Source organism: Nerophis lumbriciformis, linkage group LG13, assembly GCF_033978685.3.
Source record: "Nerophis lumbriciformis linkage group LG13, RoL_Nlum_v2.1, whole genome shotgun sequence".
Taxonomy (NCBI): domain Eukaryota; kingdom Metazoa; phylum Chordata; class Actinopteri; order Syngnathiformes; family Syngnathidae; genus Nerophis; species Nerophis lumbriciformis.
This window is the reverse complement of record NC_084560.2, coordinates 34373186-34444443: the sequence shown is the minus strand read 5'-3', so window position 1 is coordinate 34444443 and position 71258 is coordinate 34373186. Positions and strand designations below refer to the sequence as shown.

Here is a 71258-nt window from a genome sequence, read left to right as displayed (position 1 = left end):
CTCTCTTGTCGTCCAGGTGACAGCGTCCGTCGTGGGGTCGCACGAGGCCGCCCAGCCGCCCGTCCAAAGCCAGATGGGGCACGTCGTCGGTGGCGAACACCAGCAGGTGGTAGGCCTCCTTCCTCCAGCCGATCTCATCCTTTTCACCAGAACAACCAAGTGAACCAACAAAATCAGAAAGATTGACTACGATACAAAATGCACTTTTTTTTAATACATTAAAACATCTACTTCGCTTTTCAGAAAAGAGGCATTGTCTTGAAGGGAAAACCTCCTTTCTACAGGCTTTGCTACACATCTTAAATAGAGTCTAACAGCAGACTATTGTGTAGTTATTTTACCAGAACAGTCACTTGGTGCAGCCTTGCTGGTTTAAAATAGGGCAGCTTGCTTAATGACAAGGCAGAAGGAAGTACATAAAAAGTGACATTGGCAGGGAAAACAACAGTGAGGAATAGGGGGGGGGGGTGATGATGAACAGGGGACCTGTCTCTGCTGCAACAGAATGCACTTCCTGTCTCCAAGCTTCCGCCTCCCCCACATGACGCTTTTAATCAACAAGCAATTAGGCCTGATACGTGTCACGAGGGCAACCCTGGAACACTTCCATCACAGCCATCACCATGGCGACACAGCCAGCGCTTGCACAGAATCGAACCAGCGATCAAATGTGAGTCGAGATTGCCCGAATTAAGAGTTCTTAAATGTTTGATGATACTTCTCGCTTGACCCTTCAACAGATTATTATTAACATAGAAATATGGCTGGGCGTAAAGGCTGAAAACCGTATCACAATATCAGTGGTTGTATCGCCCGATATCGATAATTGATATGTTTTATGAGTTATTTAAAATAAGAACGAGGAGGAAAATATATTAAATGTGAACATTTTTATTTCAAATTTAACCTTCCTCTGATTATAATCCCCTCAGCTAGGAAGTCAGATAAGAACCCACAAATGACCAGTTTTGTTGTTTTTATTCTATTAGGGTGAAATTGAAGGAAGAAATTCCAAAATTACAAGGAAAAAAGTGTCAAGGATACAAAAACAAAGTCCTAATATCATGAGAAAAATGTTAAAATTACAAAATTAAAAGGTTTTAGTAGTTCAGAAGAAAGAGTTAAACAAAATAACTCAATATTTCAAGAAAAATGTGCTTTAGAAAAGACATGACATGAGAATGAGGTCACAATATTATAGGATTTAAACCTATTTTTTTTTTAGAGAATAGTTACCTAGTGACAAGAAAAAAAGATTCAAAAGATGTAACATTACAAGAACAAGGCGTAAATGTTTTAGGAATAATATACACATATTTCTTTACAAGAAAAAAAAAGTTAAAAAAAAGTATTATTAATAGGAGAATGACAACATATTATAAAAACAAAGTGCTGTATTTGTGGAGAGAAACGGTGAGAACATAGTGGGAGAATTGATGGAGTAAAGTTGCATTTGTTTCTGACAAAAAGTCCAAATTAACTACAAAAAAGGTTATTAAAAAAACAAGAATAAAGTCATAAAGTTTAGAGGATAAAGTCGAAAAACATTTCTCCCAAAAACTTCACATTGGGCGATATGGCTGAAAACCGTATCCTGATATATTGTCAACAATTATTTATATTTTTCATGACCTATGGGCCAGAAGAAAAATATATCAAATGTAAAAATGTTTGTTTCAAATGCAACCTTCCTGATTATAATACCTCAGCTATCAAGGCAGAAAGGAAATGTCAACACAAGCATGGAAAACACTCAAAAAATGTCAACAAAATAGTAAAATCACATTGAACACTTAAAATGAAGGTGCAAAAATAAGGAATATGTACAAAAATTCTTCATAAAGTTTAACAAAATAGTGCAAAGTATGAAAATGTAAACATAGAGAAACCTGAGAAGAACTATTTTCTGCAGGTTTAGTTGCTTTCTTGGCCCCACCTGTCTAAAACAGTTTTGACACCAAGCTGCAAACAGAGGTGGCAACCTGATGTAGTTTGGTTATGGATGGGCGATATGGCTGAAAACTGTATCAGGATATAAGTGTATTATATCGGTTGATATCGATACTTAGATATGTTTTATCACCTATGAAAAATAAGGACAAGGACAAATATATAAAATATATTATAGAATGCAGCTGAGATAGGCTCCAGCACCCCCCGCAACCCCAAAAGGGACAAGCGGTAGAAAATGGATGGATGGATATTATAACCCCTTCGGCTATCAACGCAGAAAGTAGAGGAAATGCCAGCAAAATTATGGAAACAATGTACCGTATTTTCCGCACTATTAGCCGCACCTAAAAACCACAAATTTACTCAAAAGCTGACAGTGCGGCTTTTAACCCGGTGCGCTTTATATATGGATAAATATTAAGATTCATTTTCATAAAGTTTCGGTCTCGCAACTTCGGTAAACAGCCGCCATCTTTTTTCCCGGTAGAACAGGAAGCGCTTCTTCTGCTACGCAAGCAACCGCCAAGGTAAGCACCCGCCCCCATAGAACAGGAAGCGCTTCTTCTTCTACTGTAAGCAACCACCCGCCCGCGTAGAAGAAGAAAAAGCGCACGGATATCACCGTACGTTTCATTTCCTTTGTGTGTTTACATCTGTAAAGACCACAAAATGGCTCCTACTAAACGACAGGGATCCGGTTCATGAAAAGACGCAATCTCTCCATCCGCACACGGATTACTATTTCACAGCAACTGATATTCCTGTGAACCGCACTGTGGAACGGGAGCACGTACGGTGAATATTCGCACCACAGGGAATGAGAAGTCATCCTTCACTGTGGTTCTAGCTTGCCATGCTAATGGCCAGAAACTTCCACCCATGGTGATATTCAAAAGGAAGACCTTGCCAAAAGAGACCTTTCCAGCCGGCGTCATCATAAAAGCTAACTCGAAGGGATGGATGAAGAAAAGATGAGCGAGTGGTTAAGGTAAGTTTAAGTTTACGCGAAGAGGCCGGGTGGCTTTTTTCACGCAGCTCTGTCCATGTTGATATACGTATGTTTGTGATTGCACATTTGCGTACATTTTGGGAGTGAACAGAGTTGTTAGAACGCTGGTTTTTAATATATTATTAAAGTTTGACTGACCTATCTGACTGTTTTTTTGACATTCCTTTAGCGCAGTTAGATGCGGCTTACAACACCGGGCGGCTTATAGGTGGACAAAGTTTTGAAATATGCCGTTCATTGAAGGCGCGGCTTTTAACCCAGGGCGCCTTATGGTGCGGAAAATACGGTAAACAAACCAGGTGACTTTTGCTCTTTTATCCACAATTCCTTCATTTTGACTTTTAGCTTCTTGTGATGCAGAGAATCAATTGCCAGACAACAAGATGGCGCAACCAACCTTGATAGGTGATACTGTTACCTGATTGGCTGTTAGCGTGTCACGCCCACTGATCACTTCCTGTGTTGCTCAGTTTAGAGCGAGTACCTTTTGTTCATGCAACCAATCTTGCTTCGCAACTTCCACTTTCTTTCGATGAAGAAAAGTATTGAATATTTTGTCGAACTGATTTTTTTATGTATTTGTTGCGATATATATTGATATCATTTTATCGAGTGCAGAACCAACTTTTCTTACCAATTGGTACCTGTTTTGTGTATTTGGGATCAAACCTTTATGACATTCATAAAACATCCCGCCTTCTTCCAAACGACTTATTTTGCCTTAGTTATATCAGCGGATAGCTCCATAAGGGTTTACCCCAAGAGCTTTATGCGAGTCTGCAATTTCAATCCAGCTGTAATCCAGGGGTGTTCTAATATTAGCATGCTATCTTTTTTTGTGCTAATTTTGCAGGTATACACCTCAGGTCAATATTGTGTTCCTTGACAAATGATATCTGTTAGCATGCTAACGTTAGCATATTCTTTTTCAGCTAATTTTGTAGGTATACACCTCTGTTATATTTTGCTACTTAGGGTATCCAATGCCAACGTTAGCAGGCTAGCATTTTAAACAAATTTTTCAGGTACACCTCAGAGTAATACATTGTGGTACTTGACGCATGTTACAGTTAGCATTTTAGCAAGTTAACATTAGCATGCTAGATTTCTTTAACTAATTTTACAGGTATATACCTCAGTGTCATCTATTTTGGTATTTCAGTGTGCATGCTATTGTTAGCATGATACTGCTAGCATGCTAGCTTTTTTTTAGCTCATTTCGCTCATATTTTTTGTTACTTGATGCTATCTGGCCAGCGGGCTAATTTAGCATTTTTATTCGGCTTTGGCTCTTCAGCATTCACACAAAATGTCTACTGAAATTGCATTTTGTAGTTATTTGAAAAAAATATACACATTATACTGGTTTCGAAGGTGAAAACTACCAAAATGGCCCACATATACTTTGATTTGTCAGTCTGAGGCCCTCAGAGGAAAAAGGTTGTTGTAGTTCTCTATGCTTTTGTTGAGGGGCCGACTGGCTCGTACATGCACATGCATGCTAAAATCCTGCGCTGTTGTCTTTTTTAATCAAAAGTTGCATATAGTTCTAACTTAAAACTTTTATCTGTCAGTAGACTCGCTATGGAAGCAATAAAAGTTACAAGAAAGATGGCGGGGAGAAGACGCAGTCGAGCCACGTATATAAGACCGCCCACAAAAAGGGGCTTCCTGAAGAGAGGGTCAGAAAGCGGCTAGAAGATGGTCTGTAAAACATAATCTATGCAACATTTTGACCAAAGAACCACCATTACATGTTATGTAGACCACAAGGAAGTCTTTTAAATGTAGAAAAAAAATCATAACATGACCGCTTTAATGCGCCTTATGAATGAAAATAGACCTGTATAGACCCGTTCGACAGTGCGCCTTATTATCCGAAAATAGTGTGTAAAGTAGTAACATTCATAATAACGTAATATTTATGTATTTTGGTCATTTTAAGCATAAGGCGGCACATTATTTCATAGACGCATCACAACGTTCACTATTTCCTTCAACAACGAACAAGTACTAATAATCGTGGCAGACTTCATGACAGCCAATAAAGACTACTTTATGACAAATGATGATCCAGAAACATATATTTTTGAGCCTGAATATACGGAGGATGATCGACAAGTTGTAGAAGATGAGTGATAAACAGATCCAGCAAGTAACAGTGTTGCTAAGTGCGAAACAAGAAATACAAACTACGACATAATAAAACAATCACGTACTGTATAATGTCCGCTCTCACTGGGATGCCGACCAATGGGATGTTTATATCTTCTCGTTTAGATGAAGAATTTGTCATAATCATGAAGGGAAAAAAAAAAAGCATAATATGATCGCTTTAAGTTGACGCTTCTCACTTAAAAACAATGACTATTATTTTATCATTTAAAAAAACCACCACGGACAGAGGACAGGACAGAAATAAGATCAATAGGACGCTAGTCACCTTACAAACTGCCGCCTGCAGGATGGCGTCAAAGCCGCCTTCGGGGGCGTCCCGGTTGCGAGACACCATCTGCTTCTGCACTTCCTGGTTGAAGCGGTCTACCTGGTCCGTCAGCGACAAGATGTGGCGGAAGCCAAAGGTGGGCACGCAGTTGGGGAACAGCTTGTACCTGAAAAGGTGCAGACAACGATCAGTCGAGGGTGTCGCGCGTACACGTGACAATGAGCAGCGCGGCCTCTAAAATATTTGTTATGTGCTGAACATCTTCTGCAGGCGGACGCGCTCTAACCTACATGCCAAGTGATGCGCACTGGCAGGATGGCGAATTAGTGCAGTCACATTCACCTCGAGGCAAACATGCAGGCCTCCATCTATTCTTTTGGTTTGGCTGCGTGAAGCGCAGCGTGGGAGGGAAAGAAAGCAGGCTTTATCAAATATGAAGAGCCAACAATGCATAATTCATCACCATGAATATGTGGGGTCACTTTTGAAATCGTTTTATCTGTTCTGTGTTTGCATCAATGTAAATTTTGAAGTATTATTTTAGAAACACTGCGATGTTGCTGAAGTTAGATAAAAACCCACAAATGACCAGTTTTGTTGTTTTAATTCTATAACTAGGGTGAAATTGAAGGAAAAAATTGCAAAATTACAAGGAAAAAAGTGTGAATGATACAAAAATAAAGTCCTAATATCATGAGAAAAATGTTTCAATTACAAAATTAAAGGTTTTAGTTGTTCAGAAGAAATAGTTTTTAAAAAACAACTCAATATTTCAATTAAAATGTGCTCTAGAGAAGTAATAACATGAGAATAATGTCATAATATTATAGGATTTAAAACAATTTTTTTTTTGAGAAAAGTTACCTGGTGACAAGAAAAAAGATTCAAGTTTTTTTTAAGACTGCGAGCATAAAGATGTAATATTACAAGAATAAGGCGTAAATGTTTTAGGATAAATATACACATACTTTTTTACAAGAAAAGAAATTGGAAAAAAATACTTAATAGGCGAATGACAACATACTAAAAAAAACAAAGTGCTGTGTTTGTGGAGAGAAACGGTGAGAACAAAGTGGGAGGATTGATGGAGTAAAGTTGCATTTGTTTCCGACAAAAAGTGAAAATTTACCAAAAAAAAAGGTTGCTAATAAAACAAGAATAAAGTCATAAAGTTCAGAGAATAAAGTCGAAAAATATTTCTCCCAAAAACTTCTGATTGGGCGATATGGCTGAAAACTGTCTCCCAATATAATGTCAATAATTATTTATATTTTTTATGACCTATGGACCAGAAGAAAATTAAGTCAAATGTAAAAATGTTTGTTTCAAATGTAGACTTCCTCTGATTATAATTCCTCAGCTATCAAGGCAGAAAGGAAATGTCAACACAAGCATGCAAAACACTCAAACAATGTCAACAAAATAGTTAAATCACATTAAACACTTAATAGGCTCTTAAAATAAAGGTGCAAAAACAAGGAATATGTAAGAAATGCTTCATAAAGTGTAAGAAAATAGTGCAAAGTGTGAAAATCTAAACATAGAAACATGAGAAGAACTATTGTCTGCGGGTTTAGTGGCAGGAAGTTACAGCTGTGCTCTAAAGGGTGAGCGTGCCTAAGGTGGTGCCTTGAATCATTTACAGACCATATTGGTCTGACTACGGTCCCTTTTTTTAAAAATACAAAAAAAGACTTTTCCTTTTTGATTTTGACTTTCTCTTCTCACTCCATGCAGATAATCAACCGCCAGACAACAAGATGGCGCAACCAACCTTGATAGTTGATACTGTTACCTGATTGGCTGTTAGCATGTCACGCCCACTGATCACTACCTGTGTTGCTCGGTTACCAGAGAGTGAGGGCCTTTGTTCATGCAACCAACCTTGCTTTGCAACTTCCGTCCCATTGAATGCATTTTTAATCGATATCGATTACGGGTCTATGGCGATATATATTATTATCGTTTTAATGCCTGGCCCAATCTCCAGATAATAAAGTTGACACGAAAAGCGTTTCTTACCCGTTGCACGGGTTCTCCTGGTACTTTGGCGCTGTGTAGGAGAAAGGCGAGAGGTTCTTGTCCACGAAGGTGCCGAAGCCCATCCTGAAGTTGCTGGTGAGTTTGCCCATCTCCTCGGCCAGCTTGGTGCCCAGGTTGCGGATGGTGTCCAGGTCGTCCTTCATGGAAAGGGAGAGGTCCATCAGGTAGTAGAGGTCCACCGGGTAGTCCTCCACCTGCCGCACCTGCAGGTCAAACCACGTCTGCTGTCCTGTACAAGTTGGACAGGATTGGGTTAGCGCGCGTGCCTTTTGCCAGCTAGAGGCGACCGGCACTCACCTGGTCGCAAGCTGAGAGAGAGGCTCTGCGGTCTGATCTGGACCACGTCGTACTGTTTGAAGCCGGAGCCTTTGGAGCTCAGAGGCATGTCCTGCCGGACTGTCATGCTGTTGGTCGGGTGCTCCACGAAGCGGCTCCCGCAGCCTCGCTTGTGCAGATTTTGGAAGAAGTCGCAGCGGGAGTTGAGGGTGCGCCCCCTCCCGAAGTCCTGCAGAAGAAAACAAGCTGCGTAACGATCAGTTCTAAAACAAACAGGAAGGAAAGTGCGTACCTCTTGTGCGCACCAGGCGCAACTGGGGTGGATGAGGAGGCATTCTTCACAGGAGGTAGCGCTGCCACTCATACACACATTTAGACCTGGGGGGAGATGACAGTAACTACAATTTGCAATGCCGGTAGGAATTGCCATACGTGCGCAAGCTGCCCATACGCGTGAGCAGAACTGAAATGCTTGAATGTCCGGGGTGAGTGGAGTGTGTGCATGGTGGAACGTTTTCAATCAGTTGAATGTAGGAAATGGAGAGGTTTGTATATTACCCCTTCATTTTCAATGGGGGGACATTCCTGGTAATTCCGGGTAATCAGGGAGTTTTGGGAAAGGGAAAAACATGTTTTCCGTTCAACACTTACAAAGAGTAGTGTGGGTGGATGGTTGAAAGGTCGGAATCGGGTAAAAAATGGCGCAAAATTTTGAGAATTTTGGGCATTGTGGAACTATGAATATGTCCATTCATTTGAATGGGAATTTCCTAGAAATTTTGGGAAAACTGGGATTTTTGGTTACCAGAGTTGTCCTACCAAGATGATATGAATGGGTTGGTGTTTGAATTTTAATCGGTATTTCAGAATTCTGGGAAACCGGGAATTTCTACGGAAAAAAATTATAACGTTTCTTGTCCCAACTAAGAGGAATGTTTTGAAGGTGGAATGGTCAAAAACGGTTGAAAAACATGGACTGTGAAAACTTTCCAGGAAGAGGTGAAAACAGGGCTTTGGAAAACCAGGAAAGCTGGGAATTCCTAGAATGTTTTGGGACTTGGTATAAAATGGTAGTTTGATTGTCCAGGGTGAGCGGAGTGTGTGGAGGTTGGAACGGTTCAAATCGGTTGAGAAATGTAGGAAATGGAGGTTTGTATATTACCCATTCATTTTCAATCCCGGAATATTCCTGGTAATTCCGGGTAATCAGGGAATTTTCGGATCCGGGAAACTGCTGGCTCGAATGTTAAGGGTGAGCAAAGTGTGTCGATGGTGGAATTGTTCTAATCGGATGATAAATGTGGGATATGCAGTCAATTGTATATTTCCCAATCACTGTCAATGGGGGAAAAAATTACTGGAAATTCCGGGAAAACTGGCAATTTTGGGAAAGGGAGAACATGTTTTGCATTCAATATATCCAAAGAGTAGTGTGGGTGATGGAAATATAGATAATATCAGAATTGTCCTAGATGATATGAATGGGTTGGTGTTGGAATGTTTGGAAACGGTTGAAAAATGTTAACGTAGTAACATTTTGAATTTTAATTGGTATTTCAGAATTCTTGCAATTACGGGAAAACCTGCAATTTCTACAAAAAATGATAACATTTGTTGTCCCAACTAAGAGGAATGGCCCGAACGGGGCAAGCGGTAGAAAATGGATGGATGGATGGTCAAAAACGGTTGAAAAACGTGCACTGTGAAAGCTTTTCGGGAAGAGGTGAAAATAGGGCTTTGGACAACAGGGAAATCTGGGAATTCCTGTATTTTTTTGGGACTTGGTATAAAATGGTAGTTTGATTATCCAGTGTGAGCGGAGCGTGTGGATGGATCAAATCAGTTGAGAAATGTGGGAATTGTCCAAGTTCTAAAATTGACCTTTTCATTTCCAATGGGCAAAATGACCCGGAAAACCGGGAATTCTGGGATAAAATTTTTTTTTAAATGTCTTTGGGGAGCTCACAATTCCCGGTCAAGCCAAACGTTGACATGAATGGTTCTGATCAGATGAAAACTGTGGGCTGTGTAAGGTTTTTGGGGCGAGTAAAAACAAATACATAACCTATGTGGGCATTCACACAATAATACCAATGCATTAGCGCTTCATAGTGTATAACCAATCATATCATTGGGATTATAATAAACAAGTGGAAATGAATTGAAAGGGCAATGATGCTGCTGGAACAACACTTCATTGTAAAAGTCAGTGTTTTAACTTTGATTGTTGTCTAACAGCCATTGTTTGATCCTCTGGACCAGCACTTGTCATGCCTGCTGCTCCATTCTACAACATTCTAGAGACTGAGGATTATAGCCGTTAGTGTTTTATGTTGTAGGGGAACTGCACTTTTTGGGGGAATGTTGTCTATAATTCACAATCCTAGCTAAGACACTAACACGTTTTTCTTATTTCTATGCATTCTAAATGGTAAACAAACATAAGGACTGTGAATTTTTGGGCACCACACGATTCTATTCCCTTCTTGGGGGTAACGATTCAATTCAGAATCGATTCTCGAGTCAAAATATTTACATTTTAAATAACATCGGATGCCAGTTCAATGATTAACTACATTCCTCCACAAAATAGAAAAACAGCTGTGATACATTTCTATACTACTTAAAAAATGGTTTTGTTTAATGAAATTCCACCCAAACATTTAATAAAGTATCATAAAGTATCCAACACTTCTCTTTTCTTTGTGGCAGAGTTTTTTTTAATCGATTAATAATCGTTACAAATAGGAATCGCGATTAATCTGAAAATCGACACCCTTTATGTAAAAGTTAGCTAACATTCGGGTTGTACGGTCTAGCGGTACTAATGAGTTAAAAACAATAATATACTGCCTCAATTTTTTTCTATGGACATCACGTCATGAAATTGCTGGTAATGCGAGCAAAGGCGCATGTTAGGCAACGCACACGTACGGAGTACTTACAAACAGACACAGTGTGAACATATAAGAGGCAGAATGGACGCCTTTTGGCTTAAAAACAAGCGATACATGAGAAGCTATGAACAATAAAGCGCCACTCTGCAGGAGGTGCTTCAAAACGTTCGCTAGCTAGCTGCTAATGTCCATCATGGCCTCCATGGAGACAAATAAAGTAAGTTTCTTACAAGTATCATCCCTGCAGGACAAGGAATATCTAAACATGCTTCACTTCACACAGTTGGAGGATACAATAGCTAACCGCTAACAGCAAGCTGATAGATTGATACTTTTATTAGTAGATTGCACAGTACAGTACAGTACATATTCCGTACAATTGACCACTAAATGGTAACACCCGAATAAGTTTTTCAACTTGTTTAAGTCGGGGTCCACGTTAATCAATTCATGATAAATCAACTCAGCTAGCTCTCCTCAATGCAAACAAATGCTATGAGTGGATCTACACAGATATTGATTGTAACAATACCAAGTACAAGAGCTGTATATAGTCGATACTACAATGATTACATTGGTATTGTTAATATCAAAAGTCATTATTTTATTGTTTATAAACCCAGGAAAGACATCCCTAGACACAGAAGAACTTTAAGCATGACCAATGTATGATCCTGTAACTACTCCACTGTTGCCATTTCCGATATAAAGTAGCTAACTTATATCTGTCAGTAGACTTGCTATGGAAGCGCTAACAACTACAACAAAGATGACTGGGAGAAGACGCTGTCGAAGTAGAGGCACGTAAGTAAGGCCGCCCACAGTCGGTCAGAAAGTAGCTTGAAGATGGTCTGTAAAACATCATCTACGCAATATTTTGACCAAAGAAACACCATTACATGTTATGTAAACCACAGGCAAGTGTTTTAAATGTAGAAAAAAAATCATAACACTAGTGCTTTAATGCGCCTTATGTATGAAAATAGACCTGCATAGACCTGTTTGACAGTGCGCCTTATGATCCGAAAATATGGTATGTAAAGCAGTAACAGTAACATTCATAATAACAATATTTATGTATTTTGGTCATTTTAAGCATAAAGCGGCACATTATTTCACAGACGCATCACAACGTTGACTATTTCCTTCAACAACAACACTACTAATCATGAAATCCAATAAAGACTACTTTGGGACAAATGATGATCCAGAAACAAATTTTTTGAGCCTGAATATACGGAGGATGATCTACAAGTTTTAGAAGATGAGTGATAAGCAGATCCAGCAAATAGCAGTGTTGCTAAGTGCTAAACAAGAAATACAAACTACAAACATAATAGAACAATCACGTACTGTACATTGTCTCCTCTCACTGGGATTCCGACTAATGGGATGTTTATATCTAACCCGTTTAACGTGTCGCCAACGAGTGTCATTTTGTGTCTTTCTCGCCATCTGCGGGTCGAAGTTGAATGTCAAAGTTGACCAAGTTCTCGGTTTATGTCCACAACCTTCTATTCAGGTGAGAGGCATGATTGGAATTAACTTTCACCAACTCAGAGGCGCTGCAGCAGCTCAGCATGTCAGCAATAGCAGCATAAGCGAGTTAGCTCACAGTGATCACGGTGCCGCTAAAAATAGTTGTCAGCGTTTGCGCTTATAATAACAACATTGTTAATACTTGGTTAATATTCAGGTCACGACATGTAAATGGAGTATGGTTGGCGGTTATTGGATGTTTTTAGAGGGCTTTATGGGCGCAATACTGTACTCCCTTTAGCTTCATTGTTAGCCACCTTGTACTCGCCATATTTTAAGAGTTAGAATGCATTAAGAGACAAACATTTGCGTTCTTGTCTTACAAAGGAATTGTGAATGATAGGCGAAATTCTCAAAAAAGTGCAGTTATGTACAAAGTACACGACTTTCCATTGCTCATGCAGAAAGGTACTTACTGTATGCATGTTTATGAACAACACAATGGCAGCCAATTCAAGAACTGGGATAACAACTGTGCATTTGGAATTACAACAGCCACTTTTGTATGGAATTAACTAAATAGTTACTCATGTGGTTGTAGTTTGCAATGTGTTTCTGTGTCATACGGAGAACCTTTTCCACTGCAAACTACATTTATTAAACTCATTGTGCCTTGTGGGGTACATTGTTGTCTACAACCACTCATTTTTAGCAAATACACTTTACAGCAAATAGGCTTACATTATTATTAGCATTATACCACAATATGTAAGTGTTCAAGAGGAGTGTTTGTAGTCCAAACAGATATTGGGTGCAGCAAGGTATTGTTCCTGCAGGTGTGTTGAGTGTTGTTACCTGTGCAGGTGTGTTGAGTGTTGTTACCTGTGCAGGTGTGTGGTGTTGTTACCTGTGGAGGTGTGCAGGAATGTTAGCATCCAGCAGCACACAGCGGCTCTCCACATGCGTGTAGCCGGGCTGCACATGGCGTCTCTCGGCTGTTGACAGTGCAATGCTCCTCGCAGATCTCTTTTGGCGGCTAAAAAGTCTCTCTCGTCTCTCACTCAACCATCGCGACTGGCTCCGGTCCAGCTGCTCCACGGTTGACGAGCCGTGCACGTCAGCGACAGGTTGCCATTGTTTAATCCGCTCGTCGGTGCTTCTGCTTCAGCCATGCCGGCAGAAGACGACCCGCTGCGTGGACTCGATGTTCGGCCTCAGCAGTCGTTGGTTGGTTTACACGCTGGGAAGACAAGAAGGAGACAAACGCAGGAAAATCCTCAACTCTTCCAAACTCGACAGTCCTCGCTATTTTGGATCGTCCTCTCAGTTCAGAGGCTCCGCCCCCACAAGCTGTTGCGCTCGGCCAGCGGCACAATGCTGACCCCTGGTGGTGGACTCCATCCAAGCGTAAACCCGAACCACAAGATGGGTTCGAAAAGCTTAATTGTCATGCCTAAAACGCGAGTAATAATGTTCAATAGCAATACAAACAATAATAATATTAATAATAATAAAGTTAAATCTTAAAAGGGATCAAAATGGCGTTGTCCATAAATGTAAAGTGTTCCGTGTACGCATGCGCGACTTTACACGTATAAAAACAGCAATGACGTCACTTTCTATGTTCAGCTTCTGGCTTTTTTTCTGTACTGTCCAAACTATGAAACGCTTTACGCCATTAATGAAACTATTCTAATGGTCATCCCAATTGTAATTGTCTCATAATTTGGATATTATCTCATAATTATGACTGTTCTGAATACCATTATTATGGCTTATCTCATAATTTCGACATTATCTCATAATTATGACTTTATCTCATAAATTCAATTTATCTCATGACTTTGTCTCACAATGTCGACTTATCTCATATTTATGACTAAAGCATATTTACAAATTTTCATCTTATAATTATAATTTCGACATTTTATCTAAAAATGTCTACTTTATCTCATGATTTATTTCATAATTTTGATTTATTTCATAATTTCGACATTATCTCATGACTTTCTCATTTCGATTTTTTGTCTCATAATCATGACCATATCAAAAGTGTGATTCATTTCATGAGTTTCTCCTCAAAATGTTTGATTGTGACTTTCTCATATTTACAACTTTTGCATAATTTAAATTTTTTATCTCATAATTTAGACTTTCTCATGACTTTATTTCATAATTATGGTTCATCTCAAAATTTCTACATTCTTATTAATTTCGATTTTGATCTCAAATTATGATTTAATAATTTCGACTTTATCTCTCTTAACATTTTATCAAAACATTTCGAGTGTTCTATCCCATAATTATGACTGTCTCATAATGTCAACTTTTCATCCCATGGTTATGACTATCTGAAAAATTTTGACTTTTCCTCATAACTTCAATTTTATCACATGATTGACTTTTTATCTCAAATTTATGACTCTCGCATAATTGCAATTTTTGAAATCTCATATGATTAAATCTCAATTCTGACATTTTATCTCAATACTGTTAATCTCATAATTATGGTTTATCTCGTGATTAAATTTTGTTTTCTAATTAGGATTTATTTCATAATTTCTACATTCTTAACTCATAATTTCGATTTATGTCATAATTCTGACTCTCAAAAATTTGATTCATTTCATGAATTTTTTTCCTCAAAATTTCAATTTTGTAATCTAACAATTTTAATTTATCTCATAATTGAGACTCTCATATTTATAACTATGGCATCATTTCAAATTATATCTCATTATTTAGACTATCTCATAATTATGGTTCATCTCATAATTTCGACTTTTTTCTAATGATTTCATAATTTCTACATTCTTATCTCATAATTATGACTCATATTTCTCATTACTTTTCTCACAATTTGACTTCTTATGACTGTTTATCTCATATTTGTGACTAATGCATAATTGTAATGTTTTTCATCTTAATCTCACTTACATTTTTGTCTCATGATTGTTCAACTCATATTTATAACTATTGCATAATTTCAGTTTTTACCTCATAATTAGGACTTAATTTTGGCTTTTAGTTCATAATTTAGACAATCTTATAATTATGACTTTTTGTCTCATAATCATGACTTACTATTGGGGCATTTTTTTGTGGCAGAAACAGGCCTCCATTCCTAACTCTTCATTTCCACAACCATTTAAATGACGTTTTTGGAGTTTTAACATCAACGTAAAAAATTTCACTCAAATTGTTCAATGTTTAAAGGAGTGAACAGAGTCCAATAATTTCAGTCACTGTGCTTCAGTAGTTCTTTGTGAGCAACATGTTCTTGTACTGTTCCTTATTACATTTGAATATTAAGTTACTTACTTATTACATTCCGTAGTTCAATTCCACATAGAGATATACTAAATGCTTTCAATTTAGTTTATTCCTAAAATTCTACTTTCCCTCTTATTGAAAACTGCTGCACATTTCTTCAACTTCTGTATGTTTCAATTGCAAACAAACTTGAACTGACAATAACCTGCCTCATTGTCATTTTAATTGCAGGAGAACAAACTACAACCAAAACAAAAACAGTTGCATGAACAAAATAACTTCCTCATTAAACGGTGTAAAACAAGGCAACCCTTACTGCAACATTGACTGACCTGCCTCATTGTCATTTTAATTGCAGGAGAACAAACTACAAACAAAAACAGTTGCCTCCACAAATAAGATAACATACTGCTCTTACTCATGAAACGGTGGAAAACAAGGCCAACCTTACTGAATAAGACAAACACCTGCCTCATTGTCATTTGTCATTCTAATTGCAGGGGAACAAACTACAACCAAAAACAGCTGCCTCCACAAATAAAAAAAACGTACAGCTCTTCCTCATGAAACGGTGGAAAACAAGGCCAACCTTACTGCCAACATTGAGAGTGCATCTTTCCTCCAGTAGGCCTGCTCAGGAGGTCGGAGGCCATCTGTCTGATGATGTTGAGGGGCAGGGGACAGAGGGCACCCTGGTACGTGTCCCATAGCTCCTTCAGAGCCCCCACAATCCTCTGCCTCCCCACGTCTGGGTGGAAGCGGGTCAGTTCTGCCATCAGGGTGTCGAAGGCATTCATGGTCCCGTAGCGCTGGGGAACAAAGGTTCCACCTGGGGTGGGTGTGCTGCTGACCATCGAGCTGGTCTGGACAGAAGGCCGAGTGGTTACCTGCAGAGAACATTTTTCTCCTCATTAAGGCCAACACCCCCCTCTGCTGGCCATACACTGGCAGCACAATACTCACTTGTGTCAGGTTAAGATCACCCACTTCAGAAGTCCTCATGCCTTCCTTGACCAATCCTGGATCTGTGGACACCAAGTGAGGGTCGCGTACTGCTGGTGTACAACAGAGGTCTTACCTTTTGACAGCTCAGGTGCCGAGGATGGATGAAGGTCTTCTTCGGCATCATACCACGCCTCGCCTGTGTTGGCACAAACAAACGTGAGACACGGTTGTTTGCATACTCTCTTCTCCTAGAGTGTTTGCACAAAAGTAGTACCGTTGTCCTTGGAGACAATTGTGACGGGGCTCCTTGACTTGGCACAGACCTTTTGGATCTGGTGGACCACACTGGTCCTTCTTGAAGCACCCTGGGGAACACACTACTGATGTTTCAACTATTTCAACAAGGCAACTGGCGGGGTACCTGTCTGCAGCTGTCTTCGTCTGGTCTTTTTGCTTTCTGCATAACCTCGGAACTCCTTCAAATTCAATCAAACAATAAAAAAAAGGGAACATTCATGCAAAGGTAGTACAGGAGAACCTTGATTCACGAAACCATCTATTTGCAAACTTTTAGACCGAGCCAAATGTGTCTCTGTGTACCAACGCTCCATTTTGTGTTGGGCCTGCAAGCAAAAAGCAGGGCGTGGCATTTTAGTGAGGAGGCGGAGCCCTCCACATCACTCGCTGCATATTGGAGTACTCAACTAGTCACTTCCTATTCAGCGTGCTTTTCTTTCCTGTGTTTCGCCTTTTGACAAGTTTTGTCCATTGTGATAACTCTATGTGAGTCCCGAAAACTCAACAGACCATGCATGAATGGTGCCTAGAGGTATTGGAGAATTGACGAGGCAGGCTTCGTACTACAGCAAGTCTCAATTGTGATGAAACCGGACTTTTTTGGAAAAAGATGCATACTGCGTCATTTATCATGCTATTATTTTGTAAACATTATGAGAGACAAACTGTAAAACAATATTATTAATCTACTTGTTAATTTACTGTTAATATCTGGTTATTTTCTCTTTTAACATGTTCTATCTACACTTCTGTTAAAATGTAATAATCACTTATTCTTCTATTGTTTGATACTTTACATTAGTTTTGGATGAAACCACAAATGTAGGTATCGATCAGATACCAAGTAGTTACAGGATCATACATTGGTCATATTCAAAGTCCTCATGTGTCCAGGGACATATTTCCTGAGTTTATAAACATAATATGAATTTCTTTTAAAAGGAAGAAAGATTTTGTGATGCTAAAAAATATCGATGTAATCATAGCAGTATCTACTAGATACACTATTGTACTTGGTATCATTACAGTGGATGTCAGGTCTAGATCCACCCATGGCGTTTGTTTACATTGTGAAGCAGGTGAGCTATTGTATCCTCCTACGGTGTGTAGTGAAGCATGTTTAGCTATTCCTCATCCTCCAGTGATACATGTAAAAAACTTACTTTGTCACCATAGAGGCCAGGATTAGTGATTTAGAAGTAGCTAAAACACTGCCGATTGCGGATGGACATTAGTCGCTAACTAGCTAGCCATGTCTTAAAGCACCTCTTCCGTAAGGCATTTCAGTGTTATAGCTTCACCTTTATCTTTAGTTTTTATGCCAAAATGCGTCCATTCTCCCTTTTCTGTCTACACACTGCCTGCTTGTAAGTACTCAGTGTGCGGGCGCTGCCGAACATGCTCCTCTGCTCGTAAAACCAGCAACGTCATGACGTGACGACTAAACGCCGTCATGCCTGTAAAAAAAAAATATGGCGAACCTGTACTTTATAGTATAGTACTGTTTTTGATTCATTAGTATCGCGATACTATACTAGTACTATGCCGTACAACCCTAATATACAGTACTGTATAGCACTTAATATTGTGTTCAAAGTGTACAAACCTTCACTAAAACATGAACTAACCATTACTCATATTACCATTGTTTCTTATGGAGACATTTGCTTCACTACAGTTTTCCCGATTCAACCCGTTCAAGAAGTTTGTAAATGGAGGATCCACTGTAGTAGTACTGTATGGCAGCATGTGCCAACATACCATTGTGACACAGCCTTCAAGAAGTGGTCAATCTAAAAAAGCAGTAAGAGAGCATTAGAACAGGACCCATCTTTTTGTCTACTCAGCAACAAGTTGACATTACAGGGATGCAAGTCGTCCTGTCACAGCCAGCAGACAAAGGCTTGAGACGCTCCAGATGAACGCCTGCCAGGATCTTCTCTCGCATCTGATTGTAGTCACAATCCAGTTTTTGCAGAGCAGCCACAATGCTGGCAGGAAGCTCAGTGTCCCTAAGAGAACATAAGTTACGTCTGACACGTGTATCCTGTCATCCAGAAGGTAACCATCTTACATTTGATTGGTGTTTTCCTGCAATCGGACAGCCCAGCATTGCATTCGGCACATGTGATACTGCAGGGCCAGCACGCTGAGCTCCGCCCTGCGAGCGCGTTGGACACAGTTGCACTGTTCGCATGCTCGGTAATCCTGACTGAATGGTCAAAACCGTGTCAACATAAAACTCAACAAATCCATCAGTTTCCTTTTCACACCTCTTATCGGTTTGCTGTCTTACTTCCTGGGCCGCCTGGAGTTGGCTAAATTGCTGAAATATAAAAAAACATGTCAATTATTTCAATGTTAAAACATTAAGTTTAAATAGGGCCATAAGGTACCACAATACTGTATTAGGAGCATAATGCTAATCATTCACAATCCTAATGAGACAACGGTTTTTTGTTATGCATTCTAACTCGTAAATAAAAATGGAGCCAATGGGTGCCATGACGTCATTAAGTCATTTTCAAAGATAAACACAAACATAAACCCCAATAAATAACCATCGAAATTGCTGTACATTTCGTGACCTTAGTATAAGCGATATTGTTATTCAAAGCCTTAACGTTAAGGACCTCCTTTTTAAAATTTTCTTGTAATCAGACCATATTTTCGGTATATTAGATGGTATTTTTACCAAATCATGCAAAAAATCATACAAGTGAGAAATAGGGAGGACATTCAACACAAGGAAGAAAGAACATCAGAAAAAATGCAAAAAAGAGACAACTGGAAGGTTTATAAGAAGCCTAAAACAAAAATCCGAACAGGAAATCTTAAGATATTCAGCCTTATCAGATCATTGCTAAATAAATAAGCACTTCAAACAATGGATTAAGGAGGCCATCAAACTAAGGAAACCGCCCAAGGAAATCATCAATTGGGATGAGGGAGCATTCATGCTCTCGCATACCTGGGACTCCCTCTTCCATTAACCATCAAACGATGGGGGTGGGGGTGGGGGTGTAGCCAACCAGGTAGACTTGACAGGTCTGCCTGGTCAGCCACGCCTATAAGGACAGCTGATAGGCAACAGTCACAGTGGTCAGGTGACGCTTCTGAAGAAGACTGCAGATGACAGTCGAAACATGTCAGGTAAAAATTCCATCTAATATACCGAAAATATAGTCTGATTACAACATTTGAAAAAGTATATGAAAAGAAGACATAATGTTGCTACATTACATATATACTTACATCTATGGCTGCAACTAACGATTAATTTGATAATCAATTAATCTGTCGATTATTACTTCGATTAATCGATTAATGAATCGGATAAGAGACAAACTACATTTCTATCCAGTATTTTATTGGAAAAAAACAGCATACTGGCACCATACTTATTTTGATTATTGTTTCTCAGCTGTTTGTACATGTTGCAGTTTATAAATAAAGGTTTTTGGGACGGCGTGGCGCAGTGGAAGAATGGCCGTGCGCGACCCGAGGGTCCCTGGTTCAATCCCCACCTAGTACCAACCTCGTCATGTCCGTTGTGTCCTGAGCAAGACACTTCACCCTTGCTCCTGATGGGTGCTGGTTAGCGCCTTGCATGGCAGCTCCCTCCATCAGTGTGTGAATGTGTGTGTGAATGGGTAAATGTGGAAGTAGTGTCAAAGCGCTTTGAGTACCTTGAAGGTAGAAAAGCGCTATACAAGTACAACCCATTCATCATTATCATTTATTTATTAAAAAAAAATGCCTCTGCACATAGCATAGATACAACGAATCGACTAAATTAATCGCTAACTATTTTTATAATCGATTTTAATCGAATAGTTGTTGCAGCCCTACTTACATCATGTATATATTACATGTTATTATGAATGTTACATTACATATATACTTAAATCATGTAAATATTACATGTTATGATTGTTACATTACATATATACTTACATCATGTAAATATTACATATTATGAATGTTACTACATTACATATATACTTACATCATGTATATATTACATATTATGAATGTTACTACATTACATATACTTATATCATGTATATATTACATATTATGAATGTTAGTACATTACATATATACCTACATCATTTATATATTACATGTTATGAATGTTTCTACATTACATATACATCATGTATATATTACATGATATTATGAATGTTACTACATTACATATATACTTACAGTGTGCATAAAAAAACATTGTGTTTGGATGTGTTTTAAGCGCTTTATAGGCAGAATAGAGCGTTTGCCGCTGACTACATTGTAAGCTGACTTTTGCTTGCATTTACTAGTTAGGAGTGCATAAAAAAAAATAAAAAATTGTATTCATAAGGATTGTGAATGATGGGCAAAATTCCCAAAGTGCAGTTCCCCTTTAGCATGTGTAGCAAAGCCTGTTTGGTCACGAAGATGTGGACATGCAGGCCTCATCTAGCAAGGGGCGGATCCAAGGTGGCATCGACAAATTGAAAAACAAGCGTTTGAGCGTCTTTTGTCTCAAAAAAAGGAGCATGATAGATTTTTATAAACATACAATATTTTACATTATTATTAAAAACATTTGGGTAATAATAATAATAATGGATTAGATTTATAATGCAATTTATGTTCTAGTACCTCAAAGTGCATTACATTGAGAAGCTATCATTCACATTCTGGCCTAAGGTACAGTGTGTGACTTGTGTCTTGCCCAAGGACACGACAGCAGAGACTAGGTTGACGGAAGCTGTATTCGTACCTGGAACCCTTAAACGCTTGGGAGGACCTGGGACCTTCATGGGTCTTTTTATTGTCTTGGAAGATGACACCGTGCAACAGAATGTTTATTTTAAAAACTTAGCGGGAATAAATACGAGTTGCAAAGGACTTAATTTTAAAATGTGCATTGTCTGTTGGCCCTGAGATGAGGTGGCGACTTGTCTAGTGTGTACCCTGCATTCCGCCCGAGTGCAGATGGGTTAGGCTACAGCACACCCGTGACTCCGAAAGGGACTAGCAAATGGATAGATGAATGTTCTTTGCCAAGTTATTTTTAGCACAAGCTACTGAGTATACATTGTAGTTCCCGGGAACCCTTTTGTCCCCCTTTGACTCTCTTGTATAATGGCTATTTTTCAATATACTGTAAACCTTTAATTAGAGCTGTATAGATCTCTGGTTCCAAGCTCACCTGAGCGATATAGTCCAGGTCAGACATGTGCACCTCGGTGATTACGTTCTTGTCGGCCGTAGCCTGACCTTCAGTTTGGGTGAAGGCTGATGAACGGTCGGAGAGTGGAGGGCCAACCATGATACCGCAGGAGGCTACACAAGGCAAAGTGCTAGTCCACTTGTTGGCGGTGCTTAATTTCATAAGCTCGGGATCCACCGCGGAGGTGGCTACAGCAGAGGTTGCTACAGGTGCTTCAGGTGGACCCAAGCTAGCCTCACTGGTTTGGGTCTTCTGATCTTTAAACACACAGATGATGGTGTCATCGTCCTTCATGATGCCGCCTTGTTTTTCGATGCTTGGGACAGCAGTGTCATCGTTCACGTCCGGGACTTCCAAGGGATTCTCTCCAGCAGCTGACGGCTCTTTGCTACCCTTAACGGACATCAGGGTGTGGTCCTGCTCAGGTTGTGGCGACAGACCCTCACTGTACTTGACTTCATCTCCTGTCAATTTGTAGATCTCGGTCTGGAGCTGGATTCCCACTGGCGGCCATTCAGCCCTGTAACAGACGTTTCAGCGAATGAGCACACGTTGCGGTCCAACTTTTGACTGACCAGCATGCTCTGGCACCTGTCATCTGTCGCCGACTTCTGGCTACATTGATGAGCCCTTTGATGGCCTCTATCCATCTGCTCGAAGTCCAGACGTAACCTGGCCAGGGGTCCCACAGGATCTGAAGCAAGCGTCTCTACGCAGGGCTGAGTGAGCAGTGACAAGGCTTAATCCCTCATATGTAATGAGCTTGTGTTTGGTGAGTACTCTTACATTGAACTGCCCGGGGCAAGAAGGTCTTGCTACTTGGAAGCCTTCTTGCGAGGGGAATGTGCTGTCTTGATGTGGCTGCTGTAGCTTGGGATTCTCCCTTAACACTTGAATAAATAGAACAACTAACTGCAAATAACACAAAACTTAATTTGATCGCAAGACAGTTAAAATCCCATTGTTCCCAGGTAAGAAATATTCTGTTCTAGGGTAAAACTCCGGCCGTCATAATCATTCAAAGTGCACAAAAAAATCAATTATTATTCGTCTTGATTGTAGATCGATTCCCAATTGTCAATTATATACAGTGGAAACCTCGGTTTACAAACGTTATGGTTCTTCAACTGAGTTCGTAAATCGAAAAGTACATATAGTGAATGTCAGCAAAAAGCCATAAGCGTCATAATTATTTGCCAAAATAGATGATTATTAAATAAATAGTTGACAACAATGCAGTAAACAGGTGAAAATAAAATGTTTTCGGAACTCACTTGAAACTTCCACCACTCCTGTCTCCGACTGCTCGCTCACATACGCTCTTCAAGCAGACATTGAAGCAAAATATCCCATAAAACTGCCAGAGCCAAAATACTTGTCCTCTTCCTTCTTAATCTTCTACGCTCAATAATTCAGTTCAGAAAATGTTGACTTGATTGCACAAAATCCTTGAAATTGCCACAAATGCAGCAGTACTGAGGCCGAGGTCATGTACAGGTAAAAGCCAGTAAATTAGAATATTTTGAAAAACTTGATTTATTTCAGTAATTGCATTCAAAAGGTGTAACTTGTACATTATATTTATTCATTGCACACAGACTGATGCATTCAAATGTTTATTTCATTTAATTTTGATGATTTGAAGTGGCAACAAATGAAAATCCAAAATTCCGTGTGTCACAAAATTAGAATATTACTTAAGGCTAATACAAAAAAGGGATTTTTAGAAATGTTGGCCAACTGAAAAGTATGAAAAAGAAAAATATGAGCATGTACAATACTCAATACTTGGTTGGAGCTCCTTTTGCCTCAATTACTGCGTTAATGCGGCGTGGCATGGAGTCGATGAGTTTCTGGCACTGCTCAGGTGTTATGAGAGCCCAGGTTGCTCTGATAGTGGCCTTCAACTCTTCTGCGTTTTTGGGTCTGGCATTCTGCATCTTCCTTTTCACAATACCCCACAGATTTTCTATGGGGCTAAGGTCAGGGGAGTTGGCGGGCCAATTTAGAACAGAAATACCATGGTCCGTAAACCAGGCACGGGTAGATTTTGCGCTGTGTGCAGGCGCCAAGTCCTGTTGGAACTTGAAATCTCCATCTCCATAGAGCAGGTCAGCAGCAGGAAGCATGAAGTGCTCTAAAACTTGCTGGTAGACGGCTGCGTTGACCCTGGATCTCAGGAAACCGAGTGGACCGACACCAGCAGATGACATGGCACCCCAAACCATCACTGATGGTGGAAACTTTACACTAGACTTCAGGCAACGTGGATCCTGTGCCTCTCCTGTCTTCCTCCAGACTCTGGGACCTCGATTTCCAAAGGAAATGCAAAATTTGCTTTCGTCAGAAAACATGACTTTGGACCACTCAGCAGCAGTCCAGCTGGTGTCGGTCCACTCTGTTTCCTGAGATCCAGGGTCAACGCAGCAGTCTACCAGCAAGTTTTAGAGCACTTCATGCTTCCTGCTGCTGACCTGCTCTATGGAGATGGAGATTTCAAGTTCCAACAGGACTTGGCGCCTGCACACAGCGCAAAATCTACCCGTGCCTGGTTTACGGACCATGGTATTTCTGTTCTAAATTGGCCCGCCAACTCCCCTGACCTTAGCCCCATAGAAAATCTGTGGGGTATTGTGAAAAGGAAGATGCAGAATGCCAGACCCAAAAACGCAGAATAGTTGAAGGCCACTATCAGAGCAACCTGGGCTCTCATAACACCTGAGCAGTGCCAGAAACTCATCGACTCCATGCCACGCCGCATTAACGCAGTAATTGAGGCAAAAGGAGCTCCAACCAAGTATTGAGTATTGTACATGCTCATATTTTTCATTTTCATACTTTTCAGTTGGCCAACATTTCTAAAAATCCCTTTTTTGTATTAGCCTTAAGTAATATTCTAATTTTGTGACACACGGAATTTTGGATTTTCATTTGTTGCCACTTCAAATCATCAAAATTAAATGAAATAAACATTTGAATGCATCAGTCTGTGTGCAATGAATAAATATAATGTACAAGTTACACCTTTTGAATGCAATTACTGAAATAAATCAAGTTTTTCAAAATATTCTAATTTACTGGCTTTTACCTGTATATGGTTGTTAAAGTAATGGATTTTTGTGATTTTAGATTGTTCGTGAGGGCACCAAAAGGGACATCCGTGTGTGTGCCAGTGTTGGCAGAGCAGCGCATACAGGACAGTTTAGCCAGTTATTGCTTTGGCTTGTTAATAAATGGAAAGTTGATCATCATATTTTTGTTTGGTATGCAGTACTTTACAGCACTTTATATTGTGTTCAAAGTGCACAAATCTTCACTTAAATGCAGACTTTTGAGGTTGTAACCTATTATTTATATTTACATTGATTATGGAAAAATTTGCTTCACTATACACACACGTTTCAATTTACAAACCCTGGTTAAGAACCAAATAAGTTTGCACATTGAGGTTCCACTGTACTTTATGTAACAACGAGGAAGAAATTTTATGAGTCGGCTTGAAAAACGACTCAACTAATAGCAGTGAAGGAGCCCAGAAATTAAACTTTCCCAATATTACAGAGTTTCTCACTTGAAATCCTTCTCTTTGCTGACTGCTATGCATATGTGTCAGAGTGGATTTCCTTCGTCTAAAGCTGAATGTTTTTTTTAAAAGGCGTTAAAGGCTATTTGAGATGAAAATTACATTTCTACCCATTTTCCGGAGACAGTTCCCATATTTTGAAATGCAAACATTGATAGGTATGTATGATCATAATCTATTGATTAGTTAGTTCGATTAATGGAGTGATCAGAAAAAACACACTTTGTAGTCAATGCCTTTTTTAGGAAAAATAGCTAAAATAAAAATGTTTGTACTTGCCATAACCTTCATTACCCTATTTGACCGTCTTTTACCTTCTATATTCCTTTTATCTTTTAACTTCTTTTACCTTCTATTTAACTGTCTTTTACATTGTTTTACCTTTTTTATACCGTTTTTTTACTCTTTATTTACCTTATTTACTTTCCAGTTAACTTGTTTTACTTTTTATTTACCTCTTTTGACCTTGTTTTATATTTTTTTACCTTCTATAATCCTTATTTTACCTTCTATTTAACTTGTATTTATCTTCTATTTACTACTTTAACCTACTATTTACCCTCTTTTAGTTATGTTTACCAAATTTTACCTTTTAATTATATTGCCTCCTGGTTGCCTTATTTTACCTTTTATTTACCTTCTGTTTAACTTAATTTTACCTTCTATATTCCTTCTTATACCTTCTATTTAACTTGTATTTATCTTCTATTTACTACTTTAACCTACTATTTACCTTCTTTTAGTTTGTTTACCAAATACATTTGACCTTTGGCATTTAATTATATTGCCTCCTCGTTGCCTTCTTTTACCTTTTATTTACCTTCTGTTTAACTTAATTTTACTTTCTATGCATACTTAATCTTCCATTATGTGAGTGTGAATGGTGTCTGTCTATCTGTGTTGGCCCTGCGATGAGGTGGCGACTTGTCCAGGGTGTACCCCGCCTTCCGCCCGAATGCAGCTGAGATAGGCTCCAGCACCACCCCGCGACCCCAAAAGGGACAAGCGGTAGAAAATAGATGGATGGATGCCTCTGACCTTTTAATGACTACTTACCTTTTGATTAACTTAATGTTACTGTCTATATTTCACATGTTATCTTCTATTTACCTTTGACCTTTTAATTACTACTTTTAGCATCCATTTACCTTTGATTTATCTTCTTTACCCTTTTACTTATTTTAACTTTCATTTACTTAGTTTACTTTCAAAGGTAGGTATGATCATAACACTTCAAATAAGTGAACAGTAACCATGAAAACAAAAAGCTTAACCTATTTTATACCAATCATGGCAATAAACATATCTGCGTTCTGAAGTGTTACGGAATTTCTTTGCTTGAACAAAACACGGCTGTGGTCAAATCCACCGGTAGCGATTGAGATATTTTTGTTCTATTCTACTGTTAAAGTGCAAAATTCCACCAAATCTCAACAATAATGTGACAATATTGATAGCTGTAATAAAATGTTCACACAGTTTAATCTGGAGTTCTACCATAAGACTTTTAAAAAGCCAACAAAATAACAACTGACAACATCTACAGTACGACCTTGATGTAATAATAAAAGCTGTTTTACCAAACGTCTCTCTTTCTCCAGGCCTTCCATACCTACAAACATTACAAAGATGGAATCACACAAAAGACTTTAGTAATTAGGGGTGTAACGGTACATGTACGGTACAAAGAAGTACTGACTTACACAGGAAATGTTCACTCGCTAAACAAATACTTTTGGTTCGCGTGAGTCATACTAGTGATAGTGCCAGGGAGAAGCTCGCTTGAAGAAGCCTCTTTCATGGTTTAAGTCTCCTGTTTGGGAACAACAGTTTTTCCCGTAAAGCAGATCAAATGAAAGCATTGTTCAATAGAGATGGAGAACGAGACTACAAAAACGATATCATTTTTGAGTTATGAGAGGATTTACTTAAAACTTTCAGGAAATGTCAGACATTGGACAAGAAACTACATATTAGATTTTGGGCCTGATTCAGATCACTGCCACTACATTACCTAACATTTACGCATGTGTGTGTATGCTAGCGGCCCCGTGAGGACAAACTAGTTCACTCGGTTTCTTTCATTCCGCTATTGATAGCCCAAAATGTAATGTGTGGATTTTCATCGAACTTTCAGGAAATGTCATGAACGGGATAAAAGAACAAGTGATTACATATTGGAGCTGACCAAAATCACTTTTTTTTGAAAGAAAGAAAGAGCCTGGCGGAGGACTGCGCTCTCCTGAGTGCTTTTCTAGTTAATAATGTACTTCAACCATTAACAAACTTCACAACAAGCAATATAATCCTTCACAATCTTCTGACTCTGTTGTACTTGTCTGCATAATTGATGGGTACTAGAGATGCGCGGATAGGCAATTATTTCATCCGCAACCGCATCAGAAAGTCGTCAACCATCCGCAATCCACCCGATCTAACATTTGATCAGAACTGCATCCGCCCGCCATCCGCCCGCACCCGCCCGTTGTTATACAGGTAAAAGCCAGTAAATTAGAATATTTTGAAAAACTTGATTTATTTAAGTAATTGCATTCAAAAGGTGTAACTTGTACATTATATTTATTCATTGCACACAGACTGATGCATTCAAATGTTTATTTCATTTAATTTTGATGATTTGAAGTGGCAACAAATGAAAATCCAAAATTCCGTGTGTCACAAAATTAGAATATTACTTAAGGCTAATACAAAAAAGGGATTTTTAGAAATGTTGGCCAACTGAAAAGTATGAAAATGAAAAATATGAGCATGTACAATACTCAATACTTGGTTGGAGCTCCTTTTGCCTCAATTACTGCGTTAATGCGGCGTGGCATGGAGTCGATGAGTTTCTGGCACTGCTCAGGTGTTATGAGAGCCCAGGTTGCTCTGATAGTGGCCTTCAACTATTCTGCGTTTTTGGGTCTGGCATTCTGCATCTTCCTTTTCACAATACCCCACAGATTTTCTATGGGGCTAAGGTCAGGGGAGTTGGCGGGCCAATTTAGAACAGAAATACCATGGTCCGTAAACCAGGCACGGGTAGATTTTGCGCTGTGTGCAGGCGCCAAGTCCTGTTGGAACTTGAAATCTCCATCTCCATAGAGCAGGTCAGCAGCAGGAAGCATGAAGTGCTCTAAAACTTGCTGGTAGACGGCTGCGTTGACCCTGGATCTCAGGAAACAGAGTGGACCGACACCAGCAGATGACATGGCACCCCAAACCATCACCCAACCATGCAAATTTTGCATTTCCTTTGGAAATCGAGGTCCCAGAGTCTGGAGGAATACAGGAGAGGCACAGGATCCACGTTGCCTGAAGTCTAGTGTCAAGTTTCCACCATCAGTGATGGTTTGGGGTGCCATGTCATCTGCTGGTGTCGGTCCACTCTGTTTCCTGAGATCCAGGGTCAACGCAGCCGTCTACCAGCAAGTTTTAGAGCACTTCATGCTTCCTGCTGCTGACCTGCTCTATGGAGATGGAGATTTCAAGTTCCAACAGGACTTGGCGCCTGCACACAGCGCAAAATCTACCCGTGCCTGGTTTACGGACCATGGTATTTCTGTTCTAAATTGGCCCGCCAACTCCCCTGACCTTAGCCCCATAGAAAATCTGTGGGGTATTGTGAAAAGGAAGATGCAGAATGCCAGACCCAAAAACGCAGAAGAGTTGAAGGCCACTATAAGAGCAACCTGGGCTCTCATAACACCTGAGCAGTGCCAGAAACTCATCGACTCCATGCCACGCCGCATTAACGCAGTAATTGAGGCAAAAGGAGCTCCAACCAAGTATTGAGTATTGTACATGCTCATATTTTTCATTTTCATACTTTTCAGTTGGCCAACATTTCTAAAAATCCCTTTTTTGTATTAGCCTTAAGTAATATTCTAATTTTGTGACACACGGAATTTTGGATTTTCATTTGTTGCCACTTCAAATCATCAAAATTAAATGAAATAAATATTTGAATGCATCAGTCTGTGTGCAATGAATAAATATAATGTACAAGTTACACCTTTTGAATGCAATTACTAAAATAAATCAAGTTTTTCAAAATATTCTAATTTACTGGCTTTTACCTGTATATCTAATATAGACGATGCAAGGCATTAGTGAGGTTATAAAGCTTTTGCCTGTTAAAGAAAGGAGACTGATCCAACGCAGCACAGACATTCGCGTGCCACGCTGTCACGACCCAGACGCACACCAGTGCGCAATCATATGGGAGCCGCGCTGAGCGCACCTCCAAGCGCGTCTCACTGCCGGCGACGGCCGGGTATGGGCCCGACGCTCCAGCGCCATCCCTTTTCAGAGCTAGTTGATTCGGCAGGTGGGTTGTTACACACTCCTTAACGGGTTCCAACTTCCATGGCCACCGTCCTAGCTGCTGTCTATATCAACCAGGGTGAGCCCCACCCCTTTCGTGAGCGCACTGCGCGCGGAGTGACCCCTGTTACGCGCCCCCAGCAACAGGGGTGGCGGGCAGGTAAGCTGCGCGGGCGGAGCGCGCGGAGTGACCCATGTTACGAGCCCCCGGCCACGGGGGTGGCGGGCAGGTAAGCTGCTTACCTGCTGCGCGTGACGCCGGCCGCGGCGAAGGCGGACGAGGCGGGGTGTCGGTGCGGTGGGCGCGGTGGTGACCCTGGACGTGCGTCGGGCCCTTCTCGCGGATCGCCTCAGCTACGGCTCCCGGTGGGGCCCTCTCGGGGGAAGGGGCCTCGGTCCCGGACCCCGGCGAGGCGTCGGGGGCCTTCTCCGCTCCGTAAAAGTGTCCATCTCTTTTTTTTTTTTTCTTCTGTTGTGGCATATGCAGCAGGTGCCTGCTCGTTTTTCGTATGTGGGTAACAACATTTAACTATGTATATATATTTCCCAATTGGTTTAACTGCCACCCGCCTGAATCTATTTAAAATCTTTTTTTTTTTTATTTCAATCGCCCGACCCGACCCGACCCGCTGATAAAATCTAATTTTTTAAAATTTCATCCGCCCGATACGCGGATAATACGCGGACTCCGCGGTTGTGCCCGCAAACCGCGCATCTCTAATGGGTACCATTCACATTTGAACCTATATGGTACCAATTCCCGGTACTTGGGAATCCATACCGATACTCAGTGGTAACGATTTTCGGTACTTTTGTGTGTGTTAATGAATATTGATTATTTTTGATAGCAAAAACTTTTTTATTGCAACATTTAAAAATGAGCTAATTATGATAACTGATGTCCAGCTTGTTTCATTATCACATTTCTGAGTCTCATTTGCAAGTATGATATAAGTTGCGACTACAGTAGCATTGTATAGTTTATGGTGTGTGGTTTTGTTTTTTGTATTGCACATATTACGCAGCAGCTGTTTGATTTGAACGTGCATCTCATTTGAAGGGATGTGAGCACCCTATGAGGAAAAAAAAGGAGAGAAAAGGAACATTTCTGTCAGCACAAAGTGCTGCCACACAAATCCCAAATGAAAGTTTGGAAAAACAAGACTACTGTTCCCGCAATTGGTACATTTCTACTATATTTTACGTTTAGATTTATTCTCATCTACCAACCTCTTTTGGCTGTCCCATGTAATGAATCTCAAAATGTTTAGGTTTTTTTTAATAGACAATTTACTAACATTATCATTTAATATGTTATGTAGAATTCTATAACATGCATTCAAAGAACTCGTTTCCCGTTTGGCAACTGTATCCTTGTAGCCACGCCCACTGGGGGTGATACAATTCCTGTGTTGTGACCTCTGTTTACAATCCGTCACGTCAAAAATATACCTTCTCACTGGCTACTATTAAAAACTTTAGAACTACAACTGTTCGGATTACCATAATCCAAATATAATTAGCAGCAAAGTAGAAAGCCGTCAATGTAGTGGCTCGGAGAGCGAATGCAGGCGACAACAAGTAAGCTAGCTAGACGATGCTAGCTAGACGATGCTAACTAGCGAGCATGTTTCGGTACTTCTGATCGTCTCCCCGTCCTGCAACTCAGTGCGGCGTTTAGGCAAGAGGAACAGTGAGTATCTGCGGCTTAGGTGAGCGTTTAACAAATTTTGTTTGGATCGTATTTTTTTAATTGATATTTCATTGAAAAAACATGGAATAATATTTTGACAAGAAAATTAATGTTTAATTTTTGCGGATATTTAATTTTTTTCTATTTTTTCGGATATTTTACATGCCTGTTAACAAAATAAGAGGTATTGAAATCGCCATGTAAAATTGCTAATGCTAATCAGTAACACGTCAACAGCAAAGCCAATGTATGTTAGCATCAAGTTAGTGCATTTTTAGAAAAGTGGCGCCTTACTTTATTGCGCATTTTTTTGAGTCAATTGCTTTGTTGGCTTTGGAAATTGCAACATTACTTAGAGGTAGTTTGGCTGAGTCCGCTCTCAGTGCTGCTGAAATGTGAAGACTTGCTGAGTCAGGAACGAGGCGTGAGGTCAGACGCAACCCAGGTACCGTAACATGGCACCGTGGGATTTTACGTGAAGCGGTGCCGTGTACGAACGGCGGGATTCAGTCGATGCCAAAAAAGAACCAGATTTGGTACCCTTGTTGCACTTCACTGAAAAACTTTGTGAAGCAAACGAGTCCAAAATGCAGTCCGGGGGCCATTTTAGCCCCGAGCTTGTTTTTTTAATTTGTCGTCATCTTTAATGTACAAAATGTATCACCTTTCCTGTGTGCTTTAACTATTATTTTATCATTTATTTCAGAATTGTATTTATTGGCGGGAAATACATTCCAGCAGTTTGGAGTTTTTTATACATCTTAAAAAAAACAAAAAACATTAAAGTGGTTTACACAACAGCAGCTTGTTATCTGACTGTACAGAACAGTTACCTTTGAAGGAGGTAGGTGGTGAGCGTCATGATGGCGTAGGGCAGGGGTGCCCACACTTTCAGCAGGCAAGCTACTTTTAAAATGACCAAGTCGAAAAGATCTACCTCATTTTCATTATATATATATACATATATATATATATATATATATATATATATATAGTACAGGCCAAAAGTATGGACACACCTTCTCATTCAAAATGTTTTCTTTATTTTCATGACTATTTACATTGTAGATTGTCACTGAAGGCATCAAAACTATGAATGAACACATGTGGAGTTATGTACTTAACAAAAAAAAGGTGAAATAACCAAAAACATGTTTTATATTCTAGTTTCTTCAAAATAGCCACCCTTTGCTCTGATTACTGCTTTGCACACTCTTGGCATTCTAACGGGGAGCCTCAAGAGGTAGTCACCTGAAATGGTTTTCAATTCATAGGTGTCATAGTTTTGATGCCTTCAGTGACAATCTACAATGTAAATAGTCATGAAAATAAAGAAACCGCATTGAAATGAGAAGGTGTGTCCTAACGTATGGCCTGTACTGTATATCGTTTATATATATATATATATATATATATATATATATATATTTATATTTATATGTGTATATATTTATAACTAATTTTTTTTATTTTTATGGAATAGCTGATTTTTCTTAACAAGTTGAATGCAGCTGAGATAGGCTCCAGCACCCCCAGCGACCCCAAAAAGGGACAAGCAATAAAAAATGGATGGATGGAAGTTAAAGATAGGCTCCAGCACCCCCAGCGACCCCAAAAAGGGACAAGCAATAAAAAATGGATGGATGGAAGTTAAAGGTCTTTAATAATAATGTATCATGTCGTAATTGTATGCATGTTTGAAATAAACTCAAACCATAACATATACAGGTAAAAGCCAGTAAATTAGAATATTTTGAAAAACTTGATTTATTTCAGTAATTGCATTCAAAAGGTGTAACTTGTACATTATATTTATTCATTGCACACAGACTGATGCATTCAAATGTTTATTTCATTTAATTTTGATGATTTGAAGTGGCAACAAATGAAAATCCAAAATTCCGTGTGTCACAAAATTAGAATATTACTTAAGGCTAATACAAAAAAGGGATTTTTAGAAATGTTGGCCAACTGAAAAGTATGAAAATGAAAAATATGAGCATGTACAATACTCAATACTTGGTTGGAGCTCCTTTTGCCTCAATTACTGCGTTAATGCGGCGTGGCATGGAGTCGATGAGTTTCTGGCACTGCTCAGGTGTTATGAGAGCCCAGGTTGCTCTGATAGTGGCCTTCAACTCTTCTGCGTTTTTGGGTCTGGCATTCTGCATCTTCCTTTTCACAATACCCCACAGATTTTCTATGGGGCTAAGGTCAGGGGAGTTGGCGGGCCAATTTAGAACAGAAATACCATGGTCCGTAAACCAGGCACGGGTAGATTTTGCGCTGTGTGCAGGCGCCAAGTCCTGTTGGAACTTGAAATCTCCATCTCCATAGAGCAGGTCAGCAGCAGGAAGCATGAAGTGCTCTAAAACTTGCTGGTAGACGGCTGCGTTGACCCTGGATCTCAGGAAACAGAGTGGACCGACACCAGCAGATGACATGGCACCCCAAACCATCACTGATGGTGGAAACTTTACACTAGACTTCAGGCAACGTGGATCCTGTGCCTCTCCTGTCTTCCTCCAGACTCTGGGACCTCGATTTCCAAAGGAAATGCAAAATTTGCTTTCGTCAGAAAACATGACTTTGGACCACTCAGCAGCAGTCCAGCTGGTGTCGGTCCACTCTGTTTCCTGAGATCCAGGGTCAACGCAGCCGTCTACCAGCAAGTTTTAGAGCACTTCATGCTTCCTGCTGCTGACCTGCTCTATGGAGATGGAGATTTCAAGTTCCAACAGGACTTGGCGCCTGCACACAGCGCAAAATCTACCCGTGCCTGGTTTACGGACCATGGTATTTCTGTTCTAAATTGGCCCGCCAACTCCCCTGACCTTAGCCCCATAGAAAATCTGTGGGGTATTGTGAAAAGGAAGATGCAGAATGCCAGACCCAAAAACGCAGAAGAGTTGAAGGCCACTATCAGAGCAACCTGGGCTCTCATAACACCTGAGCAGTGCCAGAAACTCATCGACTCCATGCCACGCCGCATTAACGCAGTAATTGAGGCAAAAGGAGCTCCAACCAAGTATTGAGTATTGTACATGCTCATATTTTTCATTTTCATACTTTTCAGTTGGCCAACATTTCTAAAAATCCCTTTTTTGTATTAGCCTTAAGTAATATTCTAATTTTGTGACACACGGAATTTTGGATTTTCATTTGTTGCCACTTCAAATCATCAAAATTAAATGAAATAAACAATAGAATGCATCAGTCTGTGTGCAATGAATAAATATAATGTACAAGTTACACCTTTTGAATGCAATTACTGAAATAAATCAAGTTTTTCAAAATATTCTAATTTACTGGCTTTTACCTGTAGATTCCCTTTTTTCATGAAGACAAATGTATAAGGAATTACCTGATTCTGATGACTTGTATTGATTGGAATCAGACAGTAGTGCTGATAACCTCCACATTTTCAAATGGCGGAGAAAAAAAGTCCTCCTTTCTGTCCTATACCACATGAAAGTGGTTGGTTTTTGGCATCTTATTTGTCCAGCGTCTATACTCCTTTTTATACACTTTACAAGAAATACATCGGCGGCAAACTCCGTAGCTTGCTAGCTTGTGTGCGCCCAGGCTTCCTGAGACTCTTATTTTGTTAGCGCAGGCAGGATGGAGCAGCACTTTTATTGTGAAGACAGGAACTGATCGGTCAGTCTTTATAGTTTTGACAGCACGTACGGCGTGAGAGTCTGTTAAAATAAAAAAGTGTTTATCGCCTTCCTGTCAGTCGTTTTTTTTCCTCAATACTGAGCTTGTGAATGTCAATCAAGTGATGAAAGTCACGTCATAGCGAAGAATGATAATCACAAATTTTTAGGACTATTTTTTTAATGCCTGGCTGGCGATCGACTGACACAACCTCCGTCATCGACCGGTAGCTGACGATCAACGTAATGGGCACTGCTGCCGTAGCGTTACACCCCCGTTAGTAAATAACTGGTGTAAAAGTAGTGGAGTACGTACCTTAGCTGGTTGTGCGTGATGTTTGGCTTAGCAGCCTGTCTGCCTCCTTCTATGTCATCTGCAATGTTGCTTACTTAAATCAAAGTTCCATTTTTTCAACATGATGGTAAGTTACTACTCACTCTTCAAACAAACATGATGCTGCAGAACCTCTAATGCAGGGTGTCTCCACACGAACTGGTGAAAGCCTCCTTCATCTGCGACAACACAAGAATGTTGGAATGACTTTCACATTGGAGGACGACATGTTGAAAACCTGACATAACTATTACCTCATGACCAAACCCAAAAACCAGAATTGAGATGTGACGTTTGCGAAAGAACCAAGTCTTTTGAACTGTTCTTTAAAGAGATGAATGAGAACTGGTCATTTTTTAATGCACTTACAGATACAGCAGCTGGAACTGTCCAAGTTGCATGTGTGTGCCACCCGACTAGACTGGACTAGAAAACGAGTCGAAGGAAAGAAAGCTCCATAGATAATTGGTATGTGGCATAAATTACACAACAGGCACACAATCCTTTTTGTGCTTTTAACTTGGGTAAGTAAGCTATTATTGAGCGCTTTATTTTGAAAATCAATCTGATTTATTGTTTATGTTGTACTTCCGGTCCTGCTCAACCCCATCTGTGCCAATTTTCTGCGGAATCCGCCAAGTTTGTTTTATTATTTAACTGTTTACTCTTCTTAGGATAAACTTGCTATTTCTGCTTTTTTTAATATTTATATTTCTTTGTGGCATACAGCCCTTTGTTTTTCAACTGTGTTTGTTTTCAAATAAAGTTGGTATGGTATATTATCCTGCGCCAATGAGCACAGTCCCTCAATTGCTCTCAAACTTTTAACCTATCGGCAAGCAGTAGCTCTCTACTTTCGCCGTCTCAACGAATCAGACAACACCTCATCAAACGTTTACTATGGTAATTCAACTTTTGCCCCCGTATCCGGCTTTGAGCCTTAGGTCGTCATGGCAACCTACATACAGTGGCCACTTTTGCTGTTTCCTTTGAGTGGTTGCTATAGACCAGTGATCCTCAACAGGCGGACCGCGGTCCATGTCCGGACCCAGCGACGTGTCCGTCCGGACCCAGCACGAATTATAGTAAAAAATAAAAATAAAAATAAAAAGTTTTTATTTTTTATTATTTTTATTATTATAATTATAATTATTATAAAAAATATAATAATTGTATTCATCTGTGAGTTATCGCTAGCGCAAGTCAACGTTCTTCGTTGTTTTTAGTCAAATATCTCCACGTTTCGTTTACACTTCTCGTGTCTCACTCACTCCGTCCCTCTCTCTCTCTCTCTCAGAGAGAGAGAGAGAGAGAGAGAGAGAGAGAGCGAGAGAGCGAGCGAGAGAACGCCACTCTGATTGGCTAATTCCGGGGTATGGGTTGTCATCTCGATCACAACGACGCGCTGATAGGCTGTTACCACCTGGGTCATACACATGTGCAGTGCACAGTGCATGGAACCTTTCGCTGCAGGCACACAGTTGTCTCGTATCGCTACTTCGCTAACTGTTCACTCGTCAGTCACTGAATGTGAATCAAATCACAATGGCATGCTCCAAGTTGGCTCAGGCTGGTAAAAGAAAGGTGGACAGGGAAAACCGACGTTTCAAGGAAGAATGGACAGAGCAATATGTTTTCATCCTACCTATTGCAAGTACCAGACCAATGTGTCTAATATGCAACAGTACTGTTGCTCTGGTGAAAAGTGAAAATCTGAAACGTCACTATCTGAAAGAGCACCGCGAATTTGAAGAGACATTTCCTCATGATTCAGAGCTAAGAAAAAAAGAAATCACGAGGCTGAAAAAGTCATATGAAACATCAAGCAAGATTTTTGTTAAATCTATGACACAACAACAAATAGCAACAGAGCAGTAACGTGCGGTGAGGTTGATGGCTGGTGAGGCACTGACTTCATCACAGTCAGATTTACAAACATATGAACCCTAAAGAGTATCTTATTCACCATTTGATTGGCAGCAGTTAACGGGTTATGTTTAAAAGCTCATACCAGCATTCTTCCCTGCTTGGCACTCAGCATCAAGGCTTGGAATTGGGGGTTAAATCACCAAAAATGATTCCCGGGCGCAGCGCCACTGCTGCCCACTGCTCCCCTCACCTCCCAGGGTGTGATCAAGGGATGGGTCAAATGCAGAGGACACATTTTTTCAAAGTTCTTATTTATTTTTGTTTCAAAGAAAATATTTCATGTATTTTATTGGATATTTATTTTATTTTTGTTAATTTTAAGAAAATGTTAAACTACTTACCTCCTGCTACTATATAAGCTTGACCGATAATAAACGGACCCAGCCTGTTTAAAAAAAAACATTTGTGGACCTTCAAGATTTGTACTTGAGGACCCCTGCTATAGACTGTACGTGTAATTTATTACACTCCATCCATCCATCCATTTTCTACCACTTATTCCCTTTGGGACTGGACATAATTATTTTGGTAATCAAGTAATCTATTGATTAGTTACTTCGATTAATGGAGTGATTAGATAAAACACACTTTGTAGCCTCAATGCGTATTTTAGGGAAAATAGCTCAAATTAAGATTTGTGTACTTGTCATAACCTTCATTACCTTATTTGACCCTTTTATCTTCTTTTACCTTCTATTTAACTGTCTTTTACATTGTTTACCTTCTTACAACTTTTTGAAACTCTTTATTTACTTTCCAGTTAACTTATTTTACCTTTTATTTACCTCTTTTGACCATGTGTTACCTTGTTTTATCTTTTTGTGCCTTCTATATTCCTTCTTTAACCTACTATTTACCTTCTTTTAGTTTGTTTACCAAACTTTACCTTTTATTCATATTGCCTCCTTTTACCTTTTATTTACCTTCTGTTTAACTTAATTTTACCTTCTACATTCATTCTTTTACCTTCTATTTAACTTGTATGTATCTTCTATTTTCTACTTTAACCTACTATTTACCCTCTTTTAGGTTATGTTTACCAAATTGTACCTTTTATTTATTTTATATTGCCTCCTCCTGGTTGCCTTCTTTTACTTTTTATTTACCTTTTGTTTAACTTAATTTTACTTTCTATATTCCACATTTTACCTTCTATTTACCTTTGATTTATCTTCTTTACACTTTTACTTATCTTACCTTTCATTTACCTAGTTTACCTTCAATATTCCTAACTTTTATTTACACCTTATTTTTTACTTATTTACATTTTTTCACCTTTTACCTTTAATTCACTTCCATTGCCATGTATTTACCTTCTTTTAAACTTGTTTTAATTTTATTTATGTTAAAGTTAAAGTATCAATGATTGTCACACACACACTAGGTGTGGTGAAATTTGTCCTCTGCATTTGACCCATCCCCTTGTTCACCCCCTGGGAGGTGAGGGGAGCAGTGGGCAGCAGCGGTGCTGCGCCCGGGAATCATTTTGTTGATTTAACCCCCAATTCCAACCCTTGATGCTGAGTGCCAAGCAGGGAGGTAATGGGTCCCATTTTTTCCCTGCTTGGCACTCAGCATTTAATTTTTTTATGAGTTACACTAACGATTAATCAATGCAACAGAATATAAATCAAAGCTTTTTTTCCTAATCAAATTTATAGGTTTAATCATTACAACCCTATTGGACATAAACACTGCATTTTTGGTAGCTGTGTTGCTAGGTGTTTATTTTCCCTAAAGCAGGGGTTCTTAACCTTTTTGATCTTGGGGGCCAAACTTTTTCACTACAGAGGGGCACGGGACCCACTTAAATATTAACACTGAATTAGTAATTTTACTCTTGATTTTAATCATGTTCAATAATTATAACTAATATACTAACAGTTTAACAGTTCAAATGATATAATAGCATGTGTTAATCACAAATATTATCAACGTATGACAGGCTGATTACAAAAATGAATATAAATCAAATATACTGCAATAGAAGGGACACATCCATCCATCAATTTTCTACCGCTTGTCCCTTTTTCGGGGTTGCGGGGGATGCTGGAGCCTATCTCAGCTGCATTCGGGCGGTAGGCGAAGTACACCCTGACAAATACAGACATTCACACACTAGAGCCAATTTAGTGTTGCCAATCAACCTATCCCCAGGTGCATGTCTTTGGAGGTGGGAAGAAGCCGGAGTAACCGGAGGGAACCCACGCAGTCACAAACTAATGAAAATACATTTACATACAATTAGTGTTAAAATAGGACAGCACGGTGGTAGAGGGGTTAGTGCTTCTGCCTCACAATACGAAGGTCCTGAGTAGTCCTGAGTTCAATCCCGGGCTCGGGATCTTTCTGTGTGGAGTTTGCCTGTTCTCCCCGTGACTGCGTGGGTTCCCTCCGGGTACTCCGGCTTCCTCCCACTTCCAAAGACATGCATCTGGGGATAGGTTGATTGGCAACACTAAATTGGCCCTAGTGTGTGAATGTTAGTGTGAATGTTGTCTGTCTATCTGTGTCGGCCCTGCGATGAGGTGGCGACTTGTCCAGGGTGTACACCGCCTTCCGCCCGATTGTAGCTGAGATAGGCTCCAGCGCCCCAAGCGACCCCAAAGGGAATAAGCGGTAGAAAAATGGATGGATGGATAGTGTTAAAATAAATGTTTTAAACTAAATTAACAATAAATAAGGATATTATATATTTATTTGAAAAATGTCAAAACTAAAGGGCAAATGAAAAATTCAGCTTCATCACTTAAGTCATAATATTTGCACTTAAACTTCTTTACGACTTTAGCTCCAGACTTTTTTTGTTTGTTTAATATTGTCATTACTGCCACAAGTGGTGGAAAAGTGTATTACAATCGGGTACCGCTGCAGCCCATACAGACCACAGCTAAGAAACACTTTTTGGCGACCCTCTAGAGGGCGTTCACGGCCCTCTACCTAAGAAACACTGCTCTAAAGTGCTCTAGAGCAGGGATCGTCTAAGGAATCTGCTGCAAAATTTCTGCTGAGTTTCGAACTGAACATGTGGGCCACATGCGGCCTCTAGGCCGCTACTTGACTGAAGCTGATGTAGAGGGTCTGAAGTGAAAAAAACTTTGCTGAAAAGCTACAAAAATAAAAGTTGGACATAAAAGATTTGAGCAGACCTTGTATGGCTTGTTTGCAGTTGGAGGACAAACTCAAGTACCAGTCAGCGAGCCTGTCGTCAATCAATGAAATATTGGGATGAGCTGCCACAAAGTTGTACAGGGACCTGAAAGATGACACCATTAACAGTCGTAAAAAAAAGGACCAACAGCGATGTTTTTCATATTTATAAAGTGATACCTTTGCAAAAAGAACTTTATGGTCGGTTCTGAAAATGAAGAGCACTAGGTCAACCCATTTTCTCCTGGCAACTCTGTCCACAACAAATGTTATTCCAAACTAAGACTTTTGTATGACATATTTACAATACAATGATTTACATGACTTACATAAAGACTTACATGGAGTTTTGAGCTGTGTGTGGTAGCATTTTAACATTTGCATTACATATTTATAAATAATACAGTGATTTGTGTAATGTCTTATAAGGAGGCTTTAGCTGGTAGCATTAAGATTTGTATTAGGAGTGTAATCGATCTGTGCTCGGCAAGTTTGCCTACTGGAAGATAGGTGTCGATTCAACATTGTTTTAAAAGGCAATCGATCGTGTGTGTTTATACTAAAAAAGGAAAACACTCGCTTAAGAACGGCAGACTTAATATGAAGTTCAGCACTATTAATGATAAGGACGTTAAACATTATTCTAGTCTGTCTGCCCGACTGCGGCGTCATCGCCATCAGTGGGTAAAACAAGAATGGTGGATAGCTACGGTGGCCGAGAAAGGTCACACCCGTCAAGGCAATATCATGAAGCCACAACCCTACAACTTTCAGCTACAGCACGAATGCAAAAGCCACAACAAATACAAACGCCACAACACAATAATATAAAGACGTAACACCATTCTATGCCACAAATGACGCAACGGAAGGGACAGCTGAGCAAGTTTTGCCGACAGACCAACTTCCTGAGGAAGAATGTTGAAAACAGTGTAATGTAATGTATAATAGTATTATTGAACAAGTTAGATATTTATGACTGAAAAGGTGGTCACACTTCACTTTTCCAACTTCCTTTATTACACCGTTTTCAACTTTCCGCCTCAGGAAGTCGGTGAGTCACCAAAATGTGTCTGATATCGCTTCTGTTCCGTCTTTATATTGTTGTGTTTTGGCTTTATGTTGTTGTGTTGTGGCGATTCCGTTTGTTGTGACTTTTACCGGCCACCGTAGCGGTTTATGAAAAAGAGAGTAGTAGCGGGTCAAACCATTGCTCATTTAAACTGAAAAGATTTGGTTCTACTTCATTTCTCAGTTAACTCTACTGTTAATTCAACCTGAATTGTTGGTTGCACTTTGTTTTTGATATTAAAGTTAAAGTTAAAGTACCTATGATTGTCATTGTATAAATGATATACTGAAACACAAAAGCAGAGGTAGCAAGTAAATCTACTGTTAAAATGTTGGTTATCGTACTTCTATTAAAATGTCTTGACTGTTTAAATGTGAGCAGAAAATGCTTCGTCCTGTTAATTAAACCTAAAGTATTGGTTTCACATTATTTAAATGAGATGAATTGATTTACGTGGACCCCGACATAAACAAGTTGAAAAACTTATTCGGGTCTTACCATTTAGTGGTCAATTATACGGAGTATGTACTGTACTGTGCAATCTACTAATAAAAGTTTCAATCAATCAAAGATGTGAATGCATTGCCCATTAATTGTTGTTTACTTTCTTGTTTATATTCATAATTCACTGATACATAATTCCCATACAAGAAATAAAGTTAAAGTACCAATGATTGTCACACACACACTAGGTGTGGCGAAATTATTCTCTGCATTTGACCCATCACCCTTGATCACCCCCTGGGAGGTGAGGGGAGCAGTGAGCAGCAGCGGTGGCCACGCCCGGGAATTATTTTTGGTGATTTAACCCCCAATTCCAACCCTTGATGCTGAGTGCCAAGCAGGGAGGTAATGGGTCCCACTTTTATAGTCTTTGGTATGACTCAAGGAACAAGGAAACCTCTCCTGCAGTATCCAGTATTTATTACAGTCACATTGATTTATTTTGCTAAAAAGTTACTAAATTGATTTTAACTCACTGGATTGTTTAAGATTGTATTGTTCCAAAAAAACAAATATCGTCCCTGAATCGCATTAGAAACATCAAAATATAATCTGAATTTAATCGTTAAACGGATCGTTACACCTCTAATACAAATCAAAAAATGTGTATCGGGACACCCCTAATATCTATTAATAATACAATGATTTATGTGAATACTTACGCAGGGGTCTTTAGCTGTGTGTGGTAGCATTGTATAATTTATATTCATATTTATTTATTAATAATGCAAAGACTTATATGGGGTCCTGAGCTATGTATGGTAGCATTTTATAATTATCTATGTATTAATAATACAAAGACTTAGGTGGGGTCCTGAACTGTGTGTGGTAGCATTTTACAATTTGAATAATAATTGTTATTAGAGATGTTCAATAATATCGGCAGGCCGATATCAACAGCCGATAAATGCTTTAAAATGTAATATCGGAAATTATCGGTATCGGTTTTTATTATCGGTATCGTTTGTTTTATTTATTTATTTATTAAATCAACATAAAAAACACAAGATACACTTACAATTAGTACACCAACCCAAAAAACCTCCCTCCCCCATTTACACTTATTCACACTCATTCACACAAAAGGGTTGTTTATTTCTGTTATTAATATTCTGGTTCCTACATTATATATCAATATATAACAATACAGTCTGCAGGGACACAGTCCGTAAGCACACATGATTGTGCATGCTGCTGGTCCACTAATAGTACTAACCTTGAACAGTTAATTTTACTCATGTTCATTAATTACTAGTTTCTATGTAACTGTTTTTATATTGCTTTACTTTCTTTTTTACTCAATAAAATGTTTTTAATTAATTTTTCTCATTTTATTTTATTATTTTTTTTTTTAGAAAGGACCTTATCTTCACCATACCTGGTTGTCCAAATTAGGCATAACAATGTGTTAATTCCACGACTGTATATATCGGTATCGGTTGATATCGGTATTGGTAATTAAGAGTTGGACAATATCGGAATATCGGATATCGGCAAAAAGCCATTATCGGACATCCCTACTTGTTATCAATAATACAAAGACTTATATAGGGTCCTGAGCTGTGTGTGGTAGCATTTTATAATTTGTATAATTATCTGTTTTTAAAATAATACAAAGACTCACGTGGGGTCCTGAGCTGTGTGTTAGCATTTTACAAATTGTATCGTCACCTTTTTATTAATTATACAAAGACTTATATGGGTCCTGAGCTGTGTGTGGTAGCATTTTATATTTTATATAATTATCTATTTATTGGTCCTGAGCTGTGTGTGGTAGCATTTTAAATTTTATATAATTATCTATTTATTGGCCCTGAGCTGTGTGTGGTAGAATTTTACAATTTGTATTAATACATATTTATTAATACAAAGACTTATATGGGGACCTGCGCTTTGTGCGGTAGCATTTTATAATTTGTATAACTACCTGTTTATTAATAACACAAAGACTTACGTGGGGTCATGAGCTGTGTGTGGTAGCATGACAGCAAGCTCGACTGATCCAAGGGCCTTGCGGGAGTCGACCAGTAGGGCAGAGTACTCGACCAACACGGCGCGTAGAAAGCCATAAATGTAGAGTCTCGCGGACGGTATTATTGTAACTGTACAAACGACAACAGCAAAAAATATGGCATGAGCATCTCTCCTTTTAAAAATGGCTAATGCTAATTGCTAGCTAGCTGCTAGCTCTGTCAACGCAGCCGACTAACTCACAAACACGGGTTTATTGTCCGAATTCGTCGAAATACACCCCGTATTAACTTCGTGCGGACAGCTGGCCAAGTATGCGGTAGCACCTCGTGTAAATTATTACAGCCAACAAACCGCCAAATGTCAACTACTTTCAAAATGGTCGCCATCTTCTTCGTAGCAACCCATTGACAATAGCTACTTTCCTGTAGCTAAGTGCTAGTTAACTTTCTCAGCGTGAATACTGTCATTTATCTTCATATTTACAGTAACATATTTGTAGAAAGTAAAGGTAAACTTCAAATTTTACTTAACTTGTGGACACATTGGACAGCCTTGCGTCTGACGTAAGTCGGACACCTTTATTCTTTCATTTCTGTACACCTGTCCTTAATTAGCGGCGATGGAAAGGCGATCCAAGTATTGGATCGATACTAGCATACAGCAAGGGAAACTACTAGTTAATTTTCATTTGTTCACAAAGAAGTTTGTTGATCTTTTTTGATGTAGCTTACCTGGAATTGTATATCAGTTTCATTATAATCGTCGCAAAAATTCACGATCTTAATAACGTCTTAAAAACATTTCCAGTAAAAGTATAGAGGTATCGATCTTGCCAAACTGGCCTTCTGATTGGTATCGAATAAAGTCCAAAACTTTCAGTATTGCCCACCCCTATTATTAAAGGAAATTAGCTTTGTAGCAAAAAAACAACAAAGCATTCATAAATGGTTTACACCTCCAGTCTTACAATAAATAATTCAAAAGTACCAATGATAGTCACACACACACTAGGTGTGGTGAAATTAACCTCTGCATTTGACCCATCCCCTTGTTCACCCCCTGGGTGGTGAGGGGAACAGTGAGCAGCAGCGGTGGCCGCGCCCAGGAATAATTTTTGGTGATTTAACCCCCAATTCCAACCCTTGATGCTGAGTGCCAAGCAGGGAGGTAATGGGTCCCATTTTTATAGTCTTTTCGGCCGGGGTTTGAACTCTCGATCTACCGATCTCAGGGCGGACACTCCAACCACAGTTGTGACTATTAACGTTTATAATTGTACAATTATCATTGCTGTTCAACGATTGTGAGAACATAGTGTTATGTAATGATGATGCTAAGCTTTTAAACATGTAGGGAAAACAGGGTTGAGAGGACAGAATAATCCCTCGTAAATAAACACAAGTAATCATAGTTTTATGATAAACATGCATTTTACTGTTTGTTTTCAAATATCCACTAGAGGGCGGCAGCGGTCTGTAAAGACAAAAGGTGTGTGTACGTTATTGGTGACAAAGCAGAAATGTTACTATTCAGAATCAGTACCAATGTAATGTCAAATGTCACACAAATAATGATTGAATTTCAACATTTTTCTTGCAGATGTAAAGTGCACCTAAATTAGAACAGACAGAGGCACGCGTGTGCATGTGAGAAGAGTTCAAGCAGAAACCACAATAACGCTCCAGCTGCTCGTTCTCGTACAAGGATCAATAATTCAAGCGGTCCTGTGCTGGTGATGTATATCCACTTTCCTGCAGGCCCAGCGCCATGAATCAAGTGCTTTGTAATCGTGTATGTATGGATTTACAGTTAAAGTGGTGTTTTTACCATCCATTGTTTTAGTTGCTGGGAGTCATCCATCACCCCGACAATAACAATGTTAAAAGGATCAGAACCATTATAGCATCACAAGGTTGGTAGTGGTGTGGGGCTTAGGGGGCCAAACAAGCTACGGTTATTTTGGTTCCTGCCCGAGTAACCCGCCTGGTTCAATCCCTGCCTTTTCTGTTCCGCCCAGGACTTGAACCTTGGCGGAACAGGTCATGAGACACCCAACATACATATGGCCCAGCCAACTGGCTGGCCTTCATTACACCATGAACCTTGGTTTTAGTGACAATACAATAGCCTCATTCGCAAAGTAGATCTTCCACCGCAATCATATCGCCATGGTCTGCTCGACTTCACCCATGATACTCGGACAGTGGCAATTACTCACTACGTAAGAGTGAGTGCAAGTGGGCACCAGGAATTGTTGATAAATAGGATCATGCTATCCCGTTTGCATCTCGACACACCTACGAGGTGGATGGAGAAGCTTGACAAGGCACAAGTGTTAACTAACACACTTAGACAGGTGTGTTAGCAATATTAGAGAGACACATTTGAGATAATTTGAAACATGGGGGATTGGTATTCATTGCTGTAAAGCTCCATCTGCGTTTTTGGAAAGAAACTGTTCCTCAGGTGGTCCTAATCTGGATGTTTCGCAGACTCTTGCTTGAGGAAAAGGGATCCAAGATAGAACGTACCTGGTGGCGATGCATTCTGCATCAGCTGATTTTTTGTTGTTGTTGAGCGATTTGGACCTCTGCTTGAAGTCCTCCTCGTAGACTGTAGCAATTTGTAAAACCTCTTCGACTGCACAAGGTTTTGCGGTTGCATACGAAGTCGGAGGAAAGGTTGCGCCCATCTCACGCAGAGGAATGTCGGTTGCACAAGCGCAAAGCAACATAACCTCACTCCATTGCGAAGGCGGCGACATTGCTTGTCACAGATATACCACAGACGCAGAGGCAAGATGACCAGAGGCCGCTGGTTCCTGAGGGTTGACGTCTCTTGAGTTTTTACTAAAGCCCTGTTAGCTGGGTTGCGGCCCTAATACCGCTGGGTGCCAGACCGGTTCGCCATAGGAGGCCCTACTAGGAACTGAAGTTCCAGACAGCATAGACACTACCATGGTGAGGAAGGGTCGGATTTTATGGTGGTGCATCTGCCAATGAAGATGTCTGTGGTGGTGAGAAAGCTGCTCCCATGGTCTTCTCCCCTCTGCAGTTCCTTTGTCTTAAACCGTGCAGCTGCTGTGCCACACCGTTCTGTAGAAACCCCGAAGATCGAGTTCCACAGTCCAGCATACCACAGCTTCATGAGGAAGTAGTTTGTATCTCTTTGACATAGAATTGTGAACAAAGTTGAGTGTCTCCAAGTTTGGTTTATTGTTTATTTTATTTGGTTTGTTTAATTGAGTCATTTAGTGGCTGTGAGCACAAGTGAATATTTCTAAAAAGGGACATGGTGTAATCATTCACCTAAGAAAAAGAAAAGCAGGTGACTCACAGGCAAGTTCAAACTCCCGGTAATAACGGAGGTGGAGGTTTGAGAAGTAGCAGGAACGCAGTTAAGCGTAGAGGAGTGTTTATTGGAGCTAGTACACATGATCAGAAGGAGCACAATATGAGGGGTCTGATGAAGCCTATACAAGCGCAGAGAGTGTTTCTGCGCCCTGCCTGGCATCCGTCCCATAATGTGGCCTTTGCTGGAACTCTGGCCTTTTACACGCCTCGTTTGCAAGCGAGATAACATCTTGTCATCCATCTGTTCGCAGAAGCAAACGAATCAGTCTGCAGCGAGTGCGTCATGACATTTGATGTTTTTTCTTAGGAAAAAAAACAGTTACAGCCCTATTAGAGGCAGAACTGTAAAGCTGATACATTAAACTCAAGCATGGACTGCAGCCTTATAGCAAAAATATATAATCTTTATAGAAGTTTAATGTTGCCCTTGTTCAGAGTAAAGACTAAGTTTAAAGCAAATGTTAACCCCAAGGCGGTAAAGCGATATGTCAGTGGAGTGATTAGGCCATGCAAAGTCACTGAGTCCAAAAGATAGCCGCAAAAATGCACCTTTTATACTTTTACCCTGCATGCAATGCCATGGTGCTCCTGCCATACCAGCGCATCAAGAGAGCCAGAAAATCAACAAGGAAATGTATAAAAATGTCTCTCGGCTGTAAAATACAGTATGTACTTGCATATGCATCTCTTTTGAATGTTAGTTAGTTTTAAAATGGAACAATCAAACACCGGCTGGAGGATCGTACCAAAGGTCTCCAAAGTGGGGGCAGGGATACAATCTCTTACACGGGCAGGATAATTTAAAGAGCACAACAACTTAACAGGAGACCAACTAGCCTGAAATATTTCCAAGAACCCTCTGGTCTTGTTACAGAAAAACCCATAATCATATGTACATGAATGGTTGAAAGCATGCGTGCAAGTCAAAGCTCTGTCATTCATCTTTCAGTCCAGGTGCAGTAACATTAAAACAGACACGCAAGAAGTATTATTAGGCAACTACGGAATAGTGCTGCATTTAGAATTTAGATTGTCACAAAAAAATAATAATCACAAAATCTGCACTTTTTGACCCAGATTCAAGAAGCATGTTCTTCTACAAACTTTCAGAGGTCTCGAGGGCTTTCGTCGTTGAGTTTCATCTTTTACCCTCGTCCATTCTTAGCCATGGAAGGGTTTTAGGTCCGTAAGCCAGCCAGGATCCACATTAGGTTCCTCCGAGCCGACCAGCAGTTCAATGTTTGAATTGAAAGAGTCGGCCATTGAGAGACTTTGCAAATGGTTTTGCATGTTTGTGTGTGCCAAGCGCCAGGACGCTGCTTTTTGCTTCAATAACCACAACCGTCCACAAAGGGCAAGCCCGCTAGACAATGCTCCCCGCTGTCCAGCAGATAGGAAGTGTTCTCCTCATAGTGGGTAAGGGGCACTGTGTCCTCGTCCAGGCCTGGCAGGCCGTCCAGGTCGGCCTTCAGGTTGGGCCTCTGGTTGTCGGGGAAAGCCATGGAGAAAAGGGCCTCGGGGTCGCACACAAACTTGTACACGTACCTCTCGCCAGCCACCTGTTTAACACAAAAAGGTTTGTCTCTTAAAATCTCACTCAAGACGGGCGCTATTGAGGACACTTCAAAGGAAACGGAAAAAAGGTTAACCTGCCTTTACCTTCTGCATGATGCCCTTCTCGTAGTAGTAACGAAGAGAGCGACTCAGCTTGTCGTAGTTCATAGCGGGTCTGTTCTTTTGGATCCCCCAGCGGCGAGCCACCTTCAGAGATGAACGTTACAAACTGGGTCTATACTTTTGTCTTTCACATGAAAAGAGCAGCGGCCAACTGACTGACCTCCTCTGGCTCGATGAGCTTGAACTCCATTCCCCGACCGGTCCAGGCGATGAAGTGGCCGTTGGCCGGGTCGTCTAGCAAAGTGACCAAGAACTGCCAGAGCTGTAGGGAGCCGCGGCGCTGGTATGGGGGTCCGTCTCGATAGATGGACGGCTCCTGCTTCACTTTACCTAATCAGTGGGAGAAGAAAAAGGATGAATTTGGGTGCTCAGTGGACACCACGCCACGGCCACAGTGTGGTGAGACCATCTGGTGTCAACTTGACTTAGAGAATTATATAATAGACGAGTCCAACAATCTCACCTTCTAATCTTTCAGGTACAACACAGGTATCGTCAAAGTAGAGTTGAGAATCTCTGTCGAAGGAGAAACCTGAAAGAAAATACGTTTATTGTGAGTACAGTGGTACCTCAACTTACGTGTATCCCAACTTATGAGTATTTTGAGAAACTAGATGTCGTTCTGCTTTTTGTTATGCCTTAAGTTGCGATCTTCCTCACAGTACGTAGAAAAAGTAATTGTGCACAGCCCACAGCTAGAGATAAAAACAATCTTGTCTTCCAACCACGGCAAATGAGAAAGTTATTGCGAAGGAGAAGAAGTGAATGACCGAATCAAAGAAACAAACTATTAAAAACATGTCCTACTGGTTAGCCGACCGGTAAAATCAGCCCAACTGCAGCACCGTCAATCCGCATCACAAAAACCGCAGCCGGCCTCGGGGGCATGCAGCCAAAAATATCCAAACAACAGACAGTTATCCATGAAATATGGAGAATCTGCAGTGTTTGAAGCGTCCTGACTCAATAACTGGACAATCAAGCATTAAATTTGGTACGCAAACACAGCTTGCTGTCAACTCTGACCTCTGGTCCGTCACACCAAGACGGCTGTTTCAAGATGGCGTTGCTAAAGTGGCTGCTGGAGCTTTGTGCTCTTGTGTGTCCGTTTTTGCCTTTTGGTCCGGGCCCCTTCAGGACTGCGCAAAAGGAGTGGCACTTTTGCGACTTCTGTGCTGCTTTTCACATATTTTCCCGCTTATGGGATAAAGTCTATCCGATTTCTAACCAACAGTTAGCAGTTTCTATTGTTACATGACAGCAAAACTGCTCATGGGAGACACCTACAAACGTGTGCTCACCAAGGTAAATGCTAATTATTACATTATTTCACAAAACTACTGTAGTTTGTAGTAAATGCTATTGTATGATTTTTAAACAATATTTCTTATCTAAAAGTTAGTTTTCTTTTTAAAAAGGTATGTTATACATTAAAATGGTCGTGTTTTTTTGGAGGCCCATGCACGGATTAAATGGATTTCAATTAATTTCAATGGGCGTGGCTGATTTGAGCTATCAGTGTTTTGAGTTCAGGTTTGGTTGCTAAACAGCTACATCACTAGCACCAATAGATCTACTTCCCCCGTGACCGCTCGTTAAAAATCCCGCTGACCGCCACTCTCTAACATGCCAGTCACTTGTCCTGATTTCGGCTCAAGGGCCACAAATGCCTCGCCGACGAAACACCTGTAACCCGCCAGATATGAGAGAGAGAAAACAAAAACGTACTTTCATGGTTATTTTGGTAGAAGCTCCCCGCTCTCCCGAATGATGAGTGACAGTTGGGCACCTCTGCAAAACAAAGACGGTGGAAGTATAATTTTAGACCAGAGACATCCCAGCCTTTTCTGTCGTGTCAAATGTGCTTCACATCAAAATCCACCTCACAGCTGATAGATATATTTGGACTTGTGTGCATAAAGATACTTGAAATAGCATCTTTGATTTGCGGGATTGGCTTCATGTTGATAAAGATCAGTGCCTTGGTAATGATGGCGGCTTTACTGTCTCACTACTGGGTCATATTAAGCTTCAACTGCCCCCCCCCCCCCACACACACACACACACACACACACACACACACACGAGTGTACCAGATCCAAGTAGCACTGCACTGCCCACTCACGCTCTGCAAGCCTTTAAACAGGATTAGCGCTATGGCTGCTGTGTTAAATCTCAATGATAATCAAGTTACAGCGACTGTCCCCTCTGGGGGCTTCAGGGCCTGGTTTCCATTTTTTCTGCATACCATCCGCAACGCCACTGTGCCTCATTCAGTGTGCTGTCACCTGATAAGATTGACAGAGATCAATCTTGAGCGAGACTTGAACGTGGACGCAAGAAAAGACAAACGATGCTGTAAATCTCTGCTTTTTGGTTGAAGTTCAAGCTAGTATCCCTGACGTGGACATCCTCTGCCCAGCTCCAGATGATAGCCCCCTGTGACGTAGGTACTTAAAGGCCATAAGAAGCTAAGAGGATTTGTCATTACATCACCACCAGGCCAGCCAGTGCAGAAAAGGAATGAGAGTACATGACGTTGTTGGCTTTTCCCCCAGCCAAAGTTACAGCGTTTTAGGAGAAGAGGACATAATATTGTGGAGCAGGGAGAACAGCTGGCTGTGTGGGTGTCAGAAGGACAACAGCCAGCAGCTTGTTTGATTTGTACCATGTGACCAAACATTCTCTTTCATCGTTGCTTGAAGGGTTTTTTCCTCCACTAAAAAGGTAGACTGGAAAATGTTTGACTCCTCGTCTTTTATGATCAACTACCTTACAGGCCACCAAGTCCTCTGAGGATTTATGGACTCGATCTATTCCAGGTAGGCTCAGTGAAGAGCTTCTAGCCACCTGATTGAGTGACCCATTTACTTTTTGCCCTTGGAGGCTTACGCTGAGCTGAAAGACCCACTTTTACTTGACTGGCGTGACTCGGGAGGAACGATCAGATTAAAGTCGGACAGTGCGAGAGTGAAAGGAGTACCTGTGCTGCCGTGCCACTGTTAAGTGCTAAAACTTGCACTAAAATGTCAGACGCCTGAACAAATACGGTGGGCACATTCCCTACCTTGGGCCAGCTGCACAGTACCTGGCTCAATGAACCAATTGTGAGCCGTCACTTACCGGAATCGAAGCAGAAATCGCGGGGCTCCTGCTTGATGTCCATCAGGTGGCACCCAGCCTGGCGTGGGGGAGCTGGAGGGTTGGGGACGCCGTGCTCGGTGTATCTTGGGTCAATGAGTTCCTGTTTAAAACCGTGAGGGGACGCAGCCACCAAGGGTTCAGACATTTGCCGGTGGTACAGCGGGCGGCCCTCGTGTGGTCGACTGTTGCGGTTGCTGCTGGGTGCCTGGGGCAGGAAGTGGGTGTGCAGCTGACTGTCTGATTGGGGGAAATGTAGAGATGGCTCGGACATCTGCCGCTGGAACCTGAGGATAGTGGGAGAAAGTAACAGATCCCAGATCACAACGTTGTCACAGATGTGTCGACATAGTCTCGCATAACGCTGACTTGAACCCACTTCCACACTTTCTCTGTGAATTAGTCGAGCAGTGCAGCACTAGCCAGCATCCGCTACTCTCAGTTTACTTAAGAAGAGACGCTTACCTGTGCTCTGGCGTGAAGTTGTTGGCATCTTGGCCGATCGGCGCACACGGCACGGCGAATGGCGGGCTGTGGACCGGGTGTGCCGGCTGGTTGCGTGGGCCTGTGCTCTGTGGGTGGGGATGCTGTTGTCGCTGAACATGAACTGGACGCAGTCCAGCGGGCAAGCTGGCTACATTTGGGCGAGGAGGACTCTGCTCACTGAGGCGATGCGCTCCTGCTGGGCCACACGGAGACACTGGCGTGGAGGGAGGGGTTAACGGCTTGAACGTGGGTGTGGACTTCCCGTCGCAGGCACTGAGTGTGAGGAACACGCAGTTAGGAATCTAACAATTCCTAAAATAGCAGCAACCATCCTGTACCTGTTGATGTAAAGGCACTTCTCTTCGTAGAGCATGGGACTCCTGTCCTGGTGGCAGGGGGACAGCTCTTTGGAGGCAGTCTGCTCACGCTTGATCTTGGTCGGTGGTGGGCCATGGAACATCACTAGGCGAAGGGGAGACAACAAATATAAGATGGAGTCCAGACACTACCTACACTTTGTATTTGAAGCCGAAGAAGTGCAACAGTTGTCTTAATCACATTGGGAGAGTAAAAGGATGCTTGGACAATGTATGCGTTCCCTCCTCTGACCACTTAACAGTCATTTATCATCCCGCCTCAACCACGGCTGCTTTTGTCGCCGTGACAAAAACTGCACCAGACACACAAAAGCCATCAAACCTCACGTCTGGATCCTATTAGGACTGACATAAACCCGTGGCTGACTGTGGGTTCCAGTGCCCTGCATAATAGCGGGGAAGAAACTAGATACTGCAGAGGAGCAGCAAGGGAGGCGGGTAGATGATGAAGGGCGTCGGTGGAGCACAGATGAGCAAACAATGGCTGTGAGTGTGCACTCTTCATGTTTAATGTTGGGGAAAAGAGCTTTCTTGCAACCTAAATGATGCAAAGCAGTCGTATGCTACTCAGACATGCAGCCCCGTGCTCCAACTACACGCACAAAAGTACCAGAACATGTCTCCTTTTCTCCCACCAGGAAGTAAACCTGATAGTCACAAAACTCCCGCAGTTTAAGTGCAGTTGAACCTACTACCAGGAGCTTGTCGACAAACTGTCCATGTCAAACGACGCATTGAATCCACCATATTCTTTTTCTTATTAAAGGGGAACTGCACTTTTTTTTTAGAATTTTTCCTATCAACAATCATTATGAGAGATAAAATATACATGTCTCTTTTTAAGGATTCTAAAGATGATTAAAAAACGCTTGCAAGATGCGGCTAATAGGAGTCACCATTGTAGCTTTCAATGCCCTCTAAAACAACTTCAAAACCCTCCATCAAGGTTTTATATACACACTGCAAGTATATAGTATATATAAATGTAGTAACAAACATTCATAATGCACATATGTACAATATTTACCGTATTTTGGTCATTTTAAGCAATACTGGGACTTATTTCCTCGGCGCATTTATTTCCGTTCCCATAGCAACACACTTCCAACTTCCTGCAACAAATGTGTGTTTCTACTTATAAAATCAAACACATGTGTGTCCTAATCTTGGCAGGCTTGGTAATAGACAACAAAGACAACTGTTTTTGGACAAAGGAGGATTCACAACCTTATCTTTTTGAAGCTGAATATACTGAGGATGAACTGCTGGTTATATAAAGCGAGCACGAACAGAGGGTGAAACGTTGGAACTAAAGGAAGCCGAGAGAGTGAGGTCAGCGAGACTTGACGCTGCAAATGTGAAGCTTGGAGCCAAGCTTTGCCGACATTAATGGCGTGCTTACCCAAAATCAACTGGAAAAAACTTCCCCGGCCAACTGGACCAAACAAACAACTGTCCATCGAGTGAGTCACTATAATATTAATCATGATACATGCAGCACGTCATGCTTGTTATTACAACTACAGTATATACACTGTCAAGCTTGCTGTGTACGAACAAAACATGAAATGAGGGCTAATACTTTACAGATACTTTAATATATGTGTTCATCTTTTTCAGTCAGTTCAGATTGGCGTCCTATCGCATCTTGTTGTGCATTACACACTCAAAAGCCATTTAGCTGTTGACGAGCAGCTAGCTCATGGCTAAAGCCGTAGCATGTTGACGTGTTACTACGCTAGAAAAACAATTCCTCAGTGTTCGCTCATACAATAACAATGTCGCTACAGCTTGGTTATTATACAGGTTAAGGAACATAAATGAAGTATTGTTGGCGGTTTTTGAATGCATTTTTAAACTGATTTAGAGGCAGAATGGATTGCTACTGTTAGCCTCTTTAAACAAGTGCCCTCTTTAGTTGACATTGAATTTAGGAAGTTATTTCTATACAAAATGGTTCTGTTCGAAAAGTGTTCCGAGTTGCAAAATTTAACTTACTCCGACGTCAAACACCTACGCCGACATCAAGCAACTACGTCAAACACCTATGCCGACGTCAAGCACCTACGTCAAACACCTACGCCGACGTCAAGCACCTACGCCGACGTCAAGCACCTACGCCGACGTCAAGCACCTACGTCAAACACCTATGCTGACGTCAAGCACCTACGTCAAACGCTGACATAGACATCAAACACCTACGTTGATGTCAAACACCTATGCCAAACACCTACGCCAAACATCTATTGACAATAAGAATCTTGTGTTGATGGCAGTCAGATGGTCGGAGGTGCGTGGAGATAAGTGACTGCGTACAAAGACTGAAGAAGTTTTGCTAAGATGAATAATTTGAGTCAAGATGAAGAACTAGGGGTGTGTGTCAGTACTTTTCTATTTTGTACATCGACCCAGTGTCTCATCTTCAAATCTGGCCTTGGATACGCGTGAAAGCGAGAGCGAGGAAGCTTGCAGCCTGGCAACGGCCACCACTGTCAGCAAGTCCTTCATCGCACTCTCAGATAATCAAACTCCCTTTACTAATGCGGCGGCCATGACGGCTGCACCACGGACTAAGTGCAGCCCTGGTGAATGACAGACACAAGCCCCTGACGAAGACAACCACACACCAGCATCCTCCAGACGTATACAAACAGTATGTACACATAAATACTATTTGTGGGGATCGGGGCGAGAGGCAGCCCTTTCTGCTGGAATCTAGACCGGGTGCGGGAAAGTGTGAAATGAGATTAGGAGGTTTGGCTCATGTGACGCCCCATGCCAATCGGCTGATTAAACTCAAAATGGTGGAGAGGGAGAGAGTGGGCGCACATGAGCCTCAAAGCGGACTTCCGAGCACAAAGGATGGTGTGTGTCCTCGTCGGGATTAAGACATTCGGACAAAGGAGGAGTGACCTCGACTTGAGTTAGCTCCACTCGCAGAATAGTAACGTTAAAAACATCACATTTAGGAAGCGGCAGTGACGTACGGCAAGGCAAAGACTTTTTCCAAACTTGAAATGTGCTCGAATCAATAGTAATACATACAATAATACTACATTATTATAATGTAATACACGTTAGCTTCTAAATCCCTTTTACATGTACCATTATCACTGGAGGACAAGGAGTAGCTAAACATGCTACACGATACGCCATAGACGGATTCATAAAGACATAGCTAACCGTTAAGCTCTTGAACGTAAACCTGGGTGGACGGATCGATATAAATATTGACAGTAACAATACCAAGTGTACTATCAATATAAGGTCGATACTACACAAAAGAGTTTTTGTGTAGTATTTGTTATTGTTTACAAACTCGGGAAATAAGAGTCCAGTGTTTTTGCTTTTGTTTTATTTTTTTGCACTATTGACTTTAGTATACATTTTTTAAATGAAATGAAACAGAATAAAGGAAAATGTGAATAATAAGTGATATTGTCGGATTACAGTTATCAAAATTGTAATTAATGAACCACTGTAGAGGGTTTCCCCTAAACTGCCAAGATACCTGTGGCTGTGGGGGCTTGGTCACAATGACATCATTGAGTAATTTGCTATGATATATGATTTTTTTTTAAAGACCAAAAAAAAGGTGTACCTACATTTAATACTCTGTCTTCATTCATTAGTTTTAACATTTGTTATCGTTTTGCCATATTTTTAATTGTTGCTGCTTTTTGTAGAAGGTACTTTGTTGAGATTTTTTCAAGTGTTTATAGACTTTTAATGACTTTTCTTTATTAAAAACACTTAGCAACAAATGTAGCATCTTCATCTGGTGTTATTATAGAATGTAGTCGTGTTTAGAGACCCTACTTCTGTCCCTCCAGGTCCCTGACTTAAGAGGCTGCAGCGAGCATGACGTCACACTTGCTTGGTGCGGTTGCTGTAGTTTCACTTTCTCTGCTTAAAAGCCGCCCTGTCCTTTTAATATTTTCACATTTTGTAGCTGTGCAGTATATAATGCAGGTATGTCTGCATTATATATCAAAATTACATCCACATCCAGAGGTGGGTAGTAACGCGCTACATTTACTCCGTTACATCTACTTGAGTAACTTTTGGGATAAATTGTACTTCTAAGAGTAGTTTTAATGCAACATACTTTTACTTGAGTATATTTATAGAGAAGAAACGCTACTTTTACTCCGCTACTTTTATCTACATTCAGCTCGCTACTCGCTACTAATTTTTATCGATCTGTTAATGCACGCTTTGTTTGTTTTGGTCTGTCAGACAGACCTTCATAGTGCCTGCGTTTCAACAAATAGTCACTGGTGACGTTCACTCCGTTCCACCAATCAGATGCAGTCACTGGTGACGTTGGACCAATCAAACAGAGCCAGGGGTCACATGACCTGACTTAAACAAGTTGAAAAACGTATTCGGGTGTTACCATTTAGTGGTCAATCGTACGGAATATGTACTGTACTGTGCAATCTACTAATACAAGTTCCAATCAATCAATCAAAAGTGTGAAGGAAAAAAGACCCTTTTTTATTTTAACCGTACATCCCGTCAAAAGCCTAAAGACTGACTGCACAGTTCCTGTCTTCACAATAAAAGTGCCGCTCCATCGCGCCTGCGCTTTCAAAATAAGAGTCTCCGAAAGCCAGTGCAAACAAGCTAGCAAGCTAGCAAGCTACGGAGTTTGCCGCCAATGTATTTCTTGTAAAGTGTATAAAAACGAATATGGAAGCTGGACAAATAAGAAGCCAACAACCAACCACTTTCATGTGGTATTAGACAGAAAGGAGGAACTTTTTTTCTCCTCCATTTGAAAACGTGGACGTTATCATCACTACTGTCTGATTACAATGTGTGTGTGTGTATATGTTACTCATCAGTTACTCAGTACTTGAGTAGTTTTTTCACAACATACTTTTTACTTTTACTCAAGTAAATATTTGGGTGACTACTCCTTACTTTTACTTGAGTAATAAATCTCTAAAGTAACAGTACTCTTACTTGAGTACAATTTCTGGCTACTCTACCCACCTCTGTCCACATCACAGATATGCTGACAACGTTTCAGACAATGGCCTGCGTTTTGTTTACATCTGGTTTCGGCAGTGCGGTTTTCGGTGATAAAAGTCTTTTTTCGGTGGTAAAGTTTTTGGTACATCACTTGTCAATAGTGCGCAAGTAATAGGCTATATATATCAATTACTACCGTAACAACCAGCTCATTTTAATGTTTTATGTTCGTGTGGTTTGGATTGGATGTCAGTTTATCCCATGTTTGCAAACACACCGTGGTTGGTGGAGAATGAGTGAAGTGAAGTGAATTATATTTTTTATAGCGCTTTTCTCTACTGTCTCAAAGCACTTTATATATTGAAACCCAATATCTAAGTTACATTTAAACCAGTGTGGGTGGCACTGGGAGCAGGTGGGTAAAGTATCTTGCCCAAGGACACAACGGCAGTAACTAAGATGGCGGATGCAGGGATCGAACCTGCAACCCTCAAGTTGCTGGCACGGCCGCTCTACCAACCGAGCTATACCGCTTCCATGAGGAAGTGTTGTGTGTCCGGGGAAGTGCTTGCACGGGAGTTAAAACCTGTTAGAATTGTGCCGTTTGTTATCATAAGATTGGTGATAAAAGTTAAAAATAGCGCTGGACTTTGTGTGATTTCTTCTGGGGCCTACAATTTATTACATTATGGTACTTCAATTTGTTTTCAAGTAAAAAAACCCACCTATTTTCAAGGTGTGGCGGTAATAAAAATGCTGTGGTGGCACGCTACATTCACTTACATTAAGGGGAAACCCTGACTAATTACGAACATTGATGCAGCTGACATAGGCTCCAGCACCCCACGCGACCGGGACAAACGGTAGAAAATGGATGGATGGATATGACCAATACTGCCCCTGTAACTATTTGGTATTGCACTGATACACAAATGTGTAGTATTGCTCTAAGCTAACGTCAAGTATTGTTAGAACAGAAGAATAAGTGTTTATTAAATTTTAACAGCCACATTACAACAGCAAGTAATCAGATATTAACAATAATTGATGAAGTAGATTATTGATAGTTTCGAAAAAATAATTAATATGTTAGTGCGTACATCAGCAGCCTTTGTAAACCATTATGAAATGGTTCCATTATCATTTATTTGCCACATAATATATGTATGGTTATTACAAGAGGCTCCAATATATGTCGCAGTATAGATTTGGGGCCCTATCGGCAATCCCTAGTTACCAACTGATCGGGAAATGTGCAAAATCAGCCATTTTTACTTCATAGGACGGCAACCGTAGAGAACAGCTCAATGAACAAATATTCATATTTATGTGGTGTTATCATCTCTATTTATTTTATTTTCCAACACAGCAGACGCACGTCCCCGGTATGAAGGAAGACTACTCACAGCTATCCGACTGGAAGTCTGGAACAAACTGCTCGTCGTCCGGCACCTGGGCTGTGGACGACACAGATGGAGGAACGAGGTTAACGCACAAAACAACAACAAAAAGTTGTCGCTCAGCAGGTTTTCACTACACTCAGGACTTTGCTCCACACAAAACACAACAAGTTAGAAACACTTCACAACCATGTTAATGTTCAACCTCAGAGCTCCCAGTCAGCGTTTTATAGGGCATCAGCAGCTTTAACAAATCTAATTGAATGCCTTTTTAATGCCACTTAAAACTGACTGCAGGTAGTTATTATATGTAGTCAAAATTACAGCTGTATGTATACTGTAAGTCAATATTTTGAAAAGTTTACATGAACAGTTACTCTAGTGCAAGGGTGTCAAACTTGTTTTCACATCTTGGTTATGACTGCCCTCAGAGGGCCTCTTGTAACAGTCAATAATACACACATATTAACGTACAAGGAGTCGCCTCATGAGATTATTCCACAATTGCCGAAGCATTTGATTATTATTTTTGCACGTACACTGAAAAAAAAAAATCAAAGATACCAAGGTAAAAAACTGTCAGCTCAGCTGCCAGAATTTTACCATAAATATTAGTGTTTTACCGCATATCACCATAAATTTTAAAAAAAAACTACCACTTTTTTGTACTGTAAAAAACTGCCAGCTCACTTGCCAGAATTTTACCATAAATATTAGTGTATTTTCATAGCATATTACGGTAAATAAAAAAAAAAACGTACCACTTTTTTGTACAGTAAAAAACTGCCAGCTTAGCTGCCAGAATTTTACCATAAATATTAGTTTGTTTTACAGCATACTGCTGTAAAAAAAAAGAAAAAAAAGCAGTACCACTTTTTTATACGGTAAAACACTGTCTGTTCAGCTACCAGAATTTTACCATAAATAATACTGTTTTTTCACAGCATATTAAAGTAACAAAAAAAACAGTACCACTTTTTTGTAAAGAAAAAAGCTCAGCTGCCAGAATTTTACCATAAATATGTGTTTTTACCGCATATTACTGTAAATAAAAAAAGAAAAAAAACCCTGCCAGCTCAGCTGCCAGAATTTTACCATAAGTTAGTGTTTTTTTTACAGCATACTACTGTAAACCAGTACCACTTTTTTATGGTAAAAACTGTCATCTCAGCTGCCAGAATTTTACCATGAATATTACGGTGCTTTTTACAGCATATTGCTGTAAAATGAAGAAAAAAAAAGAAAATCCACTTTTTTTTTACAGTGACAAAAACGGTCAGCTCTGCTGCCAGAATTGTATCATAAATATTACTGGTTTTGTTTTACAGCATATTACTGTAAATTGAAGAAAAAAAAAAAACAGGACTATTGTTGTCAAAATTCTGGCAGCTGAGCTGACAGTTTTTTAGCGTGCAGAAAAGTGGTACTGTTTTTTTTTAAACCATTTTACAGTAATATGCTGTAAAAAAAAAAAAGCATAGTACTGTAAAAATATGTAGGTTTTACAGCATATTAGGGTATATAGGAAAACAGTACCACATTTTCTGAAGTGTAAAATCAACGGCTGTTTCTTACACAGTGTATTAATGTAAATAGAAAAAACGGTTTAGGGTAAAATTCTGATGACTGGGTTTCATTTTACCACATCTAATGTTGGTATTTGTACGGTAAAGTTCTGGCAACTGAGCTGACAGTTGTTTTTTATGGTCCTTTTTACAGTGTACAATTTCATGGATAATTTGCTTTGAAATGATAAGTATTTATTTTTATTTTAACAAAAAAAAATGTTTGGAGTGTATGCCAATATAATATTTGTTGCAATATGAGATGATAATAAAGTTGCATTTTTTTCGATGGAAACAAAGTATACATTTAGTGATAAAATATAAAGTACTTTATCCACTATTATTTCCCGGTATAAAAGGACGGGGCAGATTGATAGTTTGACATCTGTGCTCTAGTGAATTAGAATTGGCTCATGAAACGGTTTAATCTGAGAATGTATTTCTTTTTCTGCAGTGGTAGCAGCAGCTGCCAGATGTGGTGGCGCCAAAAAAAACCTGGACATCGCATTCAATGCTTTTTTTACCGCCTTCCTTTTCAACAAATCCATTTGAAGACCCGTGGAAACCTTCGTTCCTTACCTTCTGCGATCCAGAGATCCTGCAGCTGACTGAGATCTTGGAAGAGTTCTGCGAATCAGAAAGACCCAGAAGAATATCAGGGCACTGCGTCGAAATCATCGCCTTGATGGTCAAGTCCGTCACGTACCTTCCGTGTCCTGGGCCAGCTCCGTGTCCACAAACTTCCTCTTCCGCTCGTTTGAAACCCTGCCGGGTTCCTGCAAGGGGGGGGAGGAGAAGAAGTCAGAAGTGAGTTCTGACCGTGCTGACAGACTGGGGGGGGGGGGGGGGGGGGGCGGGGGCGTGAGACGCGTCACTTACGCTGGGCGGGAACATGACGAACGGAACCTGCTGATCGTAGAAGTCGTCCATGGTCGAGCTGGGGGTCGTAACACAGATGTGAGTTAGCGGAGTTTGGCGGATACACACTGTACAAGACACACACACACACACACACAGAAAGTAGTCTCTGTCCGACAACAACACTCTCGCATCTCTCAGATATGACTCACTTGTGCCCTCTCTCGCTAATGGATGACGGATAAAGCGTCGCTGGAGGCAATTACTGCAGACGCCGAGCAGATAGCACTTATACACACACGCGGTGCGTTCACTTACCCAGCTAACATTTGACACTTTAAAAGCCTCCAACCCTGATATTCAGGGCGTGCAATTCACGGGTGGCTGAGGGACTTTAGGTTATTGCAAGAAACGTTGGTATCACAAGGCTGCTAAATGGAGCCATCCCAAACAACCGGTGGTCCCTGAACGCATCGGCGAGCCGCCACAAAGCACGCATTGTGTAACGTTCACGTCATCACTCCGCGAAACAAACTTTGGTAACTTTTTGGCCTACGGGGGTGTTGATGTTTGGGAAGGGGGGGTGGGTGTTGATGTTGGGGGGGGGGGGGGGGGGGGGGGGCGTTACCAACCCCCCTATTTACGCCTCCCGCCCCTCCCCCTCCCCCTTGTTTTTGTCAATGAAGTGAAACTCTATACGTGGAAGGGGGGGCCACTCCATTCATAAAAAACAACAACCCCACAAACATTCTTATCTGTGCTGATAGAGCAAAACAGTACACAATGAATTGTAAGGACGAAAACATGGCGGAGTATCTGCACGCGACGCATGTTAAAAAGTAACAATACAATGTTTGCTCTAAAATGGCGCTCACTCGCTTTAAATATAACGACGTTTCTTACCGGGGCCGGTGTCCTTAAGTGTCTCCTGTGTGGCGAAATAAGGTTGAACGAATAGGAGTTAATGTCCAAGCAGAAGCGAAAGCTATCAGTTTGACGCTGGCTCGTCCTCGAACAAAACTTGACTGAGGTCTTCTTCACGCTCCTCTTGCTTTTTCCAGCACGGTGAGAGCGCCACGAACAATCCCGAGCGCTGATTGGCCCCTGGCGCCTGTCACTCAACACAGCAGCCAATCGAGGTGGGGCTTCATGAATAATTGACGAGGTCCCCGTTCGGCCAATCAGAGCGCGGCACTGACCTATTTTTATGAATGGTTTGATTTCATTCAGGGGTTTTTTCACCCCAGATTTAAAGGGACAGTGAGGTATTTCTTTAATTGTGTGCGAATACTGTATCATCTTATTGTAACACATTTTTTCAATCGATTTCAACCATTCTAACATTAAAATATTCAATTTATTCTAGACATTCAGGCTATCTATTTTTATATATGATCAATTTCCCCCTTGTCAATAACACATATTCTTTATTTGGCAGATATACACCCCAGCGTCCGATACTTTGTTACTTCATGCATGCTGCAGTAGCATGTTAGTATGCCATTTTTTGGGGGTCATTTTGCAGGTAATACACTCAACAGTCAAATATTTTGTTACTCTGCGGATACTAACTTTTGGCATGCTAAAATTTGTGCTCATTTTGCAGGTATATACCGAAGAGTCATATATTTTGTCACTTGACACATGCCGATTGTCAACATATTAGTATGCAAGCTTTTCTTGTTCATTTTGCAGTTATTCACCAAAGAGTCATATATCTTGTTACTTGGTGCATGCTAACTGTTGCTATGTTAACAGTTAGCTTCTTAGTATGCCAATCTAATCCACTTTATTTATATAGCACATTTAAACAACAAAAATGTTTCCAAAGTGCTGCACAAAAATATTCAAACAAAGATTCAAATACTATCTTTAGCTCCACCAAAGACTGAATAAAAAAATAATAAAAAATATTAAACCAATATAAAAACAATATAAAAATAAATATGATTAAAAACGATGTTAAAGGGTAAAACCAATTAAAACAATAAATATAAATAAAAATTTAAAAACACAGAGGACCGCACTACTCACATAGTGTTAAAAGCCAGAGAATAAAAAAAGACGAGACTTAAAACACTCCACTGTGGGAGCAGTTCGAACGTGGAGGCCCTCTTTTTTTCCACTCATTTTACAGGTACACACCCAAGTGTTATATATTTGGCATTTTACGCAGGCTAACTATTAGCAGACTAACGTTAACATGTTAGTATGCAAGGTTTTTTTTGCTCATTTTGCAGGTATGCAAAGTCATATAGCTTGTTACTTGATGCATGTTTACTATTAGCATGCTAAAGTTAGCATGTTAGTATGCTTGCTCCTTTCACTCATTTTGCAGGTATACACCCAAAGGTTACGTCAAGCATGGTGTTAAATGCTAACGTTGACTTATTAATATGCAATGTTTTTTTGTGTGCAAAATTTGGAGGTATACACCCATGAGTCAAATATTAAACTGATAGCATGTTAGTATTAAAACATTTTTCCTAATTCTGTAAGTATACACCTAGGAGTTAGTATGTTATATGATAGTGTTTTTGCTCATTTAGCAGGAATACACCTTAGAGTTATATATTTTGTCACTTACCAAATGCTACTGTTAGCATGTAAAAATGCTAGTTTTTTCCTCACTTTGCAGGAATACACCTAAGAGTCATATATTTTGTCAGCTCACAAATGCTAACTGTTAGCATGTAACTATGCTTATTTTTACCTCATTTTGCAGGATTACACCCAAGAGTCCTATTTTTTGTCACTTTAAAAATGCTAACTGTTAGCATTTCAATATGCTATCTTTTTTCCAAATTTTTCAGCATTACACCCGAGAGTCCTACATTTTGTCACTTAACAAATGCTAACTGTTAGCATGCTAATGTTGCATGTTAATATGCTAGCTTGTTAGCTTATTTTGCAGGAATACACCCAATAGTCATATATTTTGTCACTTAACAAGTGCTAACTGTTAGCATGCTAATGTTGCATGTTAACATGCTGGCTTGTTTGCTTATTTTGCAGGGATACACCTAAGAGTCATATATTTTGTCACTTACCAAATGCTACTGTTAGCATGTTAATATGCTAGTTTTTTCCTCACTTTGCAGGAATACACCTAAGAGTCACATCTTTTGTCAGCTCACAAATGCTAACTGTTAGCATGTTACTATGCTTATTTTTACCTCATTTTGCAGGATTACACCCAAGAGTCCTATATTTTGTCACTTAAAACATGCTAACTGTTAGCATGTCAATATGCTAGCTTTTTTCCTCATTTTTCAGGATTACACTCGAGAGTCCTACATTTTGTCACTTAACAAATGCTAACTGTTAGCATGTTAATGTTGCATGTTAATATGCTGGCTTGTTTGCTTATTTTGCAGGGTTACACACAAGAGTCATATATTTTGTCACTTCACAAATGCTAACTGTTAGTATGCTTGCTTTTTTTCCTGCTCATTTTGCAGGTGTACAGGAGGTCAAAGGTCAAAAAGCAAACATTCAGAGCAGCTGCCATGAAAGGACACATCTTTGCAGATGATGCAAACAACAATCGTAGTAAGTCTACACAAGTAGTCAGAAGCACTCGCTCAGGCTGCGGGGTCAAAGGTCAAAGGGTGGTCTTCCAGCGAGATGAAGACGCGCTGAAAGCAGCAGCTGTCACTTTTAATTGTCCAGCGTCAAATAGCGTAGGAGAGCTTCCTTAAATGTGCTGAATGTGAGCGCATTGTGTTGCTCTAAAAATAAACAACAAATATGCCAAGTGTGCATTTTGCTCTCTCGCTGACAAGTCGGGACGGCCAATGAGGCGTCCTGGTCCCGCTGAGGACGCCGACGTGTGGGTCAGTGTGACGAGCGAGCAGCACCACAAGGTAGGCTAATAAATAAATAAATGATAAATGGGTTGTACTTGTATAGCGCTTTTCTACCTTCAAGGTACTCAAAGCGCTTTGACACTACTTCCACATTTACCCATTCTTACTTGCTTGCTTATGGCAGTCCATCGATGTCGATGATGACGTTGCTCCAAACGAAGTATTGGATTGGTTATTGTTGTGCCTTTCGCCTGTGCATAGCCAGGTGGCTGCTCAGGCCTATGCGTGATCCACAGACTTTGTCACAGGAGGGGCAGGGGAAGGCAGCAGTGATGGTCGCTGGTGCTGTGGCACGTTGGTGTCTTTGTGCACGCCGCTGTGCTCTCCGCTCTGTGAACTTCTCCTGAAGATGAGTGATTCCCTGGTGGCAGGTAGAGCTCCAGGTCTGGGGGTCAGCAGCCAGGGACTCCAGTGCTGGTGGTTTGATGTCACACTTTTTCAGGAGAGTTTTAATGTGGTCCTTGTACCGTTTTTTCTGGCCCCCGGCAGACCTTTGACCGACTGAAAGCTGGCCATACAGTATCTGATGGGGTAGGCGGTGGGCTGGCATACGGATCACATGTCCGACCCATCTTAGGTGTTTTTGGCCAAGGAGTGCTGTGATGCTGGGTGTGTTGGTCCGGTCATAAATTTCAGTGTAGAGCACCCTGTCTTCCCAGGTCAGACCTAGGATCCTTTGGAGGCAGCGGATGTGGAAGGCCTCGAGACTCTGGATGTGCCTCTGGTAGGGTGTCCAGGTTTCAGAACTATAGAGCAGCGTGGAGAGGCAGACTGCCTTATACACGGCTGTCTTGGTGGAGATGGTTAGATTCCTATTTAGGAAAACCCTGGACCGTAGCCTTCCAAAGGCAGCAGAGGCCAGACCAATATGGGCCTGGACGTCATCGTCAATGGTGCAGGATGGCGACAGGGTGCTACCGAGGTAGGTGAAGTGGGGGACGGTGGCTAATGGGTGCCCGTCAAGGGTGAAGATCGGCGTATTTGGCTGGGGAGTAAACTCCTGCACGAGTATTTGTGTTTTCTTGGTGTTTATCTGAAGACCAATGGCACTGTAGATGGAGGCTACCACATTCAGTGCACGCTGGAGAGACTCTGGTGAGTGTGCAAGTACAGCGCAGTCATCTGCATACTGTAGTTCCAGAATATGCTGGGTGGTGAGTTTAGTGGTGGCTTGGAGGCGACGGATGTTAAAAAGGTTACCATCCAGCCGGTATTGTATCTGAATCCCATCTGTGGGGTCCAGGTGTTTATGGGACAGGAGGGTGACAGTGGAAATGAACATGTTGAATATGGTTGGGGCAAGGACACACCCTTGCTTGACCCCCACATCCACACTGAAAAATGGGGATTGTTGGCTGCCGTTGCTCACACAGGCCTGCATGCCATCATGTAGCTGTCGCAGTAGGTTGCAGAAATTTGCTGGTACACCTAGTTTTCCAAGTACTTCCCACAACAAGTCCCGGTTTACTGTGTCGAAGGCCTTGGACAGGTCAATGAATGCCATGTACAGGTCTTTGCGGTGTTCTCTGCATTTTTCCTGTACCTGCCTGGCAACAAAGATCATGTCTGCGGTGCTCCGATCACGTCTAAAGCCGCATTGAGATTCGGGCAGGATGTTTTCGGTTACATGAGTTGCTACTCGATGTAACATGATCCTTGCTAGCACCTTCCCAGCTGCGGATAGTAGGGAGATACCTCTGCTGTTGCCGCAGTCTGCTTTGTCGCCTTTGCGCTTATAGATTGTTATGATGATAGCATCCTTCCAATCTTGCGGGATGACTTCAGACGACCAGATGGCAGTGATCAGCTGGTGCATTCTGCGGTGTAGGAGATATCCACCGTGCTTCAAGATTTCTCCCGGGATCTCGTCAAGGCCTGGGCTCTTGTTGTTTTTTAGACCGTCGGGTTTTATTCTTGTGTTTTCGACCGCATGGGGGGATGACCCGGCAGCTGCGGTAGGCTGCCCGGGAGTGGAGGAACAGACCATTTTTAGGCCACATTTTCTAGGCCCTTCCCATCTCAGGGTGAGCAGGGTGGGGCTGCTCAGTCACGTGGGGAGCTGCTGAAGAGACACGCTGTTCCGTCCCGTACCTCAGCGACCGTCTATCCCACGCCGCCTGCGTGCAGAGTTGGGCTAGATACTCCCAGTCACATCCTGACCTGTATCTGCCACCCTTCTCCATCGCCGCAGGACTTGGAGGGGAGGGGATGGGGTGGGAAAGGGGGTGGGGGTGTTTGGAGCAGGCCTGCGCAAGGAGTAGATTAGAGTGAAGGAAGTGGTGCGCAGTCACTACCCTCACTACCTTGGCTCCCCCCTACGTCTTCCAGTGGCATGAGGAGCTCATGACGACCTTCTGCAGGAAGGAGTTGCAGAAGACTACCAGCACACCGGTCTGTTGATGGCTGCCTGATGCGGGTCTTCACAACAGATTTGTCGTTAGGGGTTTACTCCCGTAGCCAAACACACACGGTGCACCCAGTAGGCAGTGAGGCACCCTTAACCTTCATCCGCCTTTACTGCCGGGGGGGGACGCGTCATCCTCCGCCAGTTCCGCCGTTGAGGTTTTTTGGATCGCGCTTCGTCTGGAAGCTCCCCCTTGACCTTACCGCCATGGTTGAACCTACCAGGAGCCGAGGCTCCCGACGGCATCGCTCTTAGGTTCATTGGAATACACAAGGCTCTCCACCACGACAAGGTGGCGACCCGTGGAGAACTTTACCCATTCACACACACATTCACACACTGATGGAGGGAGCTGCCATGCAAGGCGCTAACCAGCACCCATCAGGAGCAAGGGTGAAGTGTCTTGCTCAGGACACAACGGACATGACGAGGTTGGTACTAGGTGGGGATTGAACCAGGGACCCTCGGGTCGCGCACAGCCATTCTTCCACTGCGCCACGCCGTCCCAATCCTCGCCTTAACTCAGATCACTAAGCTATCTGCTCTTCATGCGTCCATAAAAGGTGTCATCATGATGTCAGTGAGCAGCTGCAATATAAAGCAAGGTTTTCTTCATGAAAAGTTGTTTACGTTTTTCAGATGAAAAGTTTATAGAGAGTCAGGTTTTAATATGCTCACATGTAAAAAGGTAAATACTATCTTCAACCTGTACAATAAATACTTCATACATGCTAATGTTGATGTACTCATTAGTTGTACTTGGGTACTCTTTTTGTTTTGTCCGACTAGTAGTGGAAGTAGTAGAAGAAGTGGAAGTAGTAGAAGTGGAAGTAGTGGAAGTGGACGTAGTACAAGTGGAAGCAGAAGGAGTGGAAGTAGTAGAAATGGAAGTAGTAGTAGTGGAAGTAGTAGAAGAAGTGGAATTAGTGGAAGTGGAAGAAGTAGAAGTGGATTTAGTGGAAGAGGAAGTAGTAGAAGTCTAAGTAGTACAAGAAGTGGAAGTAGTAGTAGTGTAAGTAGGATGTGGAAGTGGATGTAGTACAAGTGGAAGCAGTAGGAGTGGAAGTAGTAGAAGTGGAAGTAGTAGAAGAAGGGCGTGGCGCAGTGGAAGAGTGGCTGTGCGCAACACGAGCGTCCCTGGTTCAATCACCACCTAGTACCAACCTCGTCAAGTCCGTTGTGTGTTAGCGCCTTGCATGGCAGCTCCCTCCATCAGTGTGTGAATGTGTGTGTGAATGGGTAAATGTGGAAGTAGTGTCAAAGCGCTTTGAGTACCTTGAAGGTAGAAAAGCGCTATACAAGTACAACCCATTTAAGTAGTAGTAGTGGAATTAGTGGAAGTGGAAGTAATAAAAGTGGAAGTAGTACAAGTGGAAGCAGAAGAAGTAGAAGGAGTGGAAGTAGTTCAAGTGGAAGTAGAGGGAGTGGAAGCAGAAGAAGTGGAAGCAGAAGGAGTGGAAGTAGTAGTCGTGAAAGTAGTAGAAGAGGTGGAATTAGTGGAAGTGGAAGTAGGTGAAGTGGAATTAGTGGCAGTGGAAGTAGTAGAAGTCTAAGTAGTAGAAGAAGTGGAAGTAGTAGAAGTGGAATTAGTGGAAGTGGATGTAGTAGAAGTGGAAGCAGAAGGAGTGGAAGTAGTAGAAGTGGAAGTAGTAGAAGAAGGGGAAGTAGTAGTAGTGGAATTAGTGGAAGTGGAAATAGTAAAAGTGGAAGTAGTACAAATGGAAGTAGAAGGAGTGGAAGCAGAAGAAGTAGAAGGAGTGGAAGTAGTCGTAGTGGAAGTAGAAGAAGTGGAAGTAGTACAAGTGGAAGTAGAAGTTGAAGGAGTGGAAGCAGAAGAAGTGGAAGTAGTAGGAGTGGAAGTAGTAGTCATGGAAGTAATAGTAGTGGAAGTAGTAGAAGAAGTGGAAGTAGTAGTAGTGGAATTAGTGAAAGTGGAAGTAGTACAAGTGGAAGTAGAAGTAGAAGGAGTGGAAGCAGAAGAAGTGGAAGTAGAAGGAGTGGATGGAGTAGTTGTGGAAGCAGTCGTAGTGGAAATAGTAGAAGTGGAAGTAGTTCAAGTGGAAGTGGAAGCAGAAGGAGTGGTAGTAGTAGAAGTGGAAGTAGTAGAAGAAGTGGAAGTAGTAGTAGTGGAATTAGTAGTAGTGGAATTAGTGTAAATGGAAGTAGGTGAAGTGGAATTAGTGGCAGTGGAAGTAGTAGAAGTCTAAGTAGTAGAAGAAGTGGAAGTAGTAGTAGAAGAAGTATAAATAGTAGTAGTGTAAGTAGTAGAAGTGGGATTAGTGGAAGTGGATGTAGTACACATGGAAACGGAAGTAGTAGAAGTGGAAGTAGTAGAAGAAGTGGAAGTAGTAGTAGTAGAATTAGTGGAAGTGGAAGTAGTAGAAGTGGAAGTAGTACAAGTGGAAGTAGAAATTGAAGGAGTGGAAGCAGAAGAAATGGAAGTAGAAGGAGTGGAAGTAGTAGAAGTGGAAGTAGAAAGAGTGGAAGCAGAAATTGAAGGAGTGGAAGCAGAAGAAGTGGAAGTAGAAGGAATGGAAGTAGTAGTCGTGGAAGTAGTCGAAGTGGAAGTAGAAAGAGTGGAAGCAGAGGGAGTAGAAGTAGTTGTTGTCAAAGTAGTAGAAGTGAAAGAAGTGGAAGTAGCAGTAGTGGAATTAGTGGAAGTAGTAGAAGTGGAAGTAGTAGTTGTGGAAGTAGAAGTAGAAGGAGTGGGAGTAGAAAAAGTGGAAGTAGAAGGAGTGGAAGTAGTAGAAGTGGAAGTAGTAGTTGTGGAAGTAGAAGTAGAAGGAGTGGAAGTAGAAGAAGTGGAAGTAGTAGTTGTGGAAGTAGAAGTAGAAGGAGTGGAAGTTGTAGAAGTGGAAGTAGTAGTTGTGGAAGTAGAAGTAGAAGGAGTGGAAATAGAAGTGGAAGTAGAAGGAGTGGAAGTAGTAGAAGTGGAAGTAGAAGTTGAAGGAGTGGAAGCAGAAGAAGTGGAAGTAGAAGGAGTGGAAGTAGTAGAAGTGGAAGTAGTAGAAGTGGAAGTAGAAGGAGTGGAAGTTGTAGAAGTGGAAGTTGTAGTTGTGGAAGTAGAAGTAGAAGGAGTGGAAGT

General features: G+C 41.0%; 4 protein-coding genes and 1 long non-coding RNA gene across 9 annotated transcripts in view; 1 reads left to right on the top strand and 4 right to left on the bottom strand.

Annotated features, from left to right (window-relative positions):
• Positions 1-13439, bottom strand: part of itgb5 (integrin, beta 5) — a 61314-nt gene extending 47875 nt beyond the window's left edge. Inside the window, exons 1-6 of the mRNA XM_061970937.2 lie at positions 13011-13439; positions 8020-8105; positions 7749-7956; positions 7431-7680; positions 5406-5574; positions 1-139 (exon numbers count right to left, since the gene is read on the bottom strand). The exon at positions 1-139 is cut by the window's left edge and continues 23 nt beyond it. Coding sequence (XP_061826921.2) covers positions 1-139; positions 5406-5574; positions 7431-7680; positions 7749-7956; positions 8020-8105; positions 13011-13086 — 928 coding nt within the window. The 5' untranslated portion in view covers positions 13087-13439. The remainder of the gene's footprint in view (positions 140-5405; positions 5575-7430; positions 7681-7748; positions 7957-8019; positions 8106-13010) is intronic.
• Positions 13440-15503: 2064 nt separating this feature from the next.
• Positions 15504-44665, bottom strand: rbm44 (RNA binding motif protein 44). 4 transcript variants are annotated; one of them, XM_061970940.2, is made up of 19 exons: positions 44304-44579; positions 44044-44191; positions 40694-40721; positions 40513-40619; positions 35539-35613; positions 35417-35474; positions 27003-27034; positions 22626-22729; positions 22431-22558; positions 21819-22359; positions 18892-18944; positions 18693-18830; positions 18483-18630; positions 18380-18411; positions 16743-16797; positions 16596-16686; positions 16455-16517; positions 16340-16401; positions 15505-16239 (listed from the first exon to the last, which is right to left on the bottom strand). In XM_061970940.2, the coding sequence occupies exons 2-19, from the start codon at positions 44156-44158 to the stop codon at positions 15967-15969; spliced, it is 2103 nt and encodes a 700-aa protein (XP_061826924.1). In that variant the 5' UTR covers positions 44159-44191; positions 44304-44579; the 3' UTR covers positions 15505-15966. The 4 variants fall into 4 exon arrangements, with proteins under 4 accessions (XP_061826925.1, XP_061826924.1, XP_072770615.1 ...); XM_072914514.1 differs by lacking the exon at positions 44304-44579 and adding an exon at positions 44596-44665 and having other exon boundaries at positions 15506-16263; positions 44044-44193; XM_061970938.2 differs by having other exon boundaries at positions 15507-16263; positions 44304-44578.
• A 2604-nt stretch (positions 44666-47269) lies between these two features.
• etv5a (ETS variant transcription factor 5a) lies at positions 47270-62968 on the bottom strand. Of its 2 annotated transcripts, none has more exons than XM_061970942.2 (13): positions 62804-62968; positions 61922-61979; positions 61749-61818; positions 61622-61669; positions 59484-59534; positions 53059-53182; positions 52700-52993; positions 52217-52521; positions 50822-50884; positions 49557-49625; positions 49254-49423; positions 49070-49177; positions 47270-48975 (listed from the first exon to the last, which is right to left on the bottom strand). In XM_061970942.2, exons 2-13 carry the CDS (start codon positions 61970-61972, stop codon positions 48745-48747), a joined length of 1584 nt encoding a protein of 527 aa, XP_061826926.1. In that variant the 5' UTR covers positions 61973-61979; positions 62804-62968; the 3' UTR covers positions 47270-48744. The 2 variants fall into 2 exon arrangements, with proteins under 2 accessions (XP_061826926.1, XP_061826927.1); XM_061970943.2 differs by having other exon boundaries at positions 49076-49177; positions 62804-62967.
• LOC133613416 (uncharacterized) lies at positions 49551-61808 on the top strand. Its single transcript, XR_009816446.1, has 3 exons — positions 49551-49646; positions 59447-59562; positions 61497-61808. It is a non-coding gene; the product is annotated as an uncharacterized lncRNA (long non-coding RNA).
• A 4804-nt stretch (positions 62969-67772) lies between the features above and the next one.
• Positions 67773-70208, bottom strand: LOC140679312 (uncharacterized; the record flags this gene model as incomplete). The annotated part of the gene is made up of 4 exons (XM_072914380.1): positions 67773-68015; positions 68121-68176; positions 69026-69152; positions 69792-70208. Coding segments are annotated over 4 exons (843 nt in total), but the record flags the coding sequence as incomplete, so codon positions are not given.
• Positions 70209-71258: the final 1050 nt, after the last annotated feature.

Bases quoted from the DNA above. Each gene is read 5' to 3' on its own strand.
- etv5a (XM_061970942.2), bottom strand. From the start codon at position 61,972: ATGGACGACTTCTACGATCAGCAGGTTCCGTTCGTCATGTTCCCGCCC. The intron at 50,885-52,216 runs GTAAGTGACGGC...TTTGTTTTGCAG, and splicing joins CGATTTCTGCTTCGATTCCG to AGGTGCCCAACTGTCACTCA. The intron at 49,626-50,821 runs GTACGTTTTTGT...ATTTTCTTTCAG, and splicing joins CTACCAAAATAACCATGAAA to GTTTCTCCTTCGACAGAGAT.
- rbm44 (XM_072914514.1), bottom strand. From the start codon at position 44,158: ATGGCTTTCTACGCGCCGTGTTGGTCGAGTACTCTGCCCTACTGGTCG. The intron at 40,620-40,693 runs GTATCACTTTAT...GTCATCTTTCAG, and splicing joins ATAAAGTTCTTTTTGCAAAG to GTCCCTGTACAACTTTGTGG. The intron at 16,402-16,454 runs GTAAGACCTCTG...TGGTGTCCACAG, and splicing joins GGCACCTGAGCTGTCAAAAG to ATCCAGGATTGGTCAAGGAA.